Source organism: Pinus tabuliformis, chromosome 1_1 (assembly GCF_031772625.1).
Source record: "Pinus tabuliformis cultivar Carrire ecotype Pingquan chromosome 1_1, CPIR1, whole genome shotgun sequence".
NCBI lineage: Eukaryota > Viridiplantae > Streptophyta > Pinopsida > Pinales > Pinaceae > Pinus > Pinus tabuliformis.
Genome location: NC_142297.1, coordinates 597,205,660 through 597,277,748, shown reverse-complemented (window position 1 = coordinate 597,277,748; position 72,089 = coordinate 597,205,660). Strand labels below are relative to the sequence as shown.

The window sequence follows — 72,089 nt, the reverse complement described above, 5'->3', positions numbered from 1 at the left end:
TGATACATTTAGCTGGGAAAATGATTCGTTATGGTACAAAGATCGCTTATACCTCTGTAAGAATTCCCAGCTAAAACAAAAGATTCTTATGGAATTGCACACTTCTCCCTTAGGAGGGCACTCAGGATTTTTAAAAACTTACCACAGGGTTAAGAAGGAATTTTTTTGGGATGGCCTTAAATCAGATATTCAAAAGTTTGTGGCGGAATGTTTGGTTTGCCAACAAAATAAAGTTGAAACAATTAAGACACCGGGTCTATTACAACCTTTATCCATTCCAAGCCAACGTTGGGAGGAGGTTTCAATGGATTTTATCACAGGTTTACCCAAGTCTGAGGGAAAGAGTGTCATCATGGTGGTAGTTGACAGACTTACCAAGTATGCACACTTTTGTGCATTATCACATCCATTTAAAGCCAGTACAGTTTCTACTGCATTTATGGAAACAATTCAAAAGCTACATGGAAACCCAAAGATTATTGTAAGTGACAGAGATCCCATTTTCACTGGAAATTTTTGGACAAAATTATTTTCTTGTCTTGGTACTCAGTTAGCTCATAGCTCATCTTATCATCCTCAATCTGATGGGAAAACTGAGATAGTAAACAAATGTTTGGAAGGATATCTTCGTTGCTTTGTATCTGATAAACAGACACAATGGGTCAAATGGTTGCCTCTGGCTGAATGGTGGTATAACACTTCCTTCCATACAGCAACAAAAATGACCCCATTTATGGCACTTTATGGGTATCAACCACCATCCATCACATCATATTTAAGAGAAAATTCTAAGGTTCAGGCAGTGGAACATCACATCGAACATCAACAACAAGTCCTCCAACTCTTAAAGGATAACCTCGTGTTGGCACAGAATAGAATGAAACAACAGGCAGATCAACATCGCAGTGAAAGAAGTTTTGATGTAGGTGATTGGGTATTCCTACGGCTACAACCATATAAGCAAATGTCCCTCAAGCAAGCTAAGAAGGATAATAAATTATCACCAAAGTATTATGGTCCGTACAAGGTGTTGCAAAAGATTGGTACTATGGCATACAAATTGGAGCTTCCTGCAGCTTCTCGATTGCACCCAGTTTTCCATGTTTCATGTTTAAAGAAGGTTATAGGCGACAAGCTCCCAGTTCAAACAATATTGCCAGAACTTGACGAGGAAGGAAAAATTATATTGGAACCGGAAGCAGTCACAGAAACAAGAACTCGACAGCTACGAAATCGATCAATTTCAGAGTATCTTATCAAGTGGAAGAACTTATCCGCTGAAGATTCCACATGGGAGGATGAGAATTTTATGCAGAAGTATCCAGAACTACTCAAGCGTTGAGGACAACACTTTTTTGAAGGAGAGGGGCATGTTGGGTCCCTATAATACTAGTGATTACCCCATTACTATTGTAGTTATACCCCTTATTAATATTGTTGTGCCCCTATTGCCCCCATATTGTTATTACTGTGCCCCATAGAATCCCTCTATTGTTATTTTTGTGGCTTTATATTATTATTGTTAGGTCGGCTAGATTATATTGTGACTCCTTAGACTCCTATATATAGAAAGGAGGTTTTGTCATTTGAATCATCCAAGAATTGTTCATTTATGTAATGTAAAGGAGGTTGCCCCTCGAAGAGGCTGAATTCTAAGGCATTGATCTATCTTTTCTATCTTTTCTTGAGCTGGTTTCATAACACACCACCATTAGTTTCTCGATAATTCTAGATCTCCATCTGAATCACATACAGGAATCTAGATCCTTCTTCTGCCTCTATAAATTTGTAATTTCTCTGGCCAAGGAAAGCAAGTCAAGGCCCAAGCTTGTTATGTAATGCTATATGATTTCTCTTCTCCAGTGATTGTTTTATCTATTCCGCTATTTCTGATTGAGTAATCTTGTTGTTTCTCCATTTGTCTGTCTCTGTGAATTATTCTTTGCTATTGCCATCTAAGTCTCTGAGTATAAATATGCTGTGTGTTATGTATGCTCTGATCTAACATTCCTTCGTTGTTTTCAATTGGTCTTGCTTCCTTTGCTGGCAATCGAGAGGCTTGTTGAATAATTTTAACTATTGGAAGGGATGAATCCCTTACATGCTGATCCAAGTGGATGTTGTGGCTACCCGCCTATCCCACTTGGACCCCCACAACTATTTCTTTTAGTACAAAAGTGCATTTTAGTAGAGCATGCTAGATATTTAAGAAAATAGATCATGTTCCATTCATTTCATCAAAACCTCCTCAAAAGTACAATAGTGCAATGCTTTGAAAAGTGTTTCTGATAAATATTTTGGACCCCTCTCTAAATGCATGAGAGGGGTTTAAATATTAAACTATATGTCTTAAAATAGACTATTACAAAAAATAGCCGAGGAGGTTCAAACCACCTTCCTCAGAATATGCAAAAATAAAACTAAAAGAAAAATAAATAAATGAATAACTCCTTTGAACTTGATCTCTAAGATCGCAAATATCAGTCATTGGCTTGACCTGAGGCAGTTGGCTGATTGCATATTTTAACTGCCTAGCAAATATGGAATCTATTAGTGTTGGCACCATCTTTTGTGTAGAGGTTGTTAAAGACCTCAAAGTCATCCATTGGCTATGTGATTTCACTAAAAACTGCTAGTATGCTTCCCAATTCATCTTGTTTATCTGTTTGATTACCTCCTCCTTTTCTTGTGCTGCTTGTCTCCACTGTTGCTCTAACTCTTTGACATTCAAAAGAAATCCTGGTATACATTCCTTAACAAGATTGGCGCCATCAAGATTTTCATTGATGGCTTCTATTATGCTATTTGTTGTTGTCGTTGCTATCACTATTTCCCTTTCTGCTTGTTTCAGTCGAGAATCTCAATCTGTCAACAGAATTTCTTTATGAGATTTCTCTAGCTTCGGTAGGTCATCCTTTCTCCCATCCTTTGATTCTTGCCAGGTGATAAAGTCAGAAATCATTTTATGGATTTTGTCGTATTTGAGCCTCATGTCAATAACCTAGTTTGTTAACTTATCACTGGTCTCACAATAAGGACTTATCTGCGAGATTTTCTGGCACAATACTTCCTTCTACTGTAATAACAGGGAATTAAGTTTGAGTGTTTCCTTGATGAATTCGTCGATTTGCAGATTGTCCTTAAACCTATCTATCATAGCTTGTATCCACGCAACTCTTTCCGCTAAGCTGGCTTGATGTTGTATTATCGTCTGTTCGAATTCCTTTTGGAGCCGGGCTACTTATAATTTTGCTTGCTGATTAGATTTTTCTTGAGCTAATTGTTGTTCTAGCAGCAGAATTCTCTGTTCCTTTTCTTTGAGAAACATTTGGACCCCTGTTGCTTTGTCAATAGTTGCTGTGACATAGGTTCCTGCGAAGTGCGACAATTTTGTGAGATTTTCAGATGGGTCCATGGGCGAGTCCTTTCATACGATGTCCATTGGTTCATTTTTTGGAGTCATAATAGCTGCAACATCCATCTTTATTTTCTTCCTTTGTCTCTTGACTACCTCTTTGTGGGTAGGACTATAAAATACATCTAACATAGGTATTGCCTCAATTCTCAAAACAATTTCTAAAGTAGGAGTAGCAGGAATGATCTCAACGTCCTAAGTCCTCGTAGCTCCTTCACTTGTCGTTTCTGGATTTGACTTGTGTTGGGTTTTCTTAGGAGTCTATATCTCAAATGTTTTCTTAGTGTTTGAATCTGTGTGAAGCTTTTTATTGAACTGTTCCCATTCTTGTTCCAAGTCAATAATTGGGGTTTTACCTAAATGAGTTGATGTAGAGGCAACTTATGCTTGTTTCTTTGCTGAGGTTTGCTTGGTCGTCTCTTCTGTAGTTCCAGCTGTGTCCTTTTCAGACTCTTTATTGGTGTTTCCTCCCCCATTTTGAGACTGTTTCTCTGAGTGCTCTGACTCATGTGTAGATCTCTCTTGGGTTTCTTCTTCAGAGTTTTCTTTGGAGATGCCCTCCAAGCTTACACTGGGAGTTGGCTCCCTTATTGGTTCAATCTGCAATAGGTCCAATGGGACCTTCAATAATATCTTTTTCCTATACACATGGAAAGCCTTAACATCTTCTGGGGTTAAAATTACTGATGCCAAATGCAACACTTGTGAATATGTTTCTGCCTGTAGGAAGAGGTCATCAAAGGCATCCTCTTCGTGGGTGAATTTCTTTACTTTTACCATAGTAGTAAAATCCTTAACAATGTCATTTGGGTCATACTGCCTTCCCGAAAATGTAGCTAATTTCAAAGATTTAATAATCTCTGCTTCTTTGCATGCATGTCCAAAATCATGTAGCGCAAAGCACCACACTGTAATAGAAATGTAGGTCAAATGGCCTTCTTCTTCTCTTTCAGTTCTCTACTTAATCCACCTTCCCTGCTGTTTGGTAGGCTATTTCTCTAGCCACTAGTTTGTTGGGGACATAATATGGGAGAACATGCGGTGAAGAAATGCTCCCAAATACTTTGATGTAGGTAAATGTCTCTTCCCCAAGCCATCTGGCTACTGGCAAGATATCTACCTCGGCCTCTTTAGAAAACCTAGGGGTGGTTCTGTAATACACTTCTTTATGGATGGGTAGTATAAATCCTTGACATATTTTATTAAAACGGGGGTGAAATTGAGATTCCCACAGAATATTATGGTACATATGGATGGGAAGCAGGTCCTGTACAGTCCACTTCCATCCCATATTAGGAAATTTAGAACTAAAATAGATTGCATCCATTACAAAAGCACTCATGAAAAACAGGGGATACACCCTTAAAGAGGAACTTCTTTTTCTCCTATATTCTATAATGGCCTTAGCCAATTTGGCTGATAGAATTTGAGCCCAGTTCATTATTGTTGCATTCACTGCTGCATCTATCAATGGGAGCCAATCCATGGAAAACTTGGTGCTATTGGGTCTACCGAATAACCTACATATCATTGTTTCTGCAAAACTATTGGGGGGAGAAATGGATGTTGTGGAGTACATACCAGTTTTATCCCGTTTGAGCTTGCCCTCTCTTGATTTCCAGGTTTGCATGATGTCTGACGGGTCCTCATTTTCTTTAGCAAATTGCTCAAGGAACCATTTGTTGTAGAAATTTTGTGGTTCAGGTAACTGGTACATTAGTGGTAGGTTGTTTGCTCAGAAGGGCCCCATGAACTCTTTCCTATGATTCTTGAATGTTTGGTTTGTGATGTCTACCTTGTCAATTACCCATTTGACCATGTCCCTATATGGGATTATTTTTTGTCGTGCAGCTATGCGGTGCAGGAAAGAACATGCCATTTCGAAATAGGAGGCATCAGATGACTCCTGAGCATCTATCGTGGCCTTTATTACCAGTGGCCTAGGTAGACCTTCTTCTAACAAGTTGTACATGGCCTCCCATGTCGTAGTTCCTCTGTCTCTACTGCACATAGTATCAGAGAAAAGAGGGATCATTTCTGATTTCTCGGATGCAGCTGCCTTTCCCTTCTTTCCCATTGTTTCTAATGATGCTTCCTGCAGATTTTTCCTGAAATGGAGAAAAGTGGAAGCTATCATATAAACACAAGAAATAATGATAATGAGAATGAATGATACAAATAACCTGAAAAGGTGACAAGAAAGGAGTTATAATCAAATGCAGATGAAAAGATATCATATCACATTGAGCCGCTTTTTAACATAAATTCCATTAACCTATATTAAATAGCCACTAATGGTTCCTTATCGTTGCCTTTATTACTCATTAATGTACCACATCACAAAAACGGGAAGGAAAACTTTTAAAGTGGCGGGCTTAAGCTGTGAGAATGCCGATTTTGCGATTGCGATGCAATATCGCAAATCGCATTATCGTACATTTGGTTGTGCGCTTTCTTGAAGTTCATTAGGATTCTGTAGGATGTGAGATAAGCGGGATATCCTTTACCGTTTAGAGCGTAGTTTGATTGATGGAGTAATTACCTTATAAAGCGCTTTTCACTACGTGGCGGACTTAACTCTCAATTTATAACATTGGCTTCTATCGGGTCCGGGCTTTATCGCATTTTGGAAGCTCGCGCATTTCATAAGATTGGACTTTTTAAATAAATTGATGCGATGTAATGAGGTTGACTTGTCCTATCGCAATATCGTGTCTCGCATGTTTCAACATGCTTTGCAGGTTTGCGTCCTTTGTGAGCACTGATACGTGACTGCGATAGATTTATTTTATGTGAAATGCCTTAGGTCTTAGCTTTTGAATAAAAAGTCCAATGATATCTAAGTTAAGTGTGGTGATCCTTTTGATCGCAATTCACGGGTTTTGTTCGTTAATAAGGATTTTAACACACTTGGTCCAGCGGTATGCGAAAAGGTGAGAATTGCTAGTTTTCAAAGGGTTTTGACTCGATATCCTGATTTATTCCTAAAAGTTCAAAGGAAAGTGCCTAAGTGCTAAATTTATTTTTTGGAGGGTTTTTATCAAGGGTCCCCATTTATTAATGGAATATTAGCTATTAAACTAATAAATGGGGGGGGGGTTGTTGAATAGCACAACAAGAGGTTACAATTTTTTTTAACAAAATGTTTTTGGATTTGATCTCTGACTTAATTCTTGAAAAAAGAAAAAAAAATGTTTAGGTCTTTTGTTTTTGTACATTTTGTTATTCACAAAAGAAATAAATCCTTCTTGCACACCTGATAACAGGAATGCAAATTATATTGTGAATTTTCGAATTATATGTTTCATGTCAAAAGGTTATAGAACAAAAGAATAAAGAAGACTAAATTTTCAGTAACTGATTCTCAAAGCATGAAAACTACAAAATTAATGTCCAGAATGTGAGCAATAATTTTTTTAATTTTTTATAATATTGTGTCGATCACATTCATGAGGTTGGACAGTCGGGAGGTGGATAGTCAAGTGTTTTTGTTTTATAATTCATTTATTCTATGGTGACCCTGACTATAACATAGTGGGTTGGTTTCATTATGTTGGGTACTTTGATAATCAACAATGGTGAAGTCGGGAGGTGTTGACGGTGTTGGATTGACCAACATGTTAGGGGATCTCCCCGGTAAGAAGTCCCAACTAGACCTCTAACCGTTTGGTGTAGGAGTCCCAGTAGGGGGTCGTACGGTATCGACTTGACCACGATTGCGCGTAGAGGTAAATAAGATGTCCTTGTTGGTAGCAAGGGTGTGAGATGTGCAACAAGCTAAGGAAGGTGCATGAATGGTTCTAACACATGGAAGGTGGAATGAGTGCACCCCTTGGAAACCTGTGTAAACATGTAGCTTGGAAGGGAACACATGAGCAAAGGTGCATCACGAACTAGAAGGTAGGAAAACCAACAATCCAAAGTGATGGTTAAACCAACAACACATCTTAGTAAGATTCATACATACATATATAGAAAGATTTTATACATACGTGCATAAGAAAACATATACATATATCATTAGAGTAACCAAGTTAACTAAAATACAATAACAACATATGCATGAAACCTGTTGGCTCTATTATATTATGAAGTGAAAGTTCCAATCATACAATACATCCATGAACAACCATTAGTCCCGATAACGGAACGTTACAGTCACTGCCGCCTGCTCCTCCAAAGAGATGTACTAGCTCTGCACTGTGGAGAAATCAAGGCTCATTACAATATTCTCCAAGCTTTCTCTAAGAAACTCCTATCGGAAGCTTGGCTACCCAAAAGCCCGTACAATGAGTTATGAGGTTCTATAAACAACAAAGGGTGGGGTGACCTTTGACATTCCCATTTGTCACTGTTCACCTACCCTCATGACTCTTCAACTACTCTATGACTGTTACATTCAACTATCAACACTTGGACTTTCACTTTACAAGATGTTATCTACAATCTGCACATGTACCCATGTGAGAAAAAATAGGCTTGATCAAGCCATGCAAGACATCCCTAAGACTTAGATAGTTGTGGGAAGACCAACTCTTTGACATCCTCGTGATGATCGATGGTCGCAAACTGATGCCAAGATTCGTCATCTGTGATGGTGTCCGAGTTCTCAATGTTGAGATTGCAACAAGATGATGGAGCTTAGTGAAAAGAGTCGCCTTCACTAAGTGGGCCCGCAGGCTATTTTTGGCGCAAGTCTATTTTTAGACTATGTCTATTTTTAGACATATGGATCATGTCTATGGATTACAGGTTGCTATTTATGGATGATTGATCAAGTTGGGAAAAATAGATGGACTTCTATTTTTGATGAAAGTGTGAGTGATCACAGTGTGAGTGATCAAGTCTATTTTTAGACTGGCAGTCAAAAATAGAAAAGTCAAATATTATTATCTCACAATAATATTTGGACTATAAAATTAATCTTATTCTCTTGGAGCACTTCAGTTTGAGCTACAGAGGTGGCACATGCAGTTGTCAGAAGGAAATATGCTTTTCTTATGAGTCAGTTGAGTTGTTGCATGCATGACTTCAGTTAGAACTCAATCAGTTGAGTTTGGTGGAGTTGATTGTGGAGTTGATGGAGTTGTGTTCAGTTTAGCTTTGTTAAACTAGTTGTATTTAGTCTAACTGGAAAATAGACTAAAGATGAGTTGGGTGAATTAGTTATTAATTAATTCACAAGTTATTAACTCATAATACAACTAATGAATACATCAGTTAACTCAGTTGCATGTCAATGCATGTTCAGTTCAACAGGGACAGGTGGTAGAGAATCAGATTGCTATCAGTTGTGACTATAGTTGTGCACCAGATCTTGCACAATCAAGGGATTGAGTATGCCAATGAGTTTGCTCACGTATTTGCCCACATTTTAGCCTCAGCTCACGTCCACAAAGAGTGAGTGACTATTTTGCAGGTGAAAAACGAGTTTGGGAAGCCATTCTCATCAGTTCTTGAGCAGTGGAGGCAGGCAAGCAGTGGAAGAGATTTGGAGATCAGATCTGAGCTGTATTGTGTGTAACAGAGGTGGAGATACTTGTGAGAAGTATTATGCTATGTAATGTTACATGACTCAATCATTAATATACAGATAGTTGGGGTTTTTAGCGAGATGCTTTCCTCGGGATACATATTGTGTTAATGTGTGAATGCTCTTGATGTTTTATTGTTATTGATGTTGCTATATTGATGATCAACGTAGAGGAGCTTATGTATTGTGTATGTTTTCCGCAATAGTACATGATTAGGATAATCTCCATTGAATATGTGTTAAATTATTCAAAATTTCTACATGGTATCAGAGCTGTTGATCATCAGATCTACTATTCAGGAAGTGTTTACATTCTATTTCTCTAGGCAGAGCCTGTAATCGGGCCAGGTAGCCTCTGGATTCATCCTTCCTTTGGAAGGTGAAATATCCGGTAAAAGCCCATACATTCAATCTCTGTACGAGAAATATTGTGTTCTCACGAATCTTAGATCCGAGGCGGTTGAGTTGGTTGCTGGTGGAATTCGAATTTGCAGCAGTGTTTTCTTGGTGACAACGCAGCAATGTCTTTCAACGGATTGCGATTGGAGTATGCTCTTGAGGGCAGCTCAAACTATATTGCATGGAAGGACATGATGGAGGCAGTATTGGATGATAACGGGCTGAAGGAGTTCATAGATACGGATATCCCAACGCCTACTGATGCTACTCAAGCTGATGCTTGGCAAAAGAAGATCGCAAAATGTCGAAGGATTCTGTTGGAGGGCGTGAAGGATCACATTGTGTCCAGCCTCCATGGAAAGGCTACTCCATATTTGATGTGGAAATCATTAACAGAATTATTCCAAAGCAAGAGCGATCAGAGGAAGCTGGCGCTCAAAGATAAACTCAGAAACATCAAATGCGAGAAGGGTGACAGTATACCCAAGTATCTCACGAAGTTCACTCAGTGTCGAGATGAGCTGGGAAGTGTGGGGGTTACCGTCGATGATGAGGACTTGGTGAGCTTGGCTCTCCTTGGTCTTCCGAAGAGTTGGCATTCCTATCAGGACTCTGTCAATGGTCGGGAGAAGTTGCCAGGATGGGAAAGACTATGGTCAGATCTTGTGCAGGAGGAGATCGGGCGGAGTACCAGGGACGGATCTTCGTCAAAGGGAGCTGATGAAGAGAATTGTGCTTTGGCTGCCAAAGCAAAGAAAGGGAAGAGCAAGAAAGCTTCTCAGTCTGATGTGAAAGGCAAGAAGCAGGATATGTCCAAGGTGAAGTGTTTTCACTGTCACCAGCATGGACACTATGCCACAAATTGTCCGCAGAAGAAGAAGAACAAGCAAGCTGCTGGATCTGCAGGGGGAGAGGCCTTAGCTTCTCAGTTTGAGCTTGATTTTTCATTGATCGCATGCTTGGTTTCAAGTGTGATGGGATCAGTGTGGTTCTTGGACAGTGGTGCGTCTTTTCACATGACGGGAGATAGAGATTTGTTCTATGATCTGGAGGACAAAGATCTTGGAGTGCACATCGAGATGGGCGATGATGGTAGATATAGTGCGACTGGTATCGGTACCATTTCCTTTGAGAGGGAGTCTGGTAAACCCTTTGTATTGAAGGAAGTCATGCATGTTCCAGGATTGAAGAAGAATCTCATCTCAGTGGCGATGTTAGAAGACAAGGGGTATGATGTTGTTTTCAGCGAGGGAAAGGCCTTCCTGCGTAGCAAGACAACTGGTGAGACCCGGAAGATAGGGGTTCGAGTGAGGAACCTTTATCAGTTGCATGTAGATGGATGCACAGCAATGGCAGGCAAGGCAGAAGGATTGGTGAGCCGGGATGATGGCGAGTTGTGGCACAGGAGATTGGGTCACCTTCACCATGGAGCCTTGAAGATACTGCAGCAGATCACTACAGGGCTTCCTAAAGGCACACTTGCGCAGTCAGATCAGTGCAAGGGGTGTACTTTGGGGAAGTTTGTGAAAGCCACCTTTCACGAGAAGGATAGTCGGGCCACGACGATCCTTGAGAGAATTCACACAGACGTGTGTGGACCTTTCTCAGTTGCTTCGACAACAAAACACAGGTATTATGTGATTTTTGTTGATGATTTCTCTCGTAAGTACTGGATCTTCTTCATGCAGAAGAAGAGCGAGACATATTCAAAGTTCTGTGAATTCAAAGCACTGGTCGAGAAGGAGTCGGGGAAGAAGGTGAAGGCTCTTAGGAGCGATAATGGTGGTGAATACATCTCGGACGAGTTCAAGGATTTCTGCAAGGCAGAAGGGATTCGTAGAGAGCTCATAGCTCCCCATAACCCACAGCAGAACGGGGTAGCTGAGCGGAAGAACAGAACGATTGTGGGTGCTGCACGGGAAATGTTGCATGATCAGGGCCTACCCCTTCACTTGTGGGCGGAAGCATGCAATACAGCAGTTTATGTGCAGAACCGTTGTCCTCATAGGATACTTGGCATGAGTACACCTGAGGAGACTTATTCTGGTAAGAAGCCTGATCTTTCTCATTTGAGGATTTTTGGTGCTAATGTTTACATGCATGTGACGAAGGATGCCAGAAAGAAGTTGGAGCCGACTGCAGAGGTTGGGATATTTGTGGGGTACACTGATACGCCCCACAACTATCATGTGTATTTGCCAGACAGTGGTAAAACTGTTGTGCGACAGGATATAAAATTTCAGGAGGAGAAAGCCATGAAGTGTTCGCTTGAGAGGGAGCTACACTTGCATGCAGATGAGGAGCTATTAGTTCCTAAGGATGAGCTTCAGGACGTGGATCAGCCACAGGACGAGGTTCATGTAGTGGAAGAGACCACTCATGCAGCGCCAACCATCAGAGGGCGAAAGCGCTTGACAGAAGCTGAGCGACTGGCTCAAGATGCAGAGAAAGTTGTAGGACCACCTACAGCCCAACGCAGGCAGAGACAGTCACCTGATCGGTACACTGGATACATGGCTCTTATGAGCAAGTGTGTTGTGACTGAGCCATCCTCTTTCGAGGAAGCTGTGGAGGATCCCGCATGGGTAGACGCCATGGTGGAAGAGTATGATTCTATTGTCAGAAATAGTGCATGGGAGATTGTTCCTAGACCGGAAGGGAAATCAGTGGTGGGTTCGAGATGGATCTACAAAGTTAAGCAGGCAGCTGACGGGAGTGTGGAGAAGTACAAGGCAAGATTTGTTGCCCGAGGCTTTTCACAGATTGAGGGGATCGATAATGAGGAGACCTTTGCACCTGTCGCAAGGTATTCTTCCATACGGACGATTCTTGCTCTCTCAGCGCAGATGGGATGGCACATTCATCAGATGGATGTGAAGACTGCGTTCCTCAACGGAGTCATTGAGGAGGAGGTGTACATTGAGCAACCCGAAGGCTTTGAAGTCTTCAGCAGCGAGTCGCATGTGTGCAGGCTCAAGAGAGCGCTGTATGGGTTGAAGCAAGCACCACGTGCTTGGTACACACAGATAGACAACTATTTCACAGGACTTGGATTCTCCAAGAGCGAGGCGGATCCGAACCTATACCAGATTGTGGTGGAGGGTAAGTTGCTTATCATTGTACTGTATGTTGATGATTTGATTCTAACGGGTGATGAGCTGTTGATACTGTCATGCAAGAAGGATCTTGCTACAAAGTTTGAGATGAAGGATTTGGGCCTCCTTCACTATTTCCTAGGATTGGAAATATGGCAGCGCAGTGGTGGACTGTTTGTTTCTCAGGGCAAGTATGCTCGGGAGATACTGGATAAGTTCAACATGCATGGCTGCAAGCCTGTTGATACTCCTCTTCCTGGAGGTTGGAGGAAGGAGGATGCCACTTCGGGAGAAGAAGTGGATGCCACTGTTTATCGACAGTTGGTGGGGTTGCTGATGTATTTGGTCAATACACGACCTAATATATGCTATGCAGTTAACCAGCTTTCACAAGCTATGGTTAAGCCTACCAAGCTCTTCTGGAAGGCGGGCAAGCATGTATTGCGCTACTTGAGAGGCACATCGGGATATGGTTTGTGGTACAGACAGGAGGATGAGGTGAAGCTATGTGGCTTCACGGATGCAGATTGGGCAGGGAGCCCAACAGACAGAAAGAGCACATCAGGAGGGGTCTTCAGTATTGGATCGACATCAGTTTCTTGGTACAGCAGGAAACAGAGATCCGTGGCACTCAGTTCAGCGGAGGCCGAGTATATGGCAGCAAGTGGCTGCATGCGAGGCTATATGGATGAGGAAGATCCTAGTTGGTTTGTTCGGTTCTCATTTGGATCCTACTGTGATTTACTGTGATAACCAGAGTTGCATTAAACTCTCGGCTAATCCTGTATTTCATGATAGATCTAAACATATTGACATCAGGTACCATCATATCAGAGATTGTGTGCAGCGGAGGATCATGTTACTTTCGTACATTCCAACGGAGGATCAAGATGCTGATATTCTGACGAAGGCTCTCACCAGGAGCAAATTTGAGTACCACCGAGGCAGGATAGGGGTTGTTGATAATACATATCTTGTCGAGAGGGAGTGTTGAGATTGCAACAAGATGATGAAGCTTAGTGAAAAGAGTCGCCTTCACTAAGTGGGCTCGCAGGCTATTTTTGGCGCAAGTCTATTTTTAGACTATGTCTATTTTTAGACATATGGATCATGTCTATGGATTGCAGGTTGCTGTTTATAGATGATTGATCAAGTTGGGAAAAATAGATGGACTTCTATTTTTGATGAAAGTGTGAGTGATCAAGTCTATTTTTAGACTGGCAGTCAAAAATAGAAAAGTCAAATATTATTTTCTCACAATAATATTTGGACTATAAACTTAATCTTATTCTCTTGGAGCACTTTAGTTTGAGCTACAGAGGTGGCACATGTAGCTGTCAGAAGGAAATACGCTTTTCTTATGAGTCAGTTGAGTTGTTGCATGCATGACTTCAGTTAGAACTCAATCAGTTGAGTTTGGTGGAGTTGATTGTGGAGTTGATGGAGTTGTGTTCAGTTTAGCTTTGTTAAACTAGTTGTATTTAGTCTAACTGGCAAATAGACTAAAGATGAGTTGGGTGAATTAGTTATTAATTAATTCACAAGTTATTAACTCATAATACAACTAATGAATACATCAGTTAACTCAGTTGCATGTCAGTGCATGTTCAGTTCAACAGGGACAGGTGGTAGAGAATCAGATTGCTATCTAGTTGTGCACCAGATCTTGCACAATCAAGGGATTGAGTATGCCAATGAGTTTGCTCACGTATTTGCCCACATTTTAGCCTCAGCTCACGTCCACAAAGAGTGAGTGACTATTTTGCAGGTGAAAAACGAGTTTGGGAAGCCATTCTCATCAGTCCTTGAGCAGGTATTGAGCAGTGGAGGCAGGCAAGCAGTGGAAGAGATTTGGAGATCAGATCTGAGCTGTATTGTGTGTAACAGAGGTGGAGATACTTGTGAGAAGTATTATGCTATGTAATGTTACATGACTCAATCATTAATATACAGATAGTTGGGGTTTTTAGCGAGATGCTTTCCCCGGGATACATACTGTGTTAATGTGTGAATGCTCTTGATGTTTTATTGTTATTGATGCTGCTATATTGATGATCAACGTAGAGGAGCTTATGTATTGTGTATGTTTTCCGCAATAGTACATGATCAGGATAATCTCCATTGAATATGTGTTAAATTATTCAAAATTTCTACACTCAATGGTGACATCCTGTTGTAAGCGAACTCTTACCTTCGTTACATCCGAGTACAATGATGTGGCTCATATGTCCAACTTGTATGATAACATGTGCATCATCTTCTTGAGTGTAGTTGGACTAGCAACATATTGATGCATAGTGTCTGCGCTGATCTTCAAGTGTATGCTGGTGACTATGTGCATCAACCTGTCGAAATACATGTTCAACTTCGGTCGGACTTGGTTCTTGTATTTGCATTGGTGAATGTGCCAATGGGTGAGATCACATGTGTGTGCATAATGAAAACCATGCTCCTGAACAACCTTGCATGTGATTGATGGTGCTTCTCACCCTGTCTGCTCCATGCCAACTGCTGGGCTAGGTCTATAACCTGTATGGGCATAGTTTCATCAGTCTGTGATGTTGCGCCTCCTATTGTACCTGTTCCTGCTATAACTCCTCCTCTCATCTGTGCAACTCTTGTTCTTCCTTGAGTTGTCACTTCGACACCTGCAACTCATTCTCTATTTCTCTCTCTTCCTTCGCATGATCCTCTTGTCGTGTTGTCACCTCATAGCCTCAATCTCCAAAGCTCCTTTCATCACAAGTGGATTTGCTTGAACTTGCAACTTTGCTCTGCCTTTGCACTGTCAACAACCTTCCTCTTGCATTTGTCGCACGCAGGTGTGCTACCTTCTGCTACTGCTCACTGTGATTCTGTTGCCATTTCATCTTGATATCTTTGTCCATGAACAACTTGATGTCTTCATAGATAGGAAAGTTCATAGACACTTGATCGACTGCATCCCCATTTGCGCTCTCAACAGTTTCTTCGACTCTGCTCTCCTGGAAGCCATTGTACCTGTGCTACTAAGAGCCAGAAGAATACATGTGATACTTGGAGATATAGAAACATTCATGGTAAGCAATATTTCAGTTGAAAACCAAAACAAACTGGAGGACTGACATGTAACATACCTGTGTGACTATCTGTGAAGATTGTGCAATTTTCACTAGGAGGCTGGGAGATTGACTGCTTGAACTACGCAAGGCACAGTTTGGGATATCAAGAGGCTGACTGAATTCTAGAACTATGAAACGCAAAGTCCAGCTTGGCCTACTAAGCACTGAAACTGCGCAATGTGCAATTTCAGTCAACAGTGACATGAAAACCATAAAACTGTATTGTGCAGTTTCTTGGGCCAGCAAGGCACTGCCTCCCAGAATTGCACAATGCGAGCCTAGAGGTTAATGTTGGGCTAGATTTACGCAGTTTTTGGAGGGAAGGTAGATTCTTCACTTCCTGAAATACGCAATGCTATCTGGGCAAGGAAGGGTCCAGGCTAAGGCAACCTAGACTCGCCGACGGGTGATTGAAAACATGAAAAGTATGAATGCATGGTGAAACTAAGTGTAAACAGTGATGAATGATCATGCATGAAAACAATAAGTGCAAGATTCAGAAAATGGGAAAACATGCATGTGTGTGAGGCGAGTCGACGCAACGGCGACCGTTGGTGCAAAAACAATGTCATGCATGCGACAAAAGTGAGATGCAAACGAAAACTGAAATAATGCTTCTACAACCTAACATACATTAAAAAAACAACAAACACTCATTGAAATCAAGCAGACAACACTTACACAAAGTGAAACATAAAAAGTGACCGAATTGTAGTGCAAGACATGAGAAGCAAACTTACCCTGAAACAGTTAAGCTGAAATTGCCAAAGATTCATCGATGCGATGTTGGAGGTCAGAGCTACAGGATCAATGTGAGGGATGAGATTTACAATGTCTGGTTCATAAGCTTTGATAAGATCAAGGTTATGATGCGCATGCCACAAATATAGGAAAAAGCGACACTTGGCAAGAGGTTTCTAAATTGATCTTTGCATGTAACCTCTAGCTTCTAAAAATATATCCCTAAGATCTAGGGATGCCTTTTGCATGCTGCCTTTTGTTATTTCGGGAAAATAAGCCCATGCGTGCAAATAAGTTTTGCTCCGTCCTGGAGGGAACTGTTCAACTTGAAGGCACATGCATCAGTCTGCGAGCCTAGGATGAAAATTTGTGCAGTTTCTAGGCTGATCAGAGTTGGCTGCCTGACAGACATTGCACAATTTCTAGGCTAAGCAGGTCACTGCCTCCTAGAATTGCACAATTTCTGGGCTGATGCCCAGTGCTGGGTCAGATTGCGTAGTTTTTTGAAGGAGGACTACTTGAGTGTTTTGTGCAATTATGGAGCCCAATAGGCTGCCCAACTGATTTGTGTAATTTCTAGAGGGAAGGCTAGTTCCCCTCCAGAATTGCGTAATTTTCTGGGGAAATGTCTTAGCCAGCAAATAGCCTATGTCTGGAATGTCAGCCTGTGGGAGGGAGACAAACAAGTTGACATGCATAGGCTGAAAGGCCACTGAAACTCAGTTGAAGCCTATGTACTTGACAGTGCAAGACATGTTGCTATGGATGGTTGGTAGGGAGGCTCCAAAATGAAGCTAAGGAAAAAATTTGGAGGGTGGTTATAGCCACTACAACAAGAGGTCAGGTAGTTTGAGAGTCATGAATGCTGAGGTCGGGAGGCCAACTAAGTTGACATTCGGGCAATGGCGAGGTCAGGAGTCAGGCTAATTATTTATAAAAAAATTCTAGTGACTTTGTGTTCTAAGTCTGGTGGTCGAAAAGCCAGGTAATCAAAAAGTATAAGAGGGGATTTTTTTTTTTTTTTTTTTGGGGCCACTCAACTACTTTTTTGTTTTATGATTGATTGATTGTATTACGACCTTGACTATAACATAGTTAGGTGGTTTCATTAGGTCAGGTAGTTTGACCATTGAGAATGCTGAGGTTGGGAGGTTGGGCCGATTATATATATAAAAAACGAAGTTACTTTGTGTTGTTAGATGAGTGGTCCGGAGGTCGGGTAGTGAGAAGGTTCTATTGCTTTTTAAAAAAACATTTATGGATCCTACTTTCGACTTAATTTTCAAAAAAAAAATGTTTAAGGGTTTTGTTTTTTATTCATTTCATGATGTACAAAAGAAAAAAGGGCCTCTTGCAAACTTTATGGAAGCGATGTAAATATTTTGTGAACTCTTAAATTATAAGTTTCATACCAAAAAATCACAGAACAAACAAATAAATGAGGCTAGATTTTCAGTAACTGATTCTCAAAGCACAAAAAGTACAAAATTGTTGACGAGACTACAACATTTTTTTTCAAGGTAATTGTGTAGTCGTGAGGTCCAACAATAAGGCATTTTTTTTTTATGATTTCATTTATCTATCATGACCTAGAATAGACCATAGTCGATTGAATTCATTAGGTATGATAGTTTCATAATGCGACAATGATGAGGTCGAGAAGTTTGTTTATAAAAAATAAATCGAACTCAGCTAGACCTTCTACTCGGGTGGTCGGAATGTCTTGTAGTCGGCAGGGTGTATTTTTTTACAAAATTTTTATGGATCTAACTTGCCACTTAACTTTTCAAAATTGAAAAAAATTGTTTAAGATTTTTATTTTTATTTGTTTTGTGATGCAAAAAGGAAAAAAAACCTGTTGTAAACCTGATAACAAGAATGCAAATTATTTGGTGTATATTTTGACGAAAAATTAGAGAACAAAGAAATATAGAAGACTATATTTTTCGTTACCCAAGAGGCTGTGAAAAGGGTTTACTATGTGCACAGTGGCAGTTATATTCATGCTTCTCCGGTCAGTTATTGAAATCATAAGTCTGTATGTTATGTGACACTATAAATTGTTTCTAAAATTTCAGTAACTGATTCTCAAATGTCAGATTTCATGTTTGTTTGTCTCTACATTTATATCTAGAAACACATTTGCACATTTTTCCTTTGGTATTAATAGGATTAATTTACAAGAGTTCTCTAGTTACAATTGTATTTAGAGTTAAGCACTTGATACAACTGAACGCAAGAACATAGTGTGACAAGAAAACACATATGCTCAATCTATTTTAGATACCTATGATGTAGCAACATATTCTAGCTTTTATGTCACAAAAATGGATTTCTCTATGACAATTTCATTTAAACAAATTTGAGAAAAAAATCTTATATCTTGTCAAGACGATAAAATTGAATCTTTTCGGAAACTTGGAAACACATCGCTAAATATAAAATAAATGTTAATTGGACAAGTAATGCACATTATTTTGTGTTTTTCTTTGTACTTAGCTTCTAGAAAAATAATTCTCGTGAACTGTGCTCGAGATGGAAAAGAAATGTATGTTCTAAAAATACCTATTTTGTTATAACAATAACTTGATGACTCTGAGTTTTCTAGTCATATTTGTATTCAGAACTAAATACTTAATAGAATTGAATACAACAACATAATAATTGAGAGAGTAGTATTTTACGAAATGTGCAAGTATTTGGTTAACTCTTTCTACTAGTTTTGTGTATAATAACTCCTCTGCTAGAACTCTGGGCACACTCAGTGTGGAAACTAGGCTCAACATAGAATCTACTATAACATTGTGCTTGCTTTTATAGGCATAATTGTTTCCATGGACATAATGAAAAACACATATTACAAGAAACATTAGTGCAACAAAAACTAGTGGAATGTATTTTCTTGAGGAAACATGTTCGACAGTGCTCAAAAGAATACTAACTTTACTGTGCCATAAAAAATCATAAACATTTTAACATGAATTAGATGGCTCTTCTATATTATAAGCATTACCAATGTGAACAGGGATCAAGGTGCAACTATGACTGCAAGAATTGATATGTTTGTATCCAATTTACATTAGGAATTGTTGATAGGTGGCAAAAATCCTCTTGTAACAAGTTAGTATGTGGTCAATCAAAGTTCCATTTATAATTTTTTTCTTTGTTTTCTATGGCCGTATATCACCTGTAACAAAGGTCTCGCTGCTTATCTAAAACTAAGATTAAACTAAGATCTAGAGTTCAATGCAGACGTTGATGGACATGAATATAATATTTTGCAACATAATCAAAATTCTATATATGGAAATTTTGGGCCACTCTTGTTACATAGGACAATAGATATTCTAGCTTCAATACCTTAAGATATTGGCTCATTTATTTGTCCATAGAAATTCTCAGTTGGACACTTTGACATATTTTCAATTGAGGAAATTTTACTTGAACAAGGTTTATAGATCTATGGACAAAATATCAATGACTGTGACGACTGTTTGTTTTAGTCTATTTGTCCACTTGCACGATGTTTTGATGTGTGTAATATGATAAAAACAATTGTACATGTTATTTTGTAAATGTATCATTTGTAATGACAATAGAACTGCTAATTTCTTAAAACAATACCTTAATGCTAGAAACATTGAACAAGAGCAATGTATCAATGATTCATAGGCTTATACTATAAACTCATTACGGCCATATGTATATCGACATATAGAGGAAAAATATTCTAGAATAGAATGCATTTGAGAAATTATTTATCTTAACATAATTGGAATTGACTTCACAAAATTGAATAGATAGGATTTGGATGGACATTTAAATACAAATTTCAAAAAATATTTTTGGGTTTTGATACTATTGACACATATTCTTTAGTATTTTGTGAAGTATCGATACATGCATAACTTAAAGTAAATAAATAAAAATTTCTATCTCATAGAGGAGAGCGAGTGTGCTTACATTGCAGTACTATATTACAATGATCAACTAACAATAACTAAATCTCTAATTTTTTAATTTATGATTATAAAAAGTTGTGAATTACAAAATTGTCAAAAGGAATATTAAACACAACTATCAAGTATTCATTTAGAACCAAACAACATAAGCCATAGAGTAAAATCAGAGGCATTTATTAAGGGATCAAAATTATGTATTGACATAAATTCCATAGGCCATCACACACGAGAACTGAAAATGCCATTGAAAAAATCTGGCATTTCAAAACTGATTAAAAACATCCAAGTCTATAGTCTTAATCGATTCTGGACCCTTTGCACCAATGCATAAAGGTATAAAAGTACTAAAATATAATAAAATAAAGTAGGTCTTGGAACATGAAAATCAACGGATTTTCTGAAACTAAATAATAAATTCTAAACATTTGTATATTCAGTTGATATTTGGAAGGAAAGAAAGTATTCTCCTCATCTTCAGAGTCCTCATAATTGATACTAAGGAGCAAGTGAGGTGCATGTGCTTGGATATAAGTTTCCCATTGTGAATATATGTCATACAATGCAGAGAAATAAATTGAAGGAAACTGATTGATGTTGATTTGGTAGTTGGAAATTAATCATTGTAGTTGTTTCTTCTTCTTCTGATATTTAACCTCAAACTTGGCAATAAGCTTGATTTATTCAAACGGTAGTTGCAGAAATTTTTGGAAACTTTGTTGTCTCCAAACTGTTATGTTTTTTATTTCTACCTGATCCTTGGCAATAAGATCTTCTATAAGCTATTTTAATTCTCTTGGAACTACTTCCTTTAATGACTTTCTACCTAATAGGTCAAATTCTTCTATAAAGTCTCTTCCAAAATTGATAAACATTGCTCATATTCCACTTATATGTATGATTTGATTTCTTTTTCCTCTTTTTCCATGCAACTTAAGGAAGCAACCATCAATATTTTATCTCTCTTAGAAATTTTTTGAATTCCACTAGATGAAATTCGTTTTCCTAGTCAAGAATAGACAAAAACTTGTTTTTAATTGATTTGTCTTCCTCTACCAATGAATCAATTCTTTCATTCAAATCTTTAATTTCTTGATCAAATCTTGAGTTTTTATCCATTTTTTTTTATAGAAGTTTGATTGATTCTTCCTTAAAATCAATCAAATTTGTAATGATTGATCTTCGAAAATCTCAAGAATCTATGTTTCTTGTTGATTCTCATTCAGTTGATATATGAGAGATTCAGTTTCCTATTGCAAAGATGTGACAACAATGGCAGAATTGTTCTCTGCTTCTTTTTTCCAGATGCAGGTTTGATCTTCATGCAATTTTATCACTTGTTGGACCTCTTGTGCATGTTTTGCATTTGTTTGTTCCAATTGTTTCTGAAAATTATTTTGCAGGTTTTCTCTTTCTACAACAAAACCTTGAATTAAAGTAGCAGAAGTGCGCTGCCAATTTTCTTCACTCAACAATTCATTTTTCTTTAGTTTTTCCTCCAAAACTTTAATTTTTTGTAAATTGTCATCATATGATGTTGCAAGCTCATTCAAATGACAATGGCTGTAATTGACAAAATATCTTAAAGCTTGGGAAGATTCTTGATATTTTTCTTTTACGTCTCCCTGAGCTTTCCAGTTGAATTCAAATACAATCTCTAGAGCATCATGTTTTATTTTCTTTGTTCTTCGCTCAACTGATTTTGTTTGAGTATTGAAGTAATAATCTGTCAAAGAAGGAATCATATCTATAATTGTCTCTAACTCAGTAACCGATTTAAACAAGAATGATTCCCAAGCAATCTTAGTAGAAATCATTGTTACTGATGCCTTAGGAGATAAAGTAGCTATAATATCCAATCTCTTACATGATTCCATTGTTTTCTCATTTTCCTTGGTGCTGGTTTGAGTAGATACCTGATTTTCTTTCTCCTTAGGTACTTCAATTTCTTTGATTTCTACAGTTTCTGGTTTCTCTTGCTCTCTTTTATCAGGAGAATTAATGACAATAGTCTCCTATTGAGTTGTGTCTTCTTTTTCTGGAGTCTTTTCTCTTACTGTATCTTCTTGTTCCTCTTGCAGATTTTGCATTGTTGTGGATTCAACTCCTTTACTCGTGACAACAAAACCTTTTACTTTTTCAATTTCTATTGCTCTACCCTTCTGAGAAACAATAGGAGGTTCTGAATTGAGTTTGCTGAAATTAAAATCCAAAAATTTAGTATAATTTAACTCTTCGAATGAAATGTTGAGGTGAAAAGCCTTTTCCTTTAGGAAAATTTCAAACAATTTTTCCCTAAATTCTTGCAATTGTCGTCTTGTTTCAACATGCAAGAATTTGCCTCTTTGGATAGTTTGTTGAAAACCATCAATGTCTATAACCATCTCATCGAAAGGTGTTTCTTAATGAATAAGATTTTTAATATAACTAAATATTATATAATGAAGGCCAATTTGACCATGAGGATCATAATCATAATGGAGCAAAGTAAAAAACCAAATTTCATCAATCTCCTCCGCTTCTTTGAATTTGTGCCCTTTGTCTTGGATATTAATGTCACCAAATTTTATTGGAAAATTAGACCAAAGTTTCTTTTGGAGTTTACTCAACTTTTTGGCTTGTCCATTCAAAACAACTTGATTAACCACTTCTCTGAAAGAAAGTCTTTCCAAGATATCTCAGGGCAAAAGGTGGGGACCAACTTCACTTCCAAAAACTCTAATGTAGGAAAATAATTCTTCAACAGGCGAGTGACCTATTGATTCTAGGCCTTCTTTTAGATTATCAGTTATTCTGGGAGGTGGTGTTCCAAACAAGATTTGATACAAAGGATAAAAAATAGTGGCAAATATCATAAAAATGGTATTTAAAACTACACTCCCAGAGAATAGGAGCATAATTTTGAATCGGAAGTTGCTGGTCAGATGGGTAATTCCATTTCATGACGGGAAACGAGACTGACGAAATAACATCTATCAGATAGGAAGACATACAAAAAATACATTTGAAGCTGGGGGGGATGGCATTGACAGATTTATTGAATCTATGATATTTTGTGATAAGATGTCATCCCAGTTTAGGCGTCTCCCGTCATTAAAAATGTTATGGATTATTTGGATCCATTTAATTTTACAATGTTCATGATCTTGTTCCCCATATAATCTGCTTATAATTTTAATAAGAAAATCTAACAGGCTTCTTAAAAATAGCTATTGGATACTCCTTTTTTATTTGAGCTTGAAACCTTCCGCTTCTTCTCTCAACAAGTCTTCAATTACTACATCATAATTGTCTTGACATTTCCTAAGATACTGCTTCGAAACTTATAAAGGAAGTCAACATCAAGTTGGATTTCCAGGGGACTGATTTTATACATGGCCAATAAGATTTCAGATTTCCAGTAGGCTATGACAATTTCTTGATAATTAAATATTGTTTGGGTTTTAATATCAGTGCAAGATAGAATCCACAAAATCATGTCATAATAGGGAATAATTATGGCCCTAGTTTCTATTTTATGTAACTATGTTGTTGTGATTGCTTAAAATCGATTGTTCTTTATTTGAGTAGCTCTTGTGTTTTTTAACCATTTTCTATGCTCAAAGAATTCAAACATCTCCTCTCAACTCATCATACCCATTTTTTGTGTTTTGTAGGTTGTATCTAACATGAGTAATGAGTTGAAGTTGACTTGTTGTGTTGGTGCATCATCCATTCCCTTCATCTTTTTTCTAATCTGCTCTATTTGTTGCTTTTCTGCTACAAATTTTCCTTTTTTCCTCATTTTATGGCCTGTAAATAGTAGCAAAGGATATATAACATTTGCCTATTTAAAATTAAAAATTGATTTCAAGAATCTCTAAAACAAATAACACTACGCTTACACATAATTTTTTGAAACTGGTGTTGTTTTTCTTTACTTGAGTGCTTCTTGCAACATGACTTAAGAAAAGAGAATGCGACAAGAATATCCTAAAATCTTAAGTTTCCCATTGCAAATTTTGTTTTTTTTTTTTGGCATTTCAGGAGCTGTAAACATAAAAAAAGCATATATAAGTAATGATTATTCTAATTTTGAAATTGAATTCAGCAATTTGTAAAAAAAAATAGCATTAGGCTTACACATAATTTTTTGAGACTGATATTGTATTGCCTCAATTCAGTTCTTCTTCGAACAAAGATCTAAGAGAACAACTTCCAACCAAAAGACCTTAAAATCTCAAATTCCCCCCCAGAGAGTTTCCCTTGTTTGGAATTTTATGATCTATAAATGCCAATACAACATGCATAAGTTTTGGGAATTTAAAATTTGAAATTGAACTTTGGAGTCTTTGAAAAAATTGACCCTATGCTTATAGAGAGTTTTTTGAAACAGCTACTGTGTTTCCTTAATTCAAAATTTCTTCCAACAACAATTAATAAAATAACATGCACGCAAGATATCCTAAAACCTTAAAATCTTGTTTAGAAAAACATGAAAATTGCGAATGAACACGTGCATTAATAAACATCCTAACTATTTTTTTTCGGGAATCGAGAAAGCATTAGAAAAATTAATGTTGATTTAATAAGAAATCAATTCAACATCAACGAGAAAATTTTGAAAACCTTTGTTAAAAAGTGCATTGCACACAAATAAAATAATAGTATTTTATTTGAATGATCATTCGGTTGGCAGGTCAACTGGTTGGGCAGTCAGGTGGTTTCTTATTTTATGATTAATTTTCCATGTCTCGAACATCACTATAACATAGTCAAGTTTTGTCTTTAGGACCTCAAGTAGTCAAGCAGTCGACTGGCTGGGTAGTTGGGCAGTGGGGCGGTTGAGTGGTTTTTTGCACATTTGTTGTTATGAAACCAGCTCACAAAAAGATAGAAAAGAGAGATCCACGACTTAGAATTCAGCCTCTTCGAGGGGGCAACCTCCTTTACATTACATAAATGAACAATTCTTGGATGATACAAATGAAAATACCTCCTTTCTATATATAGGAGTCTAAGTGGTCCCAATATAATCAGAGCCTACATAACAATAATATGTAAAGCACAAAAATAACAATAGAGGGATTCTATGTGGCACAATAGTAACAATATGGGCACTACATGGGTACAACAATATAAATAAGGGGTATAACTACAATAGTAATGGGGTAATCACTAGTATTATAGGGACCCAACATGCCCCTCTCCTTCAAAAAAGTGTTGTCCTCAACGCTTGAGTAGTTCTGGATACTTCTGCATAAAATTCTCATCCTCCCATGTGGAATCTTCAGCGGATAAGTTCTTCCACTTGATAAGATACTCTGAAATTGATCGATTTCGTAGCTGTCGAGTTCTTGTTTCTGTGACTGCTTCCGGTTCCAATATAATTTTTCCTTCCTCGTCAAGTTCTGGCAATATTGTTTGAACTGGGAGCTTGTCGCCTATAACCTTCTTTAAACATGAAACATGGAAAACTGGGTGCAATCGAGAAGCTGCAGGAAGCTCCAATTTGTATGCCATAGTACCAATCTTTTGCAACACCTTGTACGGACCATAATACTTTGGTGATAATTTATTATCCTTCTTAGCTTGCTTGAGGGACATTTGCTTATATGGTTGTAGCCGTAGGAATACCCAATCACCTACATCAAAACTTCTTTCACTGCGATGTTGATCTGCCTGTTGTTTCATTCTATTTTGTGCCAACACGAGGTTATCCTTTAAGAGTTGGAGGACTTGTTGTTGATGTTCGATGTGATGTTCCACTGCCTGAACCTTAGAATTTTCTCTTAAATATGATGTGATGGATGGTGGTTGATACCCATAAAGTGCCATAAATGGGGTCATTTTTGTTGCTGTATGGAAGGAAGTGTTATACCACCATTCAGCCAGAGGCAACCATTTGACCCATTGTGTCTGTTTATCAGATACAAAGCAACGAAGATATCCTTCCAAACATTTGTTTACTATCTCAGTTTGCCCATCAGATTGAGGATGATAAGATGAGCTATGAGCTAACTGAGTACCAAGACAAGAAAATAATTCTGTCCAAAAATTTCCAGTGAAAATGGGATCTCTGTCACTTACAATAATCTTTGGGTTTCCATGTAGCTTTTGAACTGTTTCCATAAATGCAGTAGAAACTGTACTGGCTTTAAATGGATGTGATAATGCACAAAAGTGTGCATACTTGGTAAGTCTGTCAACTACCACCATGATGACACTCTTTCCCTCAGACTTGGGTAAACCTGTGATAAAATCCATTGAAACCTCCTCCCAACGTTGGCTTGGAATGGATAAAGGTTGTAATAGACCCGGTGTCTTAATTGTTTCAACTTTATTTTGTTGGCAAACCAAACATTCCGCCACAAACTTTTGAATATCTGATTTAAGGCCATCCCAAAAAAATTCCTTCTTAACCCTGTGGTAAGTTTTTAAAAATCCTGAGTGCCCTCCTAAGGGAGAAGTGTGCAATTCCATAAGAATCTTTTGTTTTAGCTGGGAATTCTTACAGAGGTATAAGCGATCTTTGTACCATAACGAATCATTTTTCCAGCTAAATGTATCAGAAGTACTGGAATCTTGTTGTAGCTTTCGAATAAGTGCCCACACTTCTTCGTCATTCTTCCATTCCTCCCTTGCTTCGTTTATCCAATCTGGTTGGATAATAGAAATGGCACACAACAATGCTTCCACATCCTCATCCTTTCTTGAGAGTGCATCTGCCACCACATTTTGCTTCCCTTTTTTGTAGATGATTTCAAAGTCATAACCCAACATCTTTGTGACCCACTTTTGTTGCTCTTCAGAGGATAATCTTTGTTCTAAAAAGTATTTAAGGCTATCATGATCCGTTTTTACCTTGAAGTGTCTTCCCATTAGGTAGGGTCGCCATTTCTTAAGTGCATGGAGTATTGCCAACATTTCCTTCTCATAAATAGCTTTGCTTAAAAACTTTCCCTTGATTGGACGACTTTCAAAAGCAATGGGTCTTTCATCTTGCATTAGAACAGCACCAATTCCATTTCCTGAAGCATCACATTCCACAATAAAGGTTTTTGTGAAGTCCGGTGTAGCTAAGACCGGTGCTTGGCACATTGCCTCTTTAAGATGTTCAAAGGCCTTTGTTGCTTCCGAGTCCATGAAAATGAATCTTTCTTCAATAATGTTGTTAGAGGTGCTGCTATTCTCCCATAATTCTTAACAAACTTGCGATAATACCCTGTCAACCCAAGAAATCCTCGCAGATGCTTTATGGATGTGGGGATTTTCCATTCCTTAATGGCTTTAATTTTGCTAGGGTCTACCTTAACTCCTTCATGAGATACAATATGACCCAAATATTCCACCTCCTGGACTCCAAAGAAACATTTGGATCTTTTTGCATATAATTGTTTCTCCTCCAATAGTTGTAGCACCCTGTCAACATGTTCAACATGATCCTTCCAAGACTTGCTGTAGATTAGTATATCATCAAAAAATACTAACACAAATTTTCTAAGGAATGGTTTGAAAATTGAATTCATCAAACCTTGAAATGTTGAAGGTGCATTGGTAAGGCCAAAAGGCATGACCAAAAATTCATAATGACCCTCATGAGTTCTAAATGCTGTTTTCGGAATGTCTTCAATCTTCATTCTGATTTGATGATATCCCGAACGAAGATCCAACTTGGTGAAGTAAATTGATCCATGCAATTCATCCAGTAATTCATCAATGACAGGAATGGGGAACTTATCTTTAATAGTGAGCTTGTTGAGCTCCCTATAATCTGGACACATGCGCCATGATCCATCCTTCTTGTGCACCAATACTACTGGAGCTGAGAAAGAACTTTGACTCGGTTGAATTATACCAGCCTCTAGCATTTCTGCAACCATACGTTCAATTTCACTTTTTTGGACATAGGGATATCTGTACGGCCTGATGTTTGGAGGAACACTTCCTGGAATCAGATGAATAGCATGATCATGATCACGCATAGGTGGGAGACCTTTGGGAGTCTCAAATACCTTGGAATGATTGTCCAGGACTTTTTGGAGATCTGGAGAAATAGATGATTCCAATGTGGAAACATCTAGCGAACATAATTGTGCAATTACACCTCTTTGCTCCTTTTTTAGAAGCTTTGTCATACCATTAGAGCTGATTATCTTTCCTGGTTTCCCTGCAATACCCCTTAATTCAACTTCCTTTCCTTCCACAGAAAATTTCATGAAAAGTTCTTGAAAATTAAAAGCTATTGTACCCAAGGATTGTAGCCATTGGACTCCTAGTACAACATCAGCACCTCCCATTGGAATGGAAAGCATTGGGCTAGTCAATACATATTCTCCCATGGATAGCTTGATATTATGGCACTTTCCAGAACAATTTATTGTTCCTCCATTTGCAATCATCACTTGACACTCTGGTGCTGGATATAGGAAGCAATTCAATTCTTTTGCTACCCTACAATGAATAAAATTGTGGGTGCTTCCTGAATCAATCAACACTATTACCTTTTTCTTCTTGATTTGTCCTTCTATCTTGATGGTTTGAGGAGTGGTAATTCCCGCCAATGCATTACAAGATATGGTCGGATTTATTTGTTCTTCATCTAGGCTTTGTTCCTGGAATATATCCTCTTCTTTTGACCTTTCTTGCTCCTTTTCTTCTTCCTCTTCACAATCTATGTAGAATAATTTCTTCTCAGCACACTTATGACCTTTTGTGTATTTGCTATCACAATTGTAACAAAGCCCTTTTGCTCTTTTTTCTTCCAATTGTTGTGGTGTCAACCTTGTAGGTTGTGGAAGACTATGGGCAACAACACTTCCGTCTTTATAGTTGTGAATGGTATGCTTCCTAGTTGCCATAATTTTGCTTTCCATTTTTCTTGCTAACCTGAATGCCTTCTCTAATGAATCAGGTTCCCAAAGGCGCACATCATGTTGGATATTATCCTTTAAAGACCCTATGAACACATCAATCCTATGCTCCTCTGGAATATCTTTTACCCTTATGTTCAATTTTTGGAACTCCTCAATGTGCTCCATTATTGAACCCTTTTGTTTGAGACTTATCAATTGGCTAAAAAAAGTGTTGCTTTTTGTATCCTCATAATGTGCTATCAATTCTTCCGTAAAAATTGCCCAAGTGATAAATTGTTTACGAGAACAAAGCCATTGATACCATACAAACTGATTTGGTTCCAAATATAAAGTTGCCATACGTACCTTTTGTGTGTTTTGCACATTATTGAGATCGAAGAATTGCTCCATCTGTAATATCCATGTGGCGGGATCCTTGCCATCAAACTTCCTCATATCGATTTTTGGAACATGGTGAGTCTTCGATCCAACATTAGAGTCTATGGAATCATGATTAACATTTCTTTTGTTCTCATCATGAGTTTCCTTTACTACCTTTTCACCATTAGTGACCCTTTCTTGTAGCAACTTCTTCAATTCTTCCATGTTTGTATTCAAATCTATCTTCAAATTTGCCATCGAATCCTCCATCTTAGCTTCCATGCCCTTTATCTTAGATTCCATGCCATTTACCTTAGATTCCACGCCACTTATCTTAGCTTCTGTTAGCTTTTGTGAGCGTGACATTTGTTGCACTTGTTCTTGTAATTTTGATATATCATGTAGCATTTCTTCCTCTTCTTCATGAGTCATGCTAGAGCTTTCAGGTTCCTTACTAGGTGTTTGCATTTTCTTTCCTCGGGGCATCAGTTACCGATAATAATGCTTTACTATGCCCTTTGAATTCCGTTAAACCAAGCTTACACAAAAATTAAAAAAAAAAACTACACACCTTTTTTCACTTTATAGAAGCCTGATATTGAATCTGATGTATCTCTGTAATTTCGGATCATCCAATTCTGAAATTGCTACCTGTAGTAGCCTTCTGTGTCCTCTTTCCAATGCCACAAGTCTGAGCCAAATTGGATTCTCCAAGGAAGAGTTATGTGAAATCTCCCACAGTGACTTGCTTTTAGACTGGTTCAGTAGAGCGAACTTGTACGACGTGCCACGAGTCACTGTTTTGACCTTTGGATCTGAAAAACACCCACAAGAAACTACAGTCCGTCCTCTTTCTGTACCTTCTTACGAAATTTCAATCCGATCCTCAGAGAGAAAGTTATGACGATTTTCCCCAGGTCACCTGTTTTGAATGTAATTCAGGAGTCTGCAAAAAGACCAACTTCCTCAGATCATATCTCCGAAAATATCGCGCGAAAAGCTCTGAAATTCGGACCCAAGGTTCAGCACGATTTCTTCTCAAATGGGTTTTTTTTGCGACTTCTGAAACGTCACAGAAAAAAAGTTATAGCGAAAATGCCACGATGACCTGTTTGGAGCAGCGAAACCCTAGAATCCAAAGCTCTGATACCAAATGTTATGAAACCAGCTCACAAAAAGATAGAAAAGAGAGATCCACGCCTTAGAATTCAGCCTCTTCGAGGGGGCAACCTCCTTTACATTACATAAATGAACAATTCTTGGATGATACAAATGAAAAAACCTCCTTTCTATATATAGGAGTCTAAGTGGTCCCAATACAATCAGAGCCTACATAACAATAATATTGTAGGGCACAACAATAACAATAGAGGGCTTCTATGTGGCACAATAGTAACAATATGGGCACTACATGGGTACATCAATATAAATAAGGGGTATAACTACAATAGTAATGGGGTAATCACTAGTATTATAGGGACCCAACATTTGTTCACATGTCAACAATAACAAAGTATATATATGTTCCCCTTATTTAAAATTTGGAATTGAATGCACGAATTTTTAAAACAATATTATGGTTATATAGTTGTTGTTGTTGTTTTTTTTTTTTTTTTTTAAATTTCTACTATAATTTCTTAATTCGATGTTTCTTTGAAAGAGGGTTAAGAAAACAACATCTAGTAAAATCACTTCATAATCTTAAAATTTTGTTTAAAATAAGAAAATATGGCAATTAAACATGTTCATTGAATTCTTGTGACCAGTTCGACTGTTTTTCTTTTCTTGAATCGAGAAAACGTGAGGAAATTTGTTATTGTTTTCACAAAAATATATTTAACCTAAAACGTAAAATTTTCAATTTCTATATAAAAACAGACATTACACACAAATCAAGTTTTTGTTTTTTTCGTTGATCATACAGTTGGGAGGTCAGACAGTCACACTTTTTTTTTTCTGATTCATTTATTCCATCGCGACCCGACTATACCATAGCTGAGTGGTTTCATTAGGTCACATAGTTTCAAGGTCACGCAATGCTGAAGTCAGGAGGTCGCATGGATTATTTATAAAACGACAAGGCCGACTTCTGACCTCATAGCCACATCCAACTCCCGACTTGCTTTCAGTAGGGATCACAAAACAAATATGTGAGTATATTTAGGTGTGTTTATAGATCTGAACATGTCACAAAATGTAATAACAACGTTCAAAATAAAATTCTGACCTCCGATCTCATAGCCAATGCAACCTCTGACTTGCTTCTAGTAGGGTCCACAAAACAAACATATGTGTATAGTTGGCTCTTTATAACTTTTTTTCATATAACATATTATTTAATAAAATGAGTGACATGCAAATTATTTTAGATTTAGTTCTTGTGTGCCACTTACTTAATATTAGCAATAAAAACTGGATTTGTTAATGTCTAAATAAATATTTGGATTCTAGTTACTTGAAAATAGTAATGAAAGCTAGCTTTGACAATTACTAAATAATTGCCTATATGTGCCATAGTTAAAGTTACTAATGCAGTTGCCTATATGTGCCATAGTTAAAGTTAATAATGTAGACTATGTTCCATAATCACCAAGAAAATTGTTCAGACAACTAGAAGCATGTTATATATGTGCTATAGATAGAACTATTATTGCAAATAAAATACAAGGTTTCTTTGATTTTTTTTTTCCCATATTAATCAAATATATTTTTGGAATAAAAATCTTTGAAGACACTTGCACCATGTGTACCGATATTGTAGTGAAAGCAACAAATAAGAGGAATATCAAAATAACAGAGACAAATGAGTAATGAAATTTTTGGATTCTGAATCTTTGAATGAAGAAGAGTATACCTAAGATCGCCATAGATATCATAGTTATCATGTTTTTCACTAGCTTCCTATCTGGTGGCACAAATTTGCGATTATCCTGCACAATGCATAATTCCAAAATCAACAAAGTGAAATCTATGAACATTGAGCTGGTACTTGAAAGGAAATAGCACTGATAACATTTGTCTTTATTTCAATAAGAACTATGGAAAAGAAGTAGGAAAATGGGATGTTACTTAATGATTCTAAGATATATGTTTTGTCCTTTATTAACAAAAATATATTAATAAGTAATTTGATTAGGGTTGCATAAAGATACTTTCTGTTTCCAAGGATCCTTAGATTCAGTTTATGTTAATTAATGTGTTTCTTATTCATAGCTGATTAAGGAAATAACATCTCTATACTTCTAGTTAAATTGAATAAGGAAATAGAAATAGAGTTATCAAAAAGAAGGCAAACCTGCAAATTTTGTTATGATAACACTAAGGGAAATAAAAGAGTATCCAGAACACACAGTTCTTTTAGTGTTTGAAAAGCATGAAATATTTTGCAAGGTTGGAAACCAAGGTAATATAAGCTTTAACACACGAAACATAACCATGTATACATTGCTTGGTTTGTGACAAATATATTTTTTTCCATTGTTCATGAAAGCATGTTTTCTTTTATTATTCTTGTATTACAATAACAATAGTTAGATTTTACTAGATATCAATAACAAGCCAAAGCACACAGCATAGCCTTGTAGGTGCCGAGTACAAAAATCAATATATCATAATTTATATTGTTAAAGAAAGACCTTAGTATGAGTGTAAAGAAAAATAAGTTCAGAAAGCACAAGAGTAAAACATGGTATTTATGACTTGTTGGTTTACATAGAAATGAGCTTCATATCATTCCTTTTTTTTGTAGATTCTAAATTCAGTGAAACAGTCTGCCAATATGTAGCATTCTGGAAGCGGAAGAACAATGTAATACAAAATCCATAAAAAAAGCAACATAATGAATTATTTGCAAAAGCACATGATAAAAGAAATACTAGCGTTAAACATCACAAAATTATGGGGAATATTATCCATCATGAGATTAATTATCATATTAACATTAAAATGTTACTATCTGCAATACATGCAGACTAGTTTCAGCTTAAGAAATGAGTCCATTATTAACTGTATAATGATTATGTGGCTACTTAATATTGTTTTACTGACTACATCAAATTTAAGATGAGTGTACTCAAAGTGTATTTCATAAAACTTTCCAACAATACTAAATAATAGGTAATAAGTGCTTAAAGAACACATACCTCTTTATCCAAAAAATTATACTTTTATGTTCCCTCAATCACTTCACTATTTGAACTCTTTGGCACCTATTTTGGATCGCCATTGAGCTCACCTCATTGATTCATTCATAATATTGGAACAATAAAAAAAGATGTTTGAAAACCAATTGTAGACAAATTTTCTACTACAATCCATAACTTTGTTTTAAAATTCTCATCTGACATATGTTTTTGATTGATGTATTGGTGCAAATAACAGTTTCTGCCTTGAATTCAGGACTAAATGACACTGAATTAAAATTGAACATAATTATACTATGCTTAATGAATAAATGAATAAAAGCACTTGACTCAACAATCGAAGAGTTTTCAACATTCCCAAAGTAGGTGCATCGAAACATATAAGTTTATTGACATTTTTATCAATTATATTGATTACCATATTGTTACAGTGAAACCACAGAATCTAGAGTGACATGAGACATCAAAAATAAGAAATCAAGTCACCAATGATTCATAGATTATTTTACAAATACCTCAATTTCTTGTTTACAATATATCTACAACATTAAATTGCATATGTTAAATAATAGATATACAAAATATCTAACACATTGTTGGTACAAAAAACACAATGGTAGTGAGAGAATAAAATATGTCATAATGTCGAACTAAAATTGATTACATAGATCAATGAAAAAATTATCATAAGAGCTCACACTTCAAAATAACTAATATATTTATTATGCATAGAAATGACATGTTGCTTCAAAAAAGGGATCACTGATTTCAAATAGCACACATATCTGCAACTTCTCCGCAATAGCAATATTTGAACAACAAAGTTCCAAATTTGGGCGAGACGCGACTTTTTATAACAAATATGAATTTCTAACACCATCATTAGCATTCATTAATTGCATATCCATCTCTAGATCCAGTCAATCTGTCCTCATAAATGCATCTTTCTGCGTGTTTCAATGGATTTTTTTTTTAACAGTCATATTTTTTTAGCGAACTTGGACACATCCTATATTGTAGTGTGACAACTCCTCTTTTGTTGAGGCTCCTACGTCAAAGCTCTCTCTGCAATGTACTTTATAGTCCGGTGCCCACTTTCAACTGCAAGTGGCACTAATACTTTTCTTCTTTCTTCAGAGTGAAGCTGTAGGGGCAGGGTTGTCCGTATACAACTTCAACCTACTACCATTTACTCTTCCTTGAACCAATTCTCCATTTAACTTTGCTAATTGAACTGCACCTCCATTAGTAATATTCTTGATAATATTTGGGCCCAACCAATGCATCTTAAATTTTCTTGGAAACTTTACAAACAAGTTGTCATAAAGGAGAACAAGGTCTCCTACCTAGAACTTCTTCTGCTTAATATGTCTGTCATACTAGGCCTTTTTTCTTGCTTTCTGTACCTACTGATGGAATTCTGCTATAAATCTATCTTCCTCTAAAGCAAGCAACTGTGACATTATTTCCTCCATTATATCAAGTTCTGCCACATCTGTAAAAGCTACAAGATCTAATACACAAACTCCCAAATTTAATTAGTCTTTTAAGAGAAATACTGAAACCCTCTAAATGTTGGTCCTTTCTGACAATTGATCTATCACTGTATATCCTTGTGAATCCCAATCAATGAAATTACGCTAATACCATGGAATTTTTTCAAGCCTAGGTGACTGATATCTGCATATTCTCATGATAAATAACTCAAATAAAATTTATTTAATAACAGAAAATTAAATTTATTCTCATTGCATCAATCACACAAATAGTTGAAAATGAACAACACAAGAGACAAAACACATAGAAAGGGATTTCTCCTTCAAATCAATTTTTCATTCCTTTGATTAAAGGTGGCCTCTGCAAACTACTTTGAACCAGTAGTTGACTGCTTATAATTATTTTATTAATAAAAACAAAATTGTAATATAAAGAATTGAATTGTTGTGAATAATTATTTTTCATTTATTAATTTTTAATTGAGTGAATTTTATTTTTATTTTAAATCTAACATTTTATTGATTTAAGGATTATATATGTGTGTGTGTGAATTGAGCTAACAACAACTTAGATATGTCTAACTCTCGATCTACCAAGTGCCAAGAGGGATTAAATCTCTTTTCACTCTAAAAAAGGTTTGCATTTATACCCTTGACGAGTTAAGATGGATCAAGATTGATTTAATTATTAATTATAATTATAAATATGATCATTAATTTTATGTTTTTTTTTTTTAGTTTTAGTTTTATGTAATTTAATTGAGTTAAAATGCTTTATTGATAATTATCATTATTAGTGATTTTATTTTATTTTTATTTTTTATTTTATTTTGACCCAAGTCTAAATGTTAAATATTACAACATCTTGACCATACTAGGTTGCAATGAATATAATCATTATTTTATTTATTTTTAATTTTAATTTAAATTTTATTTTTATTTTTATTTTATTTTGACTGAGTCAAAATATTAACAAGGCATTACGACATCTCTACCACATTGTCAAGAACACCTTTCTAACCAATAATGATTTTTCTTATATAAAATTGTCTTATCATTCCATGTAAAAGAAATTCATTCCTGATACATGATATATCACCACTTCAAATACTTTCATAAAAGAGATTTGATCCCTCGTGGAGCTTGGTAGATCCCTAGTTAAGATGAATCTAGACTGGTTTAATTCTTAAATATAATTAACTAGCATTTGCACCAGATGTTGCAAAGGAAACGCCGTAAGACATAAATTCAATAAGAATCATGACATATAAAAAATAATTAAAGATAAAAATTAGTAAACAAAATGCCATTCAAAGCTAGAAGATAAAGAGAAATCACTTATGTTATGCCAAATTTGACAAATTCTATAACATTTTCGAACACAGATTGCCTCTTAACCTTCAAAGATGGTATTTCAAGTTCCAATAGCAAATATTTCATGGATTTTGAAAAAATACTAGTAGATGAGATAAACTAAATAAAATCATATTAATTCATGAACAATATGATAAATAATTAAACATGAATATCTGCACAGGGTGAATATATGCAGAAAGTGATGATGAGAGTTAGCATGGAGGTATTGGTTAGTGTGAGTTTTTTTGTGATAAGCTTAAAAGGAAAGAGAGACGAGTAACAAGGACATCTAGGAAGGGGAGGGATGAGTGCTCTTCCAATTCCCTTGTAAATTGGATATGTGAGGAAACGTTGTTGAGGTGATGAAGAAAAGGTTGGAGGGATGGAAGCCCATGAGGCCACACTATGAATGTGTCATCAATAAACTTGTACCAACTTTTGGGTTTCTAATGCCAAGAATTAAGGACCATAGAATTGAAATGCTCCATAAAGATATTTGCCACAAGCAAATATAGGGAAGACCCCATTGTTATTATTTATGTCCGTTCATAGAAAATACCATTGTAAGAGAAGAAGGTTGAGGATAGACAAATTTTAATAAAGTTAAGGGTTTCAAGGTCGACCAACTTGGATATTAATTCTAACTGGGATATTAATTCTAAAGCTTCAGGAACAAGGATTTTGGTAAAGAAGGAGACGACATCAAAGCTGACGAAGATGTCATTGAGGTCAAAATGAATGGATTTTGCCTTTTGGATGAAGTGGGGGGAATATTTAATGAAATAATAAGATGTGTCATTAAAGGGTTGAAGCTTGGTGGCTAAGAAGCCAAAGAGTGAAAAATATCCAAGAAGCAAAAGAGTGCAAAATATCCAACACAAGGTATCCAACACATGGTCAAAACCTTGAGAGAAATTAACTAGCCACTGAGGACATTATGTATTGTACAAATCGAATCTGCGACATGGTGGAGACACCAAAAAAACATATTATGCTAAATGAAATTAAGATTGTTAAACAAGGGCTAACTCCAGAGCAAAATTGGAATTGAATTCACATTCATATTAGTGCAACTCTGATATTCAGTACAAACTAATTCCTCTTCCATCACATCAAGCCTCATATGAAAACAATGTTTTCTTGCCCTGCTCTCCTTTTTGGATTGGATTTATTGATAAATACTCTATGTCCATTTTTTCAAGTGGGTTGAGAGCTCGAGTTTTGGGTTTCAGCTTATAAATGTGACCAAATTAACTACTTGTAATTATCTTCAGTAGTAGTCCCTGCCCATAGAAATAACAAGCACGCACTTCATAGATGAAGAGAAATTATGCTTGTTTAAAATTTGTATTTATAAATGTACAACCCAGGTCTTCCTCTTACATTGGATTTTGGAGATTCTTGGCTGTGTTTTCTTGCTGTCATCAAGCTTTGTAGAAAATCTACTGCTCATCATCCTCAGAATTAGCAATACCATCATAGAAGCTAGTTCTGAAACCACTGTAGCCTGCAACATTCAAGAGTACACGACGGTTATGTGCCAATGGCATCACAACAAATCAATCTACAACCGTACGAATTTCACATCAGCAACAAAATGTTGCAATAATCTAATAAGTTAATTGAAGCCTGCATTCTAGAGAACTCTGGATCTGAGCTGGATCATGGTAAATATTGTCTCTGAAATTGACATGGAAGTGTAGAAGAACAAAAGATTCTCCAGTAGAAAGCTGCGAGGTCTCCAGATCTAGATCATGCTTTTCAAATTCCTCCAGAATCCTCCACATATATCTCGGCCTTCTTTGGCTGGTAATTATGATAATTGCTTCCCTGTCATAAATTTCCAAGACTACCTTCAGGTCTGTGTTCTTGTCTGTTTTTTGTCCAGATTGGATTTCCAGCAGACGGTCTCTCTTTCTCTTCAGTTGATGGAGATCCTCCTCGAGCTTTCTAATGTAATTAATGGCTTCCTCGTACAATCCACATCTGTCAAGCTATATGAAGAATTCAAATATATAATTTAGGCCTATAAAAAGCTTAAAGCAATCACCTGCGATGTTATAGTTTGATATAGATACAGTATGAGTCGTGGAAGGCATCTAATGTTGTAATTACATTGGGAGGAGTAGTGGGCAAGAGAGACTCCAGTTGTGTACACAAGTATTTCATTTGTTCCATACGTAACTGTTCTGTGACTATTTGGCTTTTTTTGGTCTTAAAATTCGTCATTTGATCCACATCTCGCCATACTATTTAAATAGGAAATAAAAAAATTCAGTCAAGGTTTGCGTGGCCACCAATTCGGGCTGTCCCAGTTGCCACAACTGATGCCTTCTCTGGAAATGCCACGATGGCAACACCATGCAGTCTTCCTAGTGCTTGTTCTCTGTGGAGATAGAAAAGGGACATCATTTGGAGCTGCCTTGCCACGATGGGCAGACCATGCAGGCTACTCCAGCGCTGATTCATTGGACGTGGCTTATGAACATGATTGAGAGAGCTAGGCCACCATTTGGACTAGCCTTCAATTTCTGCGAATGATCACTTTTCCAGGTAACCCCGCAATGGTTAGACCATGCAAGTTTTCCTCACACCGCTTCTATTTATTTTCTTCTGAATAACTGACAAGCAAATGTGGTCAAACGTCTGTGTCCAAAATGGTGAAGAAAGCGAGACTTGTACATTGAAAAATATCGAACAGGTTACATGAGATGCTCAAACATTTTGAAGATGGATCACGCTGGAAAGGAAGGTGGGGATTTCAAAATCTAGAGGATAAGAGTCTTGTAGAAGTGGATAGTCTAAATAACATACATATGCATAACCAACTTAGGGATATGGGGAGAGATATTACTGAGGATTCAAGGTTGCTGCGTCGTCTTTGGCATTGGACAGAGAAAGTAATCGACAATTTCTCGCCGCTATCATCTGTAAGTGCTCAATCATCCATTCCTTTTGTATGTTATTCAATAAAAACCTGGGTTCAGTTTCTAGTTAGTTAATAGCTATTGCATATCTTTTTTCAGAATCGACAAATAAGAATCGCTTCCTCTACCTTTATTGGCTATACTGCATTAATATACAAAAACTACAGATGCTTCTCCTGCCTTATCCTCTGCTGGCTCTGCCCTAGCAGCTGGCTTTGCGAGGCGCAGGGAATGAGCAACTCTATGTAATAGAGGTGCAGGCTCAAATTGGCATATTTGAAGCGTTCAGTGAGACGGGTAGGATTTGCTATACTATGATTTGATGGATTAGTATCAGCATCAATAGGTGCTGGTCCTCTGCATGAATTTAGTTCATGACAAATTCCTCTATGCTATATGCTTCCTTTGTCCATGATGCTACTACTGGCTATGCTCCTACCTTTCCCACGAGAGCATCCTTGCTTCTGTCTCTGTAGGTGCTTGTGCTCTCTCCATTTCCCTTTTGCAGGGCTCGTCACATTACTTGGTAATATGCCTTGATATGGAGCATTAATGATCCCTTCCTCTTGCGTAGTTCACACATGACAAAATTACCAGGAAAAATCTGCGATCTCCAGTAACTGAAGGCCTTGGTATTAAGAAACTGCTCAGAAATAAGAAATCATTTCAATACTAGACTGTTTTGAACATTTATCAAATTGAAGAGGATTCCAAATTCATTCAGAAATTTAACTAAGCTAACATATCTACATATCTTGATTTGAGGGGTTGCAATGGATTAACTATCTGGAGCGTTTCTTGCAACAGATTAACTATTTGGAGCGAAACACTAGGAAAAATAAGCACGTTGAGTCACAAGCCAGACTCTTTTGTGTGATTGGGAAACTGAGTTGTAATCATTCTCCAATATTCAAATTCAAATCAACAAATAGTAATAACTCAATCGTCTAACAAAATATCCAATGGCACAGATTATGACACAAAGGCAGTTAGGAAAGTTATTTTCAGAGGGGAATGCCTTTTGGCACCAAATGTTGCAAAGGAAATGTCGTACGTTTTTGTACCCAAAGGTGTTCCCCTCAAAAGTGCAGCATATGAGTCCTTGAGGGTCAATATTCTATTCAAACATATTCACGCATCTACCCATATTCTGAAGTAACAATACTCAGAATATACATTCCCTTCGAGGATACATTTAAAGTAGCATATTCTGAAGTAAAAATACTCAAACAATTGTCTTTTCATTGGCTTTGCCCTTAGAGGATACATTTACAATAGGATTATTGTTGATACTCTCTGGTCAAAATGGTTGGTTGCAGGGCATGCTATCAAATGAAACCATTGTAATTGTTGAAATTAGCGACTCTTGGTTTAGGTTTAACTGCAGGAAAATTGTGCGTAAGTCGAACATCATTTCACTCGAGTGGAAATGCCTTTAAATATAGGAGCCTGCTTGTTGAACATCATTTCTTTGGATTGGAAACACCTTTGTAATTTAGGAGCTTGATTGTTGAACATTATTTCTCTAGAGTGATCCTGTATATTACTTAGACTTTGCACCTCAATTTCTAAGGTAAGAATTTTCAGCTTGATAACTCAATATATTTGCACTTTGCTCTGTTGCTTTCTTTCCCTCTGAATTGTGTTCATTGATATTACTTTGCTACTCTCAGGACTATAGTACAATCTTATCCCAACTCAAATCCTGAAATTGTGCTCATTGATGTCATATAATTACTTTGCTAGTCTCAAGACTATAGTATAAGCTTATCCCAACTCAACTCCTGAAAAGTGAATTAAATTGTCCTCCCTGATCATGATTTCCTCAATTAGTTCTTGGTTGTACAAAGTTGAAGCATTTTCTCCCCTAGTTACAAGAGCTCCATTCAATTCCATCAAAATTAGCATGCTCAATGGCAAGTATTACAAAATTAGCAAACAACTCTTATGGAAATTATAAATTAACTATATGTTTAGAAATAATCTTATGCTCCTTCATCCTCATCTTCTCTTTCTCAGCTGTCTCAATCTAGGCTACCTTTTCCATCGAACTTTTTCCACTTTATCCTCATTTTCTCTTCCTATGGTCTCTCAATCTATGTTACTTTTTCCATCAAACTTTTGCCATCTAATCTACCCGTACATGAGCTCCATAAATTCTGATCTTATCACTATTCATGGCAGAATTTTCCACCAAAATTATTGGTTGGCCAAGACCAATTTTCTTGTCCAAAATAGATATGCATCATCGAGAACCAATTTTCTTGTCCAAAATAGATATGCATCATCAAATGCACAAGATTCTTGACAACAGACAAGATGAAATCCATCTAAAGTGAGAAAACAAACTCTAAATTTGTCCATTATCTAATCAGAATTTGTGTCTAGGAAAAATAGGCCGATAAATAAAAAAAAATCCATCCTAGACTTTTAGAATTTTTACATTAGCTTAAATATATCTCATTGCACTAACATCTTAAGCCTTTGTAATGGAAAAAAAACCTTGCACTAACATCTTAAGCCTTTGTAATGGAAACAAACATTCATGTATAATGGAATTTGGAATCAGTGTCTTATTAGCGGTAGCCAAAATCTTCCAACCACTTAAAATAGGTTTAGGTAAAATAAATAAATATATATATATATATATATATATATATATATATATATATATATATTTACTTATTTATTTATATATATATATATATATATATATATATATATATATATATATATATATATATATATATATATATATATATATATATATATATAATCTTCCAACCATTTAGGTAAAATAAATAAATAAGTAAATATATATATATATATATATATATATATATATGCTTTATACCATTTACTGAGATAAAAAAAGGTAACACCTTATGCTTGAGATATGGAAAAGACCCATAATGTTCATCTTGGAAGTTTGTTATTCTATCAAAGTTCTCATGTTGTTTTAACTAAAAAAATAAATTGAATGAAAATAAATAATTATGGTATAAATGTATTTTAATAGATTTATTAAATAATGCAAGGGATCCCATTTTTTTAATATATAAGAACTAATACCTGGAATTAAAATATAAAATAACTATTCTTTAAAATATTTAAATTTAGATTAAGACTTAAGGTAATCTTATAGCATTGATTAATTGCCATGATATTCAAAGCATTACTTAAAAAAATATAAAACTTGTTTAGGCTATTAATATAAAACATAGTGAAATGAAAAGGTGATATGAATGTATACTCAGTTGGAACAATGAATTATTGTTTTTCATTTACAATCAAAAGGTGAGATGAATGATGAATTATATTTTTTAATTTACAATCAAAAGGTGAGATATATTTTTTCATTTACAATCAAAAGGTAAGATGAATGATGAATTATGTTTTTTCATTTACAATCAAAAGGTGAGATGAATGCATACTTAGTTGGAACAATGAAATCATTTTTTCTTTTACATTTAGGTCATGGAGGCCTTGATATCTTTAATCAAAAACTATGAGTTTGATAACCTCTACTCATGGATGTATTCATACTCGATTGGAGCGATGAATTGTTTTTTGAATTATTTGCAGGCCTTGATATCTTTAAAATAAAAATCCATCCTAGACCTGTTGAATTTTTACATTAGCTTAAATATATCTCGTTGCACCAACATCTTAAGCCTTTATGATGGAAAAAATCATTGCACTAACATCTTAAGCCTTTGTAATGGAAAAACAACATTCATATATAATGGAAGTTGGAATGAGCATCTTATTGATAAGGTAGCTAAAACAAAAAAGGGTAACACCTTATGCTTGAGATATAGAAAAGACCCATAATGTTCATTTTGGAATTTTTTTGTTTTCTATCAAGGTTCTCATGTTGTTGTAACTCGAAAAATTAAATTGAATGAAAATAAATAATTATAGTATAAATTTATTTTAATAGATTTATTAAATAATGCAAGGGATCCCATTTTTTTTTAATATAGAAGAACTAATACATGAAATTAAAAGATAAAAGAACCACTCTTTAAAATATTTAAATTTAGGTTAATGCTTAAGATAATCTTATAGCATTGATTAACCTCCATGATATTCAAAGCATTACTTAAAAAAATATTAAATTTGTTCAAGCTATTAATATAAAACATAGTGAAATCAAAAGGTGAGATGAATGCACACTCAGTTGGAACAATGAATTATATTTTTTCTTTTACAATCAAAAGGTGAGATGAACGCATACTGAGTTGGAACAATGAAATAATTTTTGCTTCTACATTTAGGTCATGCAGGCCTTGATATCTTTAATCAGAAACTATGAGCTTGATAACCTCTACTCATGTATGTATTCATACTCTATTGGAGCCATGAATTATTTTTTGAATTATTTGCAGGCCTTGATATCTCTAAAATAAAAATCCATCCTAGACTCGTTGAATTTTTATATTAGCTTAAATATGTCTCATTGCACTAACATCTTAAGCCTTTGTAATGGAAAAAAACATTGCATTAATATCTTAAGCCTTTGTAATGGAAAAAAGCATTAATGTATAATGGAATTTGGAATAAGTGTCTTATTGATAAGGTAGCTAAAATCTTCCAACCACTTAAAAGAGATTTAAGTAGCCAAAATTTTCCAACCACTTAAAAGAGATTTAGGTAAAACCCAGAAAGTTAAAAAAAAAAACTTATGTTTTATACCATTTACTAAGATAAAAAATATGGCAACACCTTATGCTTGAGATATGGAATCTTCCAACCACTTAAAAGAGGTTTAGGTAAAGCAAAGTTAAAAAAAAAAAACTTATGCTTTATACTATTTACTAAGATAAAAAAATCACTAATTCCATAGTGTTTAGATATAGCTTTAATGCAAGGGATCTCATGTCTTATGAGTTATCCAAAATATTCATATGCTAATGTTCTCCTGTGTTGTTTTAACTGGAAAAATTAAATTGAATGAAAATAAATAATTATAGTATAAATTTATTTTAACAGATTTATTAAATGGGATCTCATTTTTATTTTTTAATATAAAAGAAATAATACATGAAATTAAAAGATAATGTTCATTTTGGAAGTTTTTTCATTTCTATCAAGGTTCTCATGTTGTTGTATAGTCAGCACTAACTTAGCTAACAACTAACACAACCGAACAATTGTATCCATTTTTCATTGAGCACCTCAAACCTTCTACAGGTTTTCAAATCCTTGGCTAGTTATGTTAGTTTTTGGTTGCTCTGAAAGTGTTTTCGCACTTGCTAGGAGAGTGCTTTATGGGATGTGAAAGGCATTTTGTTCAATAGCAACTTCCTGAAAATTGAAATACCTAAAAACACTGAAAAATAACCACAAATGAGCCTGTGAACAACATATGTATTTCTAGCTTTTAGGCTTTAGCAGAGATAGTAGGAATCATTATCATTATCATATGCCCACCTGAAACCTGGTTCATAAGACATTTATTTCCAACTTTGTCAAAGTGTGAAAGGAATTGAAAAAAATGCGTTTAAATGGAAGAAAATATCTTTAAAATGTTACCAAATCCTGTCTGTAGTGGAATGGTTTTGGCGTTCCCTTCGATCAAAAGTTGTTGTCGCTTTTCATCCAGGGAAGAAATAAGAAGGGCGACTGTTTCCTGCAAAAGAAAGATCCCGTCTTTAACCAAGGAGCTGTTGTGCAGGAACAATTCCATTGTTCTGGCGTTCTCTTTGATCAAAACTTGTTGTCACTTTTCATCCCTATGGAAGAAATAAGAAGGGTGGATGTTTCCTGCAAAATAAAGAGAGAAGCATGCTCTTCAATCTCAACACTGCCATCGTCTTTTTCCACCAATGTCTCCTCTGGATGAAGAATCTGTATACTAAGGCAAGCCAACTCAAACCCTTGTTCAGTTCAAATGGGCAGTAACTGTTCGTTAACCTTTAGTTTTCAGAGGCATCTCCGGTCTTTGGAATTCAGTTAGGTTATGAAATTAATCAGCGAGTTAGTTGAGCGGTGGTAACCGAGTTAGTTATGAGATTAACGAAGGAAATTGTTTCAATTGTCTAACACTTATTAGGATGGTGTATAGCCAGGATAGCAAGGATTAGAGGAGAGTTCATTTCAAAGAGAAACACCTTATGGCGTAATAATAATGATTAATTTTATGTATTTATTTTATTTTTATTTTTATGTAATTTGACCCAAGTCAAAATATTAAACATTACAACATTTTGTCCATTCTAGGTTGCAATCAATATAATCATTATTTTATTTTGACTAATTCAAATTGTTAACAAGGCATTAAAACATCTCTACCACACTAACAGAATAACATCTTTGGAAGCAATAATATTTTTTCTTATATAAAATTGTTTTACCATTCCATGTAGAAAAGATCCATTCTTGATACATGATATATCACCTCTTTCAATACTTTTATAAAAGAGATGATGCCTCTTGACACTTGATAGATCCCCACTAATTTAATTCTTAAATATAATTATTAATTTTGTATATTTATTTTATTTTTATATAATGTAATCCGGTCAAAATATTAAATAAAACATTACATTACAACATCTTTACCAAATTAAATAATACCGCTAAATACAATATATTTTTTTAATACAATATTTTTTCTTATATAAAATTATATTATTATTTTAAATCATAATAATAATAATAATAATTATAATAAAATCCATTCATTATTATCCTCTTTCATAACTACAGCTCACCTTTTCAATCCACCTCTCTAAATGGCTGTCATCTTTTATGTTCTCAATGTGTGCAATGTTGTTGTGTTATTCAAGTTGTTTCACTTTATAAAAAGTCAAAAGCAAAACCAAAACATGTGTGAGGAACTTATCTCGATCACTCTCCATATTCCATTCATCTAAATTAGTGTGTCTGAAAATGAAAATTTATAGAAATTTTGATTATGACAATGTTCGGAATCAAAATCTTTGGAAAACCAAAATCTAAGAAAATTTAGAATCTAGATGCATCGATATCTTTCTAAGATTGAAAATATGAGTACCACTTTGAAACTGTCTTCGCTTCCAAGTTTTACACTCTGCGCCATTGTATTGTGATTAAACCAGAGAGAACATCATCACAATGAAAATACAAAAAGGAAAAACCTCCACGGTTCAACGTGTGTATACAAAACCCCTACTCAATATTCACCGTAATCACATTCTTGATTTCCTCTTCTGTAAACTTGGGAACACCATTCTTCATCTGGGCTTTGATCTGGTCCAGCTTGTACACTTCCGGAGGAAGTTCAATCCGGGAGCTGTAATTCCATCTATCGTCGTTCTTACTCTTCCCACAAACCTCTTCCCACTAGTTGGCGCAGTTATTCCATTACCCCTGCATTCCAATGCACTTTGGGACACAAACCCTTATAGCATCTCCAACGAGCTCAAATGTTTGGCAACATCTCTGAATTGGAACACCCGCAGATTTCAAGACAGTCACACACCCGTTAAGCTCCAAATCGAGATTGGGAGCAACGTCTGCAAAGTGGAGCACGACCTCTAACAAAGACTTTGGAGGCCCGTAAGGTTACCCGCCGACTCTGGGAGCGTCAAGAGATTGAAGCAACCAGTCAAGTCAAGTTTTTGGAGGCCTGTCAGATTCCCCACCGACTTTGGGAGACTCCGCAGATTGAAGCAATCGAACAAGTAAAGAGTTTTAAGGTTCGTCAGGTTCCCTACCGAGTTTGGGAGCGTCTGCAGATTGGAACACCCGGCCAAGTGAACATTTTGGAGGCCCCTCATGTTCCTGAATGACTCTGGGAGTGTTTGCAAAGTGGAGCACCAGTCCAATTCAAGACTTTCGAGGCCCATCAAGTTGCCAACCGAGTTTGGCAGTGTCTGCAAGTTGAAGCACGCCGCCAAGCCAAGACTTTGGAGGCGCCTCAGGTTCCCGACCGACTCTGGGAGCGTCTGCAGTTTGGAGCACCCGGCCAAGTTAAGAATTTGGAGGCCCGTTAGGTTCCCGACCGAGTATGGGAGCATCTGCAAATTGGAGCACCCGGCCAGGCAAAGACTTTGAAGGCCCGTCAGGTTCCCAACCGAGTCTGGGAGCGTCTGCAATATGGAGCACATAAGCAAGTTAAGGGTTTGGAGGCCCATTAATTTCCCGATCGAGTGTGGGAGTCTCTGCAGATTGGAGGACCCGACCAAGCAAAGACTTTGGAGGCCCGTCAGGTTCCCGACCGAGTCTGGGAGGGTCTGCAGATTGCAGCACATGACCATGCCAAGACTTTGGAGGCCGGTCAGGTTGCCGGCCGAGTCTGGGAGCGTATGTAGATTGAAGCACCCGCCCATGTCAAGACTTTGGAGGCCAGTCAGGTTCCCAAATGATTCTGGTAGGGTTTGCAGCTTGGAGCACCCCAAGTGAAGAATTTGGAGTCCTGATAAGTTCCAAAATTCATTTGAAAAAGTTTCAAGATATCCGGTGTGCAGAACAACTTTTCCGAGGCGCTTGAGCTTGTCAATGGACTTTGGAACTCTCGAAAGGGGAGCATCAATATGCAATTCCCTCAATTGCAGAGGTGCCTGCAATGTTCACATGCATTATTAAAGTGAGTTTGAACCTCTACAGCTTTTTGTCATTGTGGCATACGATAACAAAAACTCAGTTCAACAATTTTTACAATATGAAAAAAAAGTAAATAGATCTGTTTAAAAAACACGAAAAACAACACTATACGTGAGATTCATGTCGCCAGAGTCTTTTCAGTCGTCGCCCTTCTATATGTAACACTCTTAAATTCTTTAATGGAATCCAGGGAGGTAAAGAGGACTTAGGACAACGCTCCCAACGGAAATATAATAGTGGTGGTGACTGTTCACTTCTCAATGAAAATATTGGGAAGTTCTAAGATTTCAGAACTTGACAGACAACTTTGATGGCACAAGGCTATTTCGAAAGTCCATCAAGAATACTTACAAATGATTGGCCAGACATATTATGAAGAAGATTCTCTGTGAAACGCCAAAGACGACGTGGATATTCTGGATTCTCGGCGATATCTCTGCCGAGGTCTCGTAGGTGGTCGTGCATCTGTCTTCCAGCTTCCAAAGACCCAGCAACCCTTCCCAGTCGGATCCATCCCATACTCTTATAGCGGTATCCCTATCTTCTCCTATAAAGAAACAAGCTACGTCTAAGAATATCTGCTTCTCCTCTTCATCGAGAGCATCATAGCTAATTCTAAGTGTGCTTCGTATATCGTCGGGAAGTACTTTGGAGGTTTTCCGCAATTGCGCACTCCAATGCCTCAAATCATCTTTTCCACGAAGAAGCGCCCCAAGCACTTTAAGCGATAGTGGCAAACCATTGCAGACATGCAAAAACTTCTTAACCACTTCTTCAAATCCTATAACAGGACGGGGTTGACCGAAGGCATGCCAGCAAAAGAGTTCTTGCGAGTGCTCTGGATTGATGCCTTTCAGTGTATAAATGGATGACTCACCAATACCTGCGCTTATAAGCACATCCTTATTGCGAGATGTAATTAAAATTAAGCTACCTACATCAATAGTATCTTTAACCGGTGCACATAATGCATCCATTTGATCCATATGATCAATATCATCTAAAATGATAAGAAGATCTGCGGGCCCGACTTTGTAGGAGACCAGAATTATTGCCGACCCCGACTCCAACATCTGTACCAGCTCGTCGAGGCACCAGTTCGATTGAGCATATCGCCGAGAAAAAATTGCAACATGCACTGAGGCTGTTCGAATAGCCCCTTCGATTTGAGCATTCAAGCCATCTCCTCTTTCCAATTCTTGTTGGTCCAGAAAAACTGCCAATCCAAGACCTTTAAGGCGATAGTAGATATGGGTAGCGAGTCCTTTCTTGACATCAGGGCTGTTGGGAATTTTTAATGGGAAAAATACCAAAAACCAAATGTTCAAACAAACACACAGAGGGCAATGCTCTGTTTTTCCTTCATAGGATCTTTTGTGCACAGACAACAAAAAAAATTCACAGAGAGACAGAGTATTTCACCACCATGAGAACATTCTATTCATTAAAACCTGATGCAAAGATTTACCACTGTAAAATCCTTTTTATATTCACTGGTGTGAAAAACAACTTAATGCTGTAATAAAAAGATTTACATAAGTTTACTGCTGTGAAAAACAAAATTACACAGGCTTACAAAAATTCACGCTCCACCATTTCCTTTATCCACTACTTGTCCAAAACCACACATGGTTTTTCGGTTTTTACTGCATCTTCGTTTTACAATGCTCCACACAAAAACATTACAACATATTTGTGCACTGTTGTGCATACACTCTCTGGTTCTTCACATTTTACACACAGCTGTGTGTTTTTCTTTTTACTGCACCCTCATATTTTTACGCTACTGTGAACACACCAAAAAAAAACTTCCGTGTGCCATACATTATATTTAAAAAAGTCAACACACAAAACATGAAACTTATTACATACGATTTCCTATTTAATACATGCCGTATATAAATATATATAAAAACATATATTATAACATGCCCATGCTCATATTAAAAGAGCCTCACCAAAGTCTTCGTACCACTATTAAATTCTTTCACCTACGGCGGTCAACCAAAAACTCTTTCACTCCACGCAACATTTAATTTGATGCAGGCCCGTGTGCAGGTTTAATCAATCAACGGCTAAAAGGAGTGGAGAAGATCGAACGACGGATAATGATATCGGAAGGCCAACAAGTGCTGAACATTAACCCCCGAGAAAATGACGTTGCGTTACGTCAGGGCTGAACCACGTGTCGGCTCCACTTTTTCTCGGGCCCTTGTGTACGAAAACCATTCTCTGCAGGTAGGCGGTCCGAGAAATCTTTAAACCGGGTTTGTGGTTTTGCAGGCGGTTTTGGTTGATAGCGTACGGCAGCGTTGAAATTAGATTTCAACACTCCCCTTTAATTTCAACAGCTGGGCATTCGGTCATACCGAGACACTTTCTCAAAAATTCAAAGCTCTTCTGATCAAGTGGCTTTGTCAAGATGTCTGCTACCTGTTCTTGAGTCCTGCAATGTTCTAGGACAATTTCTCCATTGTTCACTAATTCTCTGATGTAGTGAAACCTTGTATCAATGTGTTTCGTTCTCTTATGAAACACTGAATTCTTTGACAATGCAATAGCTGAGCTATTGTCACAAAAAATCACTGTCGCTTTTGCCTGCTCTTGGCCTAAGCTTCTCAACATCCTTCTCATCCACACTGCTTGACATGCTGCTGCTGTAGCTGCCACATATTCAGCCTCTGTTGTAGACAGTGCTACAATGGACTGCTTCTTAGAAGCCCATGAAATGGCTCCTGAACCCATATTAAAAACATAACCGGAAGTGCTCTTCCGATCATCTACACTTCCAGCCCAATCACTGTCAGTGTATCCAACCAAATCTGAATGTTCTGAGGCATGATACAAAATTCCAAACATTTTGGTACCTTTGACATACCTCAAAATTCTCTTTGCTGCCTGCCAATGTGCCTCCTTCAGCCTTTCCATAAATCTGGAAATCAAACTAACAACATACATTAAATCAGGCCTAGTTGCTGTTAAATACATAAGGCTGCCCACAATGCTTTTATACAGGCTAGGATCAAAATCCTTGCTGCTGTCCCCTCTGCTGAGTTTTAATCCCATCACTGTGGGAGTGATTGCTGCCTTGCATTCTTCCATCTTAAATCTGCCCAAAACTTGATTTACATATCTTGCTTGAGATATAAAAATTCTTTTTTCATTTTGATCTACTTCTATGCCTAAGAAGTATCTCAACAAACCCATATCAGTCATTTCAAATTCATCCTTCATGATTGATTTAAAATTCTCAATAAGATAAATATCATTTCCAGTGAAAATAACATCATCTACATACAAGACAACAATTAAAATTTTACCATCCTTTTCCTTGATGTAGACGGTGGGTTCTCCTTCACATTTGTCGAATTCATTATCCAATAGATAAGAATCTATCCTGCTGTACTATGCTCTTGGCGCTTGCTTCAGCCCATAAAGAGCCTTCTTCAATTTGCACACTTTGTGCTCTTCACCTTTCTTCTCATATCCGAGAGGCTGTTCCACATAGACCTCTTCCATTAACACTCCATTTAGGAATGCTGATTTCACATCCATTTGGTAGACTTTCCATTTGTTTTGTGCTGCTATAGACAACACTGCTCTCACTGTTTCCATTCTTGCAACCGGTGCGAAAGTCTCCTCATAATCTCTCCCATACTGCTGCTTGTACCCTTTGACAACCAGCCTTGCCTTGTGCCTTTCTATCTTGCCTTCAGCATTGCTCTTGGTCTTATAGACCCATTTCACACCAATGACTTCTTTGCCTTTTGGTAACTCAACCAAATCCCATGTTTTGTTTCTCTCTATGGCATTCATCTCCTCATCCATAGCTTCTATCCATTTCTTATCTTTAATTGCTTCTTCGAAATGAATAGGATCATCAACATGACAATACAAGGCAAATAAGGAATTCATTCCTTCATCATAAATGTCACTTAGATTTCTAAATTTCTTACCTCTTTCACTTGGTGTGCAAGTGCTTGAAGATGCACTTGAATTTCCTCCTTGTGGTGTGCTTGGAAAAGCACTCTCATTGATCCTCAATGGTGTCCCTTGCTGTCCTTGTGTTGGCGCTGCTGTTTGGGGATGTACTTCAGCCACTTCCTCTTCATCTTCATCATGAGGCAAACAGTTTTTAATGTTCACTGTTTTCTCTATGCTTCCATCCCAAGCTTCTTCCTCAATGAATTGAACATCCCTGCTTACAAAGAACTTCTTGGTAGATGGGATGTACAGCCTGTAGGCTTTGGATTCATCACTGTATCCAATGAAGATGCATTTCTCCCCTTTGCTGTCCAACTTCCTCCTTAGCTGATCTGGTATGTGTGCATAGGCCACACACCCAAAAACTCTCATGTGGGTGACTCCTTGCTTTCTCCCACTCCATGCCTCTTCTGGCACTTTGTTCAAGACTGCCTTTGTAGGACACCTGTTCAAAATATAAACTGCACAATGTACAGCTTCAACCCAATACTCATTTGGCAAATGCTTTGCCTTCAGCATGCTCCTCGCCATATCCATGATGGTCCTGTTCTTCCTTTTAGCAACTCCATTTTGCTGCGGAGTGTACCTTGCTGTAAACTGTTTGTGAATTCCATTTTCTCTACAAAATTTTAGGAATTCCTTGGAGATATACTCACCTCCTCTATCAGTTCTCAAAACTTTTATATGCAGCCCGCTTTGGTTTTCCACAAATGCCTTGAAGTTTTGGAATTTCTCAAACACTTCACTTTTGTTTTTAAGGAAATATATCCAAGTCTTTCTTGTAAAGTCATCAATGAATGTTAGGAAATATAGGCTGCCAGCTAATGATGGAGCTTGCATTGGTCCACACAAATCTGAGTGGATAATCTCTAAGGGTGCCTTTGCCCTTATACTTTTCCCTGATGGAAAACTCTCTCTATGTTGTTTGCCCAATATACAACCTTCACAAAGGCTGTCCGGCTTCTCTATCAATGGTAATCCCTTTACCATTCCTTTTCTGCTCAATAAGTTTAGACCTCCAAAATTTAGATGCCCGAATCTCAAGTGCCATAACCAGTTCTCATCCTTTGGCACGCTTTGGAAGGCCTCTTGGGTGACTGCTGCCATTTCCCTTTTGTTTTTCATGTCTGCCCTGATCCGGAGAGGGAACATCCTGTTCCTTGTCATCTTCACTTCAACAATGCATCTTTTGCTGGGTGGTATATCCATGATGGTGCACACATCATTTTCAAAGTAAACATTGTAACCCTTTTGGATAAGCTGTCCAACACTCAATAGATTACATCTCATTCCGGGGACATAGTAGACATCTGCTATGGTTTTCCTTTCTCCTTGTTTTGTAAAAATTTTTACCTCCCCTTTTCCCATAACAGACACTTTACTATCAGTTCCTAGTGTGACCTCTGATTTCAAATTCTGATTTAAGGCTGAAAAGAGGGCTATGTTCCCTGTCATATGGTTGCTGCAACCTGAGTCTAAAAACCATATGTCTTCACTATGTGTTTCAGCCATGTTACAAGCTAACAGGACATTATTTTGACTGCTGTTTTCTCTTGTAACATTTGCATTTTGTCTACTGTTCATATAATGCTGTTTCTTTCTACAATCACTTGCATAATGTCCATACCTTTTGCAATAATAGCATTGAACATTAGATTTATCATACCTTTGTCCTTGAGCATGATGTTGTCCTCCTTGTTGGCTGCTGCCTTGGCCTTGGTTCTAATTTTGATTGCTGCCTCTTCCTTGTGCATTTGATGGGCTGTTCCTTCCACCTCTGTTCTGGCTTCTGCCTCTTCCTCTCTTGTTTCCTCTGCCTTGACCTCTTCCTCTTCCAAAGGACATCTGGGTCTTGAAGGCTTGCTCTAGAGATGAATTTTCATTCCTACTCAACCTCTGCTCATGTGTTATCAGTGATGCATGTAGCTCATCAACTGAGTAGTTTGAGAGATCCTTTGTCTCTTCAATGGTGGTGACTATGGCATCAAACTTTGAGGGTAAGACCCTCAATATTTTCTCCACAATCCTCCTATCTTCAATGGTTTCTCCATGGGTTCTCATTTGTGTGATTACACCAATCACATGAGTGAAGAATGAGTCAATGTTATCTGAGTCCTTCATGTTCAAGTTCTCAAAGTCCTTTCTCAGCAATTGTAGTTTTGCTGTCTTCACTCTCTCCATGCCTTGATAAGCTGTCTTGAGGGTTTGCCATGCTTCATTTGCTGTCTTAGCTGCTGCTAACCTTGGAAACACACTCTGGTCTACTGCTAGATACAACAACATACGGGCTTTTGAATCCTTCTTTCTATTGCTCTTCAGCTGATCTCTCTCTCCCTGAGTTAGTGCATTGAACTCAGTTTCATCTGCTGGTTCTTCAAAACCTTCCTCAACTATTTCCCATAAATCTTGAGAGGCAAACAGGGCTGTCATGGTTATTGCCCAATAGTCATAGTTCTTCCCATTAAACTGTGGGAGCTGGGTGTTAAACAAACCCATACTAGTGCTTGTGTTGGTCATTCCTTGACTGTGTATTTAAAACAAATCACTGATTCTTCAGCAACACAAAAAAAACTTTTGAAATACCTGAATCCTTTGATGTTTGAGTCTTCTGTCTGCCTGAGAAGTTTTGCTGCAGCAACAACCTTCTCCCTTCAGCTTCTTTAACTTTTTTTAAAGAGCCTAAGCCTGCTCTGATACCACTGTTGGGAATTTTTAATGGGAAAAATACCAAAAACCAAATGTTCAAACAAACACACAGAGGGTAATGCTCTGTTTTTCCTTCACAGGATCTTTTGTGCACAGACAACAAAAAAAAAAAATTCACAGAGAGACAGAGTATTTCACCACCATGAGAACATTCTATTCATTAAAACCTGATGCAAAGATTTACCACTGTAAAATCCTTTTTATATTCACTGGTGTGAAAAACAACTTACTGCTGTAATAAAAAGATTTACATAAGTTTACTGCTGTGAAAAACAAAATTACACAGGCTTACAAAAATTCACGCTCCACCATTTCCTTTATCCACTACTTGTCCAAAACCACACATGGTTTTTTGGTTTTTACTGCATCTTCGTTTTACAATGCTCCACACAAAAACATTACAACATATTTGTGCAATGTTGTGCATACACTCTCTGGTTCTTCACAAAAATTCACGCTCCACCATTTCCTTTATCCACTACTTGTCCAAAACCACACATGGTTTTTCGGTTTTTACTGCATCTTCGTTTTACAATGCTCCACACAAAAACATTACAACATATTTGTGCAATGTTGTGCATACACTCTCTGGTTCTTCACATTTTACACACTGCTATGTGTTTTTCTTTTTACTGCACCCTCATATTTTTACGCTACTGTGAACACACCAAAAAAAAACTTCCGTGTGCCATACATTATATTTAAAAAAGTCAACACACAAAACATGAAACTTATTACATACGATTTCCTATTTAATACATGCCTATATAAATATATATAAAAACATATATTATAACATGCCCATGCTCATATTAAAAGAGCCTCACCAAAGTCTTCGTACTACTATTAAATTCTTTTACCTACGGTGGTCAACCAAAAACTCTTTCACTCCACGCAATATTTAATTTGATGCAGGCCCGTGTGCAGGTTTAATCAATCAACGGCTAAAAGGAGTGGAGCAGATCGAACGGCGGATAATGATATCGGAAGGCCAACAAGTGCTGAACATTAACCCCCGAGAAAATGACGTTGCGTTACGTCAGGGCTGAACCACCTGTCGGCTCCACTTTTTCTCGGGCCCTTGTGTACGAAAACCATTCTCTACAGGTAGGCGGTCCGAGAAATCTTTAAACTGGGTTTGTGGTTTTGCAGGCGGTTTTGGTTGATAGCGTACGGCAGCGTTGAAATTAGATTTCAACAAAGGCCGCAGTGATTCAAAAAGACATCATACACACAGCAGTTGTTATTGCCATGGGAGGGGGCCGTGGAGGTGGATGCTAAGGATGTACCGTCAAGGGATGGGGTAAACTCTGTCGTTAGATACAAAATAAAAAAGAATATATTTTGCAGAGATTGAGAAAGTGCGCTGAGCCTCAATATTTGCGTCTGAATGATTAAGGAATGCAGAGAATTTACCAGCTACGTCTTTGCTACTCTTTTTTTGTATGGAGACCTCAATAGTTGGGCACACGATTGAAAACAAAACAGCTCTGGTATGTGGTTGATTACTGCGCTTCTTATTTTCTTGAGCAAATTAAGTGGCGATATACCTTAATCTGAACGATGGAAGCATGAAGTTTCCTGCCAAATTCCCCTTCCTCCCGTCACAGCATTATTGACCATTCCCATCCATCCGTTTCTGTGCGCAAAAACGTTTGGCAGACCTGCGTAACTGAGTTGATTTTCCTGCGCAAATCTGCTTTACCAATTCTTTATGCAATTTGGTAGTGGAGCCGTCCATTTGAATAGACCAGTCGTTTCTTTTGACTGCGACCTAATCTCAATGTGCATAACAGTTGGCTGGTTTCTCTTCTTATTTTAGTTTTTGACTAATATCGTTAGCGATTGGATTCATCCTTTAGTTTTTACAAGTATTCGACTAATATCGTTAGCGATTGGAGACGATATTTTTAAATTTAGGCGGTCTCTTAAAATGATGGTTGTGGTTCTTGCAACCTTCCATTTGTACGTCCTTTGCAAGTGATTGGACACCATCACATGGTTATAGATATTTTTATTTTTTGTTTTTAATTTAATTTAATTTTTAAAGTTTGGTAGGATATCTCTATTATGTGATTTACGTCCAAAAATCTTGTAAAAAAACTTCATATGGATCGCAGAAGCATAAATCTAACTATCCAAGACCCGTAAACAATTTTTAATTTTTCTTTTTTATTTAATTATATTTATATATTTTTTTAAGAATATGTTTTTTAAAAGTAAATTTATTTTCATTATAAGTTTTATGTTTATTTAATTATATTTGTATATTATTTTTAGGAATATATTTATTAAAAGTAAATTTATTTTCATTATAATTTTTATGTTTATAAATGTTTTGAACGATGTTTTTGATTTCTTATTAGAGTTTGTTGAATTTAAATTGTTCATAATGAATTTTAAATATATAAATGGATTTAACACCATGAAAGGGCACTCTATTTCTACAGATTACAACACTAAACGTAAGATTCTAAAATGTCCCTATCAAATTTTTGCCAAAACTAATCAAAATAATTGCCCGGAAAAGTGCAAAAAGGTCCAATGTTTAAATTGCTATGTTATATATAATGAATTGCAATAAATGAAGGGCACATTTTAATAGAAATAATGAAGAGCATAACTTTGCACATAGCTTAGATTTTGCTTAATTCATTGATCAAGACCATTGATTTGCTTCAAAACTCCATGGAAAATACAAGTTACACTTCAAATAAAAATCTACTATGATTGTTTTGAATTAGATGTTTATTTAAGATGCATCTAATAGGTTCATGTCTTAGAAGGAAAATAATGGGTTTCATCTCTATCCTTCTTCCTTGTGTATCATCAGATACTTTCTATTAAATGTTCATTTATGTATTCCATTAATCCCCTCTACATGTCCATCCACCAACTTGTCATCTCCTGCAAAGAAATCGATGTTTTGCTACTCGTCTTCTAATTTACATGTACATTTTGTGATTCCTCCATGTATCAATCTTTTGCCAAGGTCCCTAATAACTAGCTATTCTCCTATATAATCTTATAATGACTATCAATTGGGATATCATTGCTACAAACATCAAACTCATGAATATTGCATTCTTATACCATAGTGCAAATATCCATTTCAATAGCGAAGCAATAGTGAAATAAAAAAAAAATGCAATTTCAATGTTTTTTTAGCTATCCATTGTAGGTACTTAAGACTTGGGAAATCACATGAATTTGGGTCATGTTTTCCAATCATCCACTAAATTTTTCTGCATTATCTTTTTATCGCAATAGATTTTTGAATGTCCCCAATGTTTACCTATCCAAATTAATTATTGAAATATTAATTCTACCAATCAAGATGTCCAAAACATGGGCATTGATGTTCTCCCTAGTGCTTAATTTTATGAATATGGCATTGGCACTCTAAGAGATGTCAAGCATCATGTCTACATAAACATCCTCGCTTTCCCAACTAATTTTCCTTCTTCCTCTTAATTTTTTCATTGATAATCTCCTCCCATAGTACATCGAAATATTTGCGCACTTACTTATTCCCTTCAATGTTCTACAAATCCGGCCACCCTACACAAGGAATGAAATGTGTAATATCAAAAGTACTAATTACAATGCAAATCTCACATGAGTTTCCCCAATCCTCTAATGCCCATGACCTTAGCTACTAAGGAACATAGAAGAGAGTAAAACAAAGTAACATGAGGAGTTGGGCTCAGTGGCTGCACCACTAGTGACATATCTTCATCAATGCAATAAACCATCATCCCTAGTTCTTCTCTTCAATTTACAACTTAGAGAAAACCCCAAACAAATATATCTTGCTTGAATATTAATAGAGCTTGTGTTTTTATTGTTGAGTTTATTTTTTTCATTAAAAATTCGTGCCTTAGAGCTACTCTTATAACATTGTCCATATCGACAACATATCAAATGTTTGATAATTTTTGCAATCACATGCAAAAGAGTCATCCATATGTCTTAGTAAGGGTTAAACAATAATTGAAAATTAAGCACAAGAATATTTGTAACTTGACCTAAATAAACGTAACCTTATGTGTCATCTTGAGAAACCTAACACTATTGTCCTATGTAGAATTCAGTCCAATTGTGGAGGAATGTATCTAGTGTTGGAGTAATAATTGAATTTGGAAAGCCTATAGATACAATTGGCAACCTGCAAACATCACATGGAGTAAAAAATGTGAGAATGGAAAATATGCATCTCTTTGGAAACATTGACAAATTTCTCAAATTCTCTTTGTGCTCAAGATGATGTCATAGTGGTGAAGCTCATTGCTAAAATGAATGACAACACATTGGCACTAATATGCTCTATGTTTATGAACATGGCATGCTCCATCTTAATAATCGTAGAAAGATAAGAGAGAACGAAAATTTGTAAATTTCGAGTAGGAAACCCTTAGTAAGCATATCATGATTATATAGTGGGAAATGTTGCAACATATATCACCAATGATGACCTTAACGTTCTGATCCCATTCCCTTTTCTAAGTGAGTGGAATTTTCTAAGTGGCAAATTTCATGTTTTTCTCACACTACAAAATGTTGTCTTTGGCATATACTTGTCACTTTTATCACTACAACTTTAATGCATCATATAAAATATGTTAGATCACTTACACTATATGAGGAGGCAAGTGGAGATCCAATGTTAAAATAGATAAAAAAAAATAGAGAATGCAAGTGGAATCAAATGTCAAGATATATAGAACTTTGGAGAAGTCTAGAAAATGCATCCACTTTATTGATAACCCTAGGAAACAAAATTAGCAACATGTCGACAACAATGGTGGATGGAGATAAAAAAAAAAACTTATTCAAGAAGGGGTTTTCGTATAATACCCCTAGTTTGATCCTAGTTGTAAATGAATATGTAAATATGTTTTATTTAGGCTAGTGCGCCAGTATGGTTTGAGGCTAGAGAGCTTGTGAAGACTAATGTTGGAGAACCTAGCAATGTAAATGTACATACACTCGCATATATTAATAAAATTTTCCTACGCAACTACAAAACACTAGACCAAAATAATATGAGTGACTAAGACTCCAAGAGAAACGGTTTTAACCTAAACTAAGAAAAGGTTTTAACCTAAAATCATAACCTTACATTAATCCAAGAACAATTTATGGAAATGTATTTCCAGCTAACAAATCCAACCTACAAGTAGCCTTCAAAGAACTAGATCTTTAAAAAAATTGCAAGCTTCTAAATTTCCATCAAGTTTCTTTTCCCACATTATTGCTCACTGATAAGTGTAAGGATTGGTTAGCATAACATTTGAGAATCTTAAGCTCGACATCTCACTATTTCCATAATACAAAATTGTGTGTCACTCTAGATGTTACATTCTTAGCAATACAAAACTTTGTATTGCACCCAAAAAGAACTTTGTATTGCACCCAAAAAGAACATTTCTTTGTGACAAGAGCCATATATCATTCCAAAAAGTTTACATCCCTACAATGGAGTGAGAAACAACTCCCTTCCTTACTTTATCATCACGAATGTGAATTTATCAATGATGTTCCACTACCAAGCTTGTTCTTATGTGGTGGATTGCAAAGACTCTCCCTCATCACCATCAATTCCAATTTTTCATGTGATAAATATTAATTATCATGGAAGATGGTGCATATATGGTGTTATAGATAACATAGACCGCTAAACAATGAGATAAAGATAATGAATCAAGAGGGCTAGAGGTTCTTGGAAAATTGAGCTTGATTACACCAACATGAAGGCCTTTATTTGGCTCTTAGATGTTAATCCTATAGCACTCAAACTCATGTGCCAACCCTCAAAATTGTCAACCATAACATTGTTACATATGGTATCATTCCCACTCTAGAATATCCCATGAAAGGTATCATTCCCATGTCAAATTCATATTTGTATTCACCCCATTAAATAGTTGAAAAACTTTGATTATTTATGGATGTAACCAACATTCAATCACTAGAGGAAATTTCCTCTAAACAATGAGAGTGTTCCCATAAATTCGATTTCCCATGATAATCTTTACCAAGCTAGCAAAGGCATGCACCCAAAGTCATTTACACCTCAGTTTGTTTCTCAAGCTCAAATATGAGCTTAGCCTGGAGCATAGTTTACTGTCAAGGCTACAAAGTACATAAATTATGGCACCAAGTGTTATCATTTTGTAGTTTTGAGGTTGTTGGAGTAAATACATTAGACAACATCAAAACCACTTTTGAGGCTGGGATCTAGCCCTGCCAGCTTCAGAGAGGGATCTCTCTTTATGATTTAGCTTGGTTTTTAAGTTGATTTTATGCTAATTATGATTACGCTTGGTTGTTTGTTTGAATTTGTTTGATTGGTTGGTTGGTTGAATTGATCAAAATACTTTCTTTCCATTGGGCTATGGAGTCAAATTAAGTTGGATGCTGCATCAAAAGTTTAAAGGAGTAATCACAGGGCAAGCTAGTTACATTTACTAGATCTTTAAATTGAATTATGGAATGGAGAAAAGAGGTGATTCAGTAGTGATTGAAAAGAATTTAAGAATTTCTCAATTAGACTTTAGAAGAAAACATACAGATTGTAAACATGGTCCAAATAAGGTGCTAAATAACATATCTTATTTTTCACATCTCCTATTTAACAATTAGATTTCAGATCATAAACAGACAGAGAATAACAATGGAAACACAATTACAGTAAGAAAAACATCACCAGTATATCGCAACACAAGTCTCTTGCGAAGAGTCTTTTTATTAATGATGCTCCAACAACATGGAAAAGTACAGTGCTTTGATAAAAAGAGTTACAATGATCAAGGGCCGACCCTTAATACTTTGAATGAATGAAGTATTTAAACAAAATTTGCAAAAAAATTACTATAAATGCCTCATTGACATGGCATTCTATTATTAACTTCAGACCAATAGAAATGAAATAATGCAACCAAAAGAGGTGAATTGGCAAAGTGATATGGACATCGGGCACTTCTTTGGTGGAGAGTAGTTGCTGAGTGGCCTCTATTTGTGTGTTGCGCTTGTGAATCCAACCCTTTCTTTAATCCTGGAATTCACACAGTTTATCCCACCGCTCTTCATCTGGAATGGAAATTTTTGTTACTCTACGGTAGATCTCATCTACCTCGGTATACTGAGAGAATGTGGGTTTTACTACAAAAATGTGTTTTATCTCATGCTGGATGAAACTCATATTACCGATAGTTTTGTAAAAAGCTCTCCCTATCATGGCACCTTTGATGTGGGAAGACTTGGTCGTATCCTTTGCAATGTCTTTGAGCTTCTTCATATAATCTTCCCTAGTCATCAGCTTGTCATTGATTACAAATAAAGAAGGCAAGCCCTTCTTATTTAATGCTTCTATTCTGGTGAAAAACCTGTTAACTGCTACCTCCAAAGTGTGACATTTCTCTGTCAGCTACACAACCAAGTTCTTCTTTGTCAGAACTTTATTTACTTATAAGTTATTTCTATTCCGTCATCTACTCCTAGATCATCCAATTCATATTTGTTTTTAGAGTTGATAAATTTGATGAAGCGGTTGGTCGTGGTAGGAATTTCTCCCAATTCATTGTTGATAGTGGAAATGGCCTGCTTGGATTTCTCCATCAACTCTTTCTGCTCAAATATATTCTGGATACAAGGCTAGATTTCATCCATTGCCTCAATGATGTTGTTCCATATAATTTCTTTGACTTGGGCCAATGTGTGGCCAATGGAGGACTTAGTTGCTGATTTCCTCCATATTTCTCTCTAGTTTTGAGCTCTCTGTAGCTCTCCTGCACAGAAAGTCTCATTCTTTGTCTTCTGATCTTGAAGAAGATTGACTTGAGCCTGCAATATTTTGATTTCTTAAGTCTCGAGAGACATGTTTTGCACTTCATTTGCCAATTGATCTACAACAACCCCTGTTTTTGTTGTAGAAGATGTAGCTATAGGAATTGCTTTGATAGGGAGTGCTTCCAAAGGGACAACAACCATTTTGGAAGCTTGCTCCTTTTTTTTATTATCTTTTCCATCTCTGTCTCCATTTGCTTCAACTCTGCACTTTGCTCCATGATGAGCTTCATCATATCTGCCTTTTGTGTCTCTGTTTCTTTATTATCCTTGGCTAAAGGATCTTCTGTGGCTGGTAACTTCAACTGTTTCCTTAATGCTGCTATGTTTGTATTCTTTTTCCTCATGAGCTCTTCTGCAGCATCGATATTTGTAGGATCATAACCTACTTTGATCACCAAGTCCTCCAAAGCTTTGATCCTTGCGTCTTTGGCAAGTGCAGAGACCTTCTTCATCTTCAATTGTGATTGAACATTGGCCAATGTAACTTGCAATTTAGACAAACTCATAGCAGTGTTAGTGAGAGTAGATGAAATCATTTGCCTAGTCTACTTGTGCATCTCCATTTGGTCAATGGGATGTATGCCTTTCACATCAAATTCAAATGATGTCTTCTTGTAGTCTAATGCTACATTGGGTTGGGGAATCTGTGCTTGGAGGAATGCCATTTTCATTTTACCTTTCTCTGAATCAAAGGCTAACAACAACCTACTTTGAGAACTGGAAGTTTGCTTCTAGAACTGAGTGTATGTGTTGATCTTCAAGGCCTCATTCCTCACTTTAATCTCCTTGAAAATGTCAAATATACTCTTTTTTGTCTCCCCTGTGGTAGATGTGCTAGTTTGCATAACCTATTGTTGATCTTGTGAAGTTGTGGAGGTAGTGGGAGAAAGTGTAGTCTGATCACCCACTAATGAGGAAAAAATTGGTTCTTTAGTAGTGATAATGTTCTCTTTCTCTGAATCCTTGTGTAGGCCTAGTTTAGAATGCAGCTTGGCCTTCTTTTTGTACATGATTTTAAGCCTTCACTAGAAATCTCAGTCAGTGAAGGTGACTTCTTCCCTACTCCTCTTTGTTGTTTTCTCCTTTGCGATAAGAGTCTGTACTATTGAAGATGACACCAACTTTTCCTCTGCCTCTTGTAGGATGTTCTCAGTCCATTCTAACTGGTTTTTATACTTTTCAATCTTTGGTCTGGTTGTGTGAAAATAAGCAGTAGACTTGTTTTCTACCCTCAACTTGGAGATGAACCCTAATGGATTATATGACCAAGTGAAACTGAGGCTGAAATGCATCTCTTTCAATAGTTTATTTGCCTCTTCCCCTGCTACCCTGTTCTTGCAAATGAAAGGCCCTATTTGAGTTTTGATTTTGAATTGGGATTTCTTCTTGGTAGCTACAAAGTGGATCTCATCCATATTGAGCATTTTCCTGATGTATTCTAGAGCAAAAATCCTCATTTGGAGAAATTTTGGCAGCGTGTAAGGGAAAGCTCACACCAAAATACCCTCAGCTCTATGTAATTCTAATAAAGGTACCAATCCCCTATCTGGACTTGGTCTAATAGCTGCAAAACTTTCCTAATTTCTTCACTGATCCTTGGCTCTGTCCTGTTTCTTAGGAGATTGTGTGCTGGATGTACAAACATCTCTATGAACTGCTTGTATGAAAATTCCTTTTGTTCCTTCATTACTAGCATAGTCTAGAAGATGAATGACTGTTGATTTCCTTCTACATCCAGTTTTTGTAAGGCAAGCTTGAGGTTGTCTCCCTGGAATTATAAAAACATATAAACTAACACAAAAGCATGTTTGAATACTTCCTTAGTCTGGAATTTGATAAACTACTCATGGATAGAATCTGCAAGAAATTGGTTGAAGTTAAACAAGATGGAAGGCTTGGAATCTGTAGAGAAAATGGAAAGAAATCCTATAATTTCCTCATCTACCCACTGATCTGAGTAATAGCCAAGGAGGTAGGAGATGACTGTGATGATTTTCTTAGCTCTCTCAGGGAAAATGGAGGATGGATAGGGAGGATTTTTCTTGCATAATGGGGCATCTTCAGTCAAGAAAAGTTCAAGGGTTTTGGCTCTTCTAGGAAAGTCCATCTTCTGATACAATTCAACCAGTGCTTCATGGGAAAAAGGAGTGGCATTCTCTACTATAGGGGCTTGCATCATTTGGTCTATAGCTTGAGAAGTGATAGTGAACAAAATTTCTCCACTGGGGGCAATAATAGCTCTTTGGCTGGGTAGATATCAAGCATGACACTTACTAATGAATTCAGGGGTGTTGTGGGTACGGGGAAAGATATAGTGGGGAAAATTGGACTCCCATAGTTGAATATCATCAGATTTATCAATAAACATGTCCTCAAGCCAAAAATACATCTCAAAAAGATCAAATTCACGGAGAGCTTCATGAATTTTATAGTCTCTATCTGCCAAAGGGATGTGGTGAAAATCAATGGGAGGGTGGATCAGATGACTCATAGGTTCTTCTAGTCCTTTGTCTTTTGGAGGCATGATTGGATAAAGTTAAGGACAATGGTAAAATATGGATTACAGGTTCTTATTCATCTGTTCTGCTTCGACATCTGCTTGCTTGATACTCCAAATCTCATATAACCCAATCCGCAACGAAAGAGTGGGCCAAGGTGCCTTCTTCTTTCAATGCAGTCTAGCTTTCAATCCTGCAGAGATTTGATATGCTACTTCCTACATGACAAGTACATCCAAGGAAAAATTTGGCAGAACATGCGAAGGCTTCCTCGCACTGGAAATTTGGATGAAAGTGTCGAACGGTGAGGCATACCAATCTGCAATGCCTATCAATGCCTCCATTTCTTCCTTTGACATGCGGAGTGGATCCTGTTCGAATATCATCGTGTACACTGGGGTGAAAAAATGATCGGGGAGTCGTGTGATTACTCCTCTAAAGATGCATTCAGACAACAACTTGAAATATGTGTTTACAATAGTCTTCGCCGATGACCATGCCCACTCCAAGCCCGGGAACTCCTTTCAGGCACAGACTGCATCTAAGATGTAGGCAGACATGTAAATATCTGTATGCATGCCTCCGGGTGACTGTCGAGCCTTAGTTACTTGCTCCTTCAGCTGATCAGCCAGTATGCTGGGCCAGTTACATGTTTTTTCTTCTCTATCGAGTTGGTCTAGTGCGATCACCAAACTCTGTGGAAAGGTTTCAATGCTTGCTTGGCCATATAGTCGACATGCAAATATGACCAAGTATTGGTACGCCTTCCTCAGTATCTTCATCTTGTAGATCTGGTTGGGTGTCATCCTGAATTGCACTGGCTCCTTTACCCAGTCCTTCAGAATGTCTCTGGAGTTAGCACTGCTGTTGGGTAAGCTGAATGGAGTCTTCACGACAGTCACGGGATTTGACATTTGATACATATCATAATCTCATGCCTAGTAGGTCGCAAGCTTCGTACCACTAGCACTGCTTAGGGTCATAATCTCGGGATCAGTGTGAGAGACGATCCAGTGTATCATGTCTGCGCATGGGAACGTGGGGTATCTGCATGCAATCTAGTATGTAAGAAAGACTTGTGAATGTTCACATACACCTGACGGTCTTCGAGGTCTTCCCCAAAAGTGCCTGAAAATGTTTCATTGACCTCTTACCACTTCAGTTTGATGTCCTTGTCTAGATACAACTTTGTATCTTCATAGATCAGCACACTAGAGGACACTCGCTCAACTGCAGCTTCAGCTGCAATTCCATCAATGTCTTATGATCTTGTTCTCTTAGAAGCCATTGAGATAGATGAACACCAGAAAGATCTGGAAACAAGCAACATGTATGGTAAGAAATCTATCAACAAAAACAAAGCAAATTCAGGAAATGACATAACACATACCTGGGAAACTGATGAGCAAGGTTGCGCAATTTATTCTCTAAGGCTGGGTGACTGGTTGCTAGAACTGCACAAAAGGCAGTCTGGGTTGTCTGGGAGGCAAGACTGGATGCTGGATTTGGGCAATGCGCAATCCATACTGGTTGCTGGCTACTGGGATTGCGCAATGCGCAATTCCAGTTGGGAGTGACTGCAGGCTGAGTGACTGCATCGCACAATTTTTTGGGCCATCAGTCACTGTCCATAAAAAATGTGCAAAACAGTCCTGGAGGATAGTGCTGGGTAGAAATGTGCATTTTTGGGGAGGAAGGCAGAGCCTTCCTTCCCCAGATTGCGCAATTTTGTCTAAGTGAAGGCAGAAACTGGGCCAAGGTTGGCCCGACTCGCCGATGGGAAACTGAAAGAAAATAAGACAGTGAATGCATAGCGACACTAAGTGATAGCATAAGTGATTGATAGTGCATGCAAACATGAATGAAAGATTCAGAAAACAGATCAACATGCATGTGGGTGAAGCGATTCGTCGGATCGACAAACGTTCGTGCAAAATAGTTTCATGCATGCGACATCAGTGAGATAGCAACGAAAAATGAAATAGAGCTAGAACAAGATAGTATACATGTAAACAACAACAAGAATTCAAAGAAATCAAGCAAACAAAAATCACACAAGCGAATACACAAAAAGCGACAGAAATGCTGAAAAAGACAAGTTGAGGCCACTTACTCGTGAATAACTGAGCCGAATGTGTCAAAGAGTCATGGATGTGCTGTGGTATGTCAGAGCTCCAAGATCGATGTGAAAGAATGAGCTTTGATGCGTCGAATAAATAAGTTTGGACTCATGACGCGTATGCCACAAATCTGGGAAAAAACGACATTTGGAGGGAAGTTTCTAAAACAACTTTGCATGTAACCCCTGACTGTTAAAAATAGCTCCCTGAATCATGGGATGCCTTTTGCTATTCTAGGAAAAAGAAAGTCATGCATGCATGCAAGTCAAGTTTCCTTAGTCCCTGGTGGAAGTGGTCAACCAGACTACTCATGCATGCAGTTACTCAACTGCTTGAGAAAAATGCGCATTTCTTGCTAGGAGATGGGCTGACTGCCCAGGAGGTTTGCATAATTTCTGGGCAGAGCAACTGACTGTTGCTCAGATTTGCGCAAATTCTGGGCTGAGCAACCCTGCCAGGGAAAATTGCACAATTCCTGCTGGGAGTGTTGACTGGTAGAATTGCGCAATCTTGAAGCCCAACGGCTGCTAGACAAGATTGTCCAATTTCTGGAGGGAAGGCTGGTTGCCCTCCAGAAATGCGCAATTTCTTTAGGGAGCTTCTTAGCCTGTAGTTGGACCAAGTCTGGGTGAACAACCTGTGAGGGGAATGGATCAAGCTGTGATCGACAGGCTGTCTTTGTGCAAGCAAAAAACTAAACCTTGTGTACTTGACGAAGCAAGACAAGGTGATGTGAAAGGTTGGTAGGGAGGCTGCAAAACAAGGCTAAGGAAAAATTTTGGAGGGTGGTTGTAGCTGCTACAAAACTTGGCGACACATTGGTAGAACTCCAACTCTCTAGATGGACATTGTTCATGAAAATCAAGTCTAACACCCCTTGAAGTATTGTTCAGTTCTTAGCTCATCTTAGTTTCACACTAGCTTGATTGTAAGATGTAGTATCTGCCAAGCCCTTGGTCGATTGACACACATTCCAAATCAAGGAAACATAATTGTTTCAATTGGGGTTGAGGGGTATATAGGTGCACAAGCAGCATAGTCGTCAGAGTCTTAGTTTCATCTCTGGTATTGCTCCACTAGGAGCAGGCCTAGACAATACCTCGGTGGAGTCACATAGGAACACAAGCACGGCTTCGCTGCCAATGAGCCTGGTCAGTACCCCGGCGGAGTTACTTGAATCACGTACCTATGCAGGAAGCCTTTCTCTTCTTTTGCCTTATTCATCTTTCATTTTGAATTTTTTTAATTTTTTTAATTTCTTTCATTTTTCATTTTCAACTGTGCATAGCACTTATTCATTTCAGAGGCGAAAGAGGGATCCCGACTTATCGAGAGTAGAAGAGGATGTTCTAGTAGAGAATTAGTTTATTGTATCTCTAATGTGCCTGTTAAGGTTTTCCCCCTCACCTTACTCTACTTGACTGAGCTGACACGGGTTAACCCAAAAAAAACTAACTAGAGAAGGTGACACTAATTAGCATGCAAGCATTGTGTTTTCACCAAGGTTCACTTCGAATAGTATGTATTTTCCTTCGACGTACCATGGAATAAAAGTAACAAGCTCTTCATATAAAGGTAAGATGACAGACAACCAAGTAGTGATAATTGTACAATCCCTCTTATACTTCACCCAACTCATTTCAAGAGTCATACGTGGTTTCATGCAAAACTAACCAATGAACGAAACGAGTGAACTAAATGAAACAAGTGAACTAAAAAACAACAAAGCAAAGCAAGAGCAGAAGCAAAAGTGAAGGAAAAACGAGTAAGCAAAAAAACAAACAAACAAAACAAGTAAGAAAACAAGCATGCAAGCAAACTGATTGAAAGCAAACACTACTCCTACTCCTACACTAATGGTACATGGGCTTGATCACGTGAAGTGATATTTCCAATGCAGCCACCGATGCATTGGTTAACCCATGTTGGTGAAGGCTTGGTTCGTGAGCAACCTAGTTGTGCGAACCAGCAAGAAAGAAATATATAACAATAAAGACAACCACACTTCGTGTTTCAAAGTGCCCACAGGACATAAGTGAGTACAAGTGGATGACGAGTAGTCTGTGGACTTATCATGATGCTGTGTGACACTGTGTGCAACTTTGAAGCATAAGCACACTCTTGATTATGACATGCAAGAAAACGAAAGAAATAAAGACAACTTGCATCGCGAACGAGTGCTTGCAATGTAAGCTTCCTCCAATGCATGAGCGACGGGATCATGCAATTCGAGTGGAGGAAGTATGATTTGTGTGTGAGATGGATCTTCAATGCATGCAGATGAGTGATGAGGAGCCTTGGGTGATTGAACATTTTCATGATTGGAAGTGAGACTAACCCCAAGAGAGCGAGGACTTGACATAACCATAAGCTTGGGCTGAAGTGCCTCAATAGTCTTGGTTGTTTCAACTTCATCATCAGATATCATAAATTGATGGATTTGAGAGATCAACTATGATAGGGTCATGATCGTGATCAAATATGGAAACAAATGGATCACAACTGCCACGATCAGAAAAATCAATAATTTCATCAACATCCTCATGATCAGATGAATCAAATAGAGGGGTAGATGAAAATCGAACAAACTCATCCTCTGTGTTTCCAGAAAAGACAGATGAAAGGTCAAGTGGATTTTCAACGAATGACTTATCCTCTCCATTGTCGAATGATGGACATCATCGACATCATCCAGTGTGTCCTATGAGTGATCAACAATGGGTGCATCCGTGGATGAATACACACATGCGAAATCATGGATGGCAAGTTCACCAAAGATGTTGGGAAAGAACAGAGGGAGCTCAGATAGAAGGGAGCCATCCTTCGCCGAGTGTTGACGCTCAAGCTCCCACTCATACTCTTCATGAATGACAACGAATTTTGGTTGTGTAACACCAACTTCATCAATGGGTTGTTCCTCGTTCACAACAAGTGAAGAGTTTGGAATGGACAGACACAAGACAACATCATCTGGAGGAACACCCGAGTGAGAAGACAAAGGTCGTAGAACATAATGCATATGAGAACTCGAAGGACTCACAACCAAATCTATGTGAAAATTGAGTGAATTGATGTTAGGAGGATGTGAAAGCTAATCAAGTGTGTGAGCATAATCCTCAACATCACTCGGCAGTGGTGGAGATGTTGAATGAGAGGAATGTGGACAGTCAGTCGAGACAGTGACCACATCCACATGAGATTGTGTAGCTCCATCAGTGAAGAATGTTGAGCGAGGCTTGATCTCAAGATTATTTTTAGGATGGGCATATTTCTTAAGGCAATACTCGAACCGGTCCCAAAGATAGGCAAATTTCATCTAGCTCCTCGGAGCTTGAAACTACAGGCCATGGAAGCGCTGCCAAAAATCAATAACCAATTCATGCAGAGCCTTCCATTGCTATAACAGTTTCTGGTCAAGATTGTATGGATCAAAATGATAGAACATGTCTTCAATAAGATCACAAAAGTGCTCAAGTGAGTGCACGTTGTCAGCCAGTAGGCTGAACAGCCATCGACATGGAGATTCGCGAAGTGTGTGTGCAAGCAACACGCTGGCCTGTTCGTCAGAACACCCATCTTCCTCATGAAGCATGGAAATAAAGTTATGTAAGTACTCAAGCCAGGCCACTTAGTCTTCACCATCACAAGTGTAAGTGGGCAAGAGATCGAAAAACTCCCCCGTGATGGAGACATCTTCACGATTCAAAAAACATCGCGGAGGGAGAAGAGTGCAAGAATCCATGAAAAGTATGCAAAGTTTCAAAAATGGGTGAGAGGGCACAACTTGTCATCAGGCCCTCCTTATAGTGCCAAAAATTTTGACGGTGCTGGACCCGCCAACATGTCAAGGGGATCTCCCTGGTAAGAAGTCCCAATTAGACCTCAAACCATTTGGTGTAGGAGTCCCAACAGTGGGTCGTAAAGAAATTCTTTAACCGTGATTTCGCATAGAAGCAAGTAAGATAACTCTGTTGGTAGCAAGGGTGTGACCACTACAGTGAGTCAAGGAAGTTGCATGGGAGGTTCTAACACATGTGGGCTGAGATGAGTGCACCCCTTGGAAACATGTAACAGTACTCAGATGGGAAGGAAACACACGAGCGAAGATGCATCACAAGCTGGAAAGAAAGTCAGCCAGAAATCCAAAGTGATGGTTAAACCAACAATGCATCTGCAACAAGATTCATATAATTGCATACGAAACAATTCATACACAACTACGTAAGTTAAACAACATACATTGCTCCAGCAACCAGAACAATCCAACTACAATAAAAACATAGGCATGAAAACATGCTAGCTCTTATTATATAAAGAAGTGAGTTCCAATCATACAATACATCCATGTAAACCTACTAGCCCCAACAGTGGAATGTTACAACCACATCCACCTACTCCTCCAAAGAGATGAACTAGCTTCGTGCATTGGAGAAGCCAAGGCGCATTACAATACTTGTAGAAAATCTGGTGCAGGTTAACCCGATAATGCAATATAAATCAAAGCAGAGTACTATAACCTATTTCTACTATCAATTTGCGGAAGCTGAAAGATCGAGCTGAACAATATAAACAGAAGAAGAAGAATCAATTACACAATACACATGAAAATACTTTGGGGAAAGCCTCAGCTAAAAACCCCACTATTTGTATTATCATACAAGGTGGAAATACATAGAGATTATACAAAGCCTTAGCTCTCAGAGCTAGCCAGCTCTCAGTACAATCCTCATAGATTCTCACAGGCAATCCTAGCTTCTCTTAAGCCTTCCTCTCTACCTTCCAAGCTCCTATTTCCTTGTGCAGATCCTGTGGGATGATTCTCCTTCAACCAAGTGGAAAACCTCTTCTACCCAGTGGATGATCACCTGATCTCACACACTGTCAGAATTGCACAATCCTCAAGGAATGATGCCTTGACTGCATGCATGAGTTTTCTTTATAAGAAAACATGTGCAACTG

The 72,089-nt window shown here is 37.2% G+C and overlaps 2 protein-coding genes across 2 annotated transcripts; both read right to left on the bottom strand.

Annotated features, from left to right (window-relative positions):
* Nucleotides 1–38,062: 38,062 nt before the first annotated feature.
* Nucleotides 38,063–45,071, bottom strand: LOC149214684 (uncharacterized). The gene is made up of 3 exons (XM_089389472.1): nucleotides 44,918–45,071; nucleotides 38,568–38,701; nucleotides 38,063–38,446 (listed from the first exon to the last, which is right to left on the bottom strand). The coding sequence occupies exons 1-3, from the start codon at nucleotides 45,069–45,071 to the stop codon at nucleotides 38,063–38,065; spliced, it is 672 nt and encodes a 223-aa protein (XP_089245598.1).
* A 3,247-nt stretch (nucleotides 45,072–48,318) lies between these two features.
* Nucleotides 48,319–62,856, bottom strand: LOC149214683 (disease resistance protein RPV1-like). Its single transcript, XM_089389471.1, has 2 exons — nucleotides 62,651–62,856; nucleotides 48,319–49,252 (listed from the first exon to the last, which is right to left on the bottom strand). The coding sequence occupies exons 1-2, from the start codon at nucleotides 62,854–62,856 to the stop codon at nucleotides 48,319–48,321; spliced, it is 1,140 nt and encodes a 379-aa protein (XP_089245597.1).
* Nucleotides 62,857–72,089: the final 9,233 nt, after the last annotated feature.

Excerpts from the sequence above, each read along its gene's own strand:
- LOC149214683 (XM_089389471.1), bottom strand. The coding sequence starts at position 62,856 with ATGAGGAAAAAGAATACAAACATAGCAGCATTAAGGAAACAGTTGAAG. Across the intron at positions 49,253-62,650 it reads AGGAGCAAGCTTCCAAAATG|CCCTGATGTCAAGAAAGGAC; the intron begins GTTGTTGTCCCT and ends AATTCCCAACAG.
- LOC149214684 (XM_089389472.1), bottom strand. The coding sequence starts at position 45,071 with ATGGAATTGTTCCTGCACAACAGCTCCTTGGTTAAAGACGGGATCTTT. Across the intron at positions 38,702-44,917 it reads TCCACTACAGACAGGATTTG|TATGGCGAGATGTGGATCAA; the intron begins GTAACATTTTAA and ends CTATTTAAATAG. Across the intron at positions 38,447-38,567 it reads TGCCCACTACTCCTCCCAAT|CTTGACAGATGTGGATTGTA; the intron begins GTAATTACAACA and ends TTCTTCATATAG.